This window comes from Podarcis vaucheri (genome assembly GCF_965113315.1).
Source record: "Podarcis vaucheri genome assembly, chromosome: 8".
NCBI classification, from domain to species: domain Eukaryota; kingdom Metazoa; phylum Chordata; class Lepidosauria; order Squamata; family Lacertidae; genus Podarcis; species Podarcis vaucheri.
Window position 1 is genome coordinate 42257012 of NC_138766.1, and position 60948 is coordinate 42317959.

Here is a 60948-nt window from a genome sequence, read left to right on the forward strand (position 1 = left end):
ACAAACAAGCCTAAGAGCTTCTCTGAGAGGTTCAAGTCAACCATTGATTCATCATTCAAAGAAATATTTCTCCATCGAGCTGCACTATTAATAATGAACAGAGTTCAGTAAATTGTCAAGGCTTGAAAAGCACTGCTAGCCTCAGTGCCTTTTAAATATATTGGCTGATCCAGCTTGTACATAAAATGCTGGAGCTTTGAAAAGATGAACTGATTGTATTTGCCATGTTCTGCAGGTCTACTCATTAATTTACAAGGCTAAGAACATTTCCATCAGTTTCACAGTTTTTAAAATATCATTTGAACTTTACCATCAAGAGGGCAACACACACACATACACAACAAACAGATTTGAGGAAGACAAAATTGACAGTGAACACCATCCTGGTTTTCTTTAACAAGCATGCAGGTTATATCAGTTCTTGGGTTCCAGTACTTTTCCAAACCAGCCCCTTTGTCCGGGCAACAGTTGTGACTGACTGTATGCCATAGGGCACATGTGTGGGCCTCCCCATGCAGCTGGTAGGCAGAGCAACAATAGCCAGTGTGATGTGTAAGAGCTGAGCTGGAAAGTTGGAGACACAGAGACATGCTTGGTCTGGGCTGGACCCAAGTATGAGAGTGACGGAGAAGCAATATCTGTCGGGCTGTTATTACTGTGATCCTCTCCAACTCATCCTCAGCTTGTATATATGTGTAAATAAAACCATATATCCTAAAGACACCTCAGTCTCAGATGACCTTCATTCCAAAGAAGGCAACTTGGCATAAGCATCTCAAACCCCTGCAATCTCTCACTGCTTGGAGAATGGGATGATGTGTAACAGTATCATACCAAACAATATGTACCTCTGATTATAACTGATTTTTATTTATTTTTTTCAGAATTCAGTGTTGCTGTATATATCCCAGCAACTTGATTGACTGAAAGTGTTTAGAAAAGTGTATTATCCAAATACTTCTTACAGACCACATACTCTCACCTAACAAGTGCAGGTTTTGAATGAGCCAGAACCCCTAGAAGGGAATGAATACCCACCGGGAAGTAATTCAGAAACACCAGTTAGCAGAAACACCAGCAGGGATGTGAAACTGACTCTAGCCTCTCTGTTTTCTGGCTCTGGTTTCATGCTTCTTTGCAAGAAAAAAAAGAAGAAGATGTCAGTCTGATAGGATTTTGTTTTACCTTTTGGCAGAGATCTATGAAATGTTCCTGGCTTCCATCCATTGCTAGCAGAATCTACACACCTCGGGTGCAGCACTTCCATTCTCCTTGTCCCTCCCCACCTACCATCATTGTTGTAAGCTGCTAACTACAAGCAGCAGTAGACACAATCTGTGTATTTTGCCTCTTTGCTTTGTCATTTTTACTTTATGGACACGATATCCCACAAACCACCAGGAAAATTGGTAATAAATCTAAGGTCCAGTGTGGCTTTTAAAAGTCCTTAAATTCAGAAGTGAAAATTGGCTGTGGGAGTTCCCGCTTTATATTTTATTTTTCTCTCTCTCTCTCTGTGTGTGTGTGTGTGTGTGTGTGTGTGTGTTTCTGGATGGGGTGTGCAGGGAATGAGGTCAAGCACTTTCCTTATGCACTGATTTTCAGTATGTGTTGGTTTTACATGGGCTAATTCATAAGTCCAGTCTCCACGTTAATTTACATTAACATCAAAATCTCTACTTATAACGAAATACACACACACAAATCTAAATGTAATTCATCATAAAGTATGCATTTTTATAAGGAGGGAATTTCACAATTGGAGTGCCATTACTGAGAGGGTACTCTCTTCGTTCCAGTGTTGGGCCACTTGCTGGTGGACCAGTTAGAGAAGCTCTGCTAAAGATTGTTGTTGTTGTTTAGTCGTTTAGTCGTTTCCGACTCTTCGTGACCCCATGGACCAGATCACGCCAGGCACTCCTGTCTTCCACTGCCACTCGCAGTTTGGACAGACTCATGTTTGTAGCTTCGAGAACACTGTCCAACCATCTCGTCCTCTGTCGTCCCCTTCTTCTTGTGCCCTCCATCTTTCCCAACATCAGGGTCTTTTCCAGGGAGTCTCCTCTTCTGGAGACCAAAGTATTGGAGCCTCAGCTTCACGATCTGTCCTTCCAGTGAGCACTCAGGGCTGATTTCCTTAAGAATGGATATGTTTGATCTTCTTGCAGTCCATGGGACTCTCAAGAGTCTCCTCCAGCACCATAATTCAAAAGCATCAATTCTGCGGCGATCAGCCTTCTTTATGGTCCAGCTCTCACTTCCATACATCACTACTGGGAAAACCATGGCTTTAACTATACGGACCTTTCTTGGTAAGGTGATGTCTCTGCTTTTTAAGATGCTGTCTAGGTTTGCCATCGCCTTTCTCCCAAGAAGCAGGTGTCTTTTAATTTCGTGACTGCTGTCACCATCTGCAGTGATCATGGAGCCCAAGAAAGTAAAATCTCTCACTGCCTCCATTTCTTCCCCTTCTATTTGCCAGGAGGTGTTGGGACCAGTGGCCACGATCTTCGTTTTTTTGATGTTGAGCTTCAGACCATATTTTGCGCTCTCCTCTTTCACCCTCATTAAAAGGTTCTTTAGTTCCTCCTCACTTTCTGCCATCAAGGTTGTGTCATCTGCATATCTGAGGTTGTTGATATTTCTTCCAGGAATCTTAATTCCAACTTGGGATTCATCCAGCCCAGCCTTTCGCATGATGAATTCTGCATATAAGTTAAATAAGCAGGGGGACAATATACAGCCTTGCCGTACTCCTTTCCCAATTTGGAACCAATCATTTGTTCCATATCCAGTTCTAACTGTAGCTTCTTGTCTCGCATAGAGATTTCTCAGGAGATAGATGAGGTGATCAGGCACTCTCATTTCTTTAAGAACTTGCCATAGTTTGCTGTGGTTGACACAGTCAAAGGCTTTTGCATAGTCAATGAAGCAGAAGTAGATGTCTTTCTGGAACTCTCTGGCTTTCTCCATAATCCAGCGCATGTTTGCAGTTTGGTCTCTGGTTCCTCTGCCTCTTCTAAATCCAGCTTGCACTTCTGGGAGTTCTCGGTCCACATACTGCTTAAGCCTGCCTTGTAGAATTTTAAGCATAACCTTGCTAGCGTGTGAAATTAGTGCAATTGTGCGTTAGTTGGAGCATTCTTTGGCACTTCCCTTCTTTGGGATTGGGATGTAGACTGATCTTCTCCAATCCTCTGGCCACTGCCGAGTTTTCCAAATTTGCTGGCATATTGAGTGTAGCACCTTAACAGCATCATCTTTTAAAATTTTAAATAGTTCAGCTGGAATATCATCACTTCCACTGGCCTTGTTATTAGCAATACTTTCTAAGGCACATTTGACTACACTGTCCAGGTTGTCTGGCTCAAGGTCAGCAACCACACTACCTGGGGTATACGAGACATCCATTTCTTTCTGGTATAGTTTCTCTGTGTATTCTGCTAAAGACTACTTTGATAAAATGTATTGCTTGGTAACTTCTATACTGATTCATATTTCAAATGACTCTCTGAGTGATTACCATTTCATATATATTACACACACACAAAACTCATAATTTTAAAAATACTATCAAAACATTGAGATAAACTAAAACAACTAGCATATGGGGTCCATAATATCTACTACCAGATTCAAAATACAGAAATACAACATAACCAGCCCTATCCACCAAATATACAATTATGCACATATGAGTTGGATCCTCATTCCTACTTATGCTCTCTTGCCAACCTAAGCACACACTAAAAATTAGGGCAAAAGTCTCACACTCCTTGTCCACTGGTACTCCCTGATCTCTCCAGAGAGCACCCACAATCATTCTTCTACCTCATAAGACCAAGATCAAGAGCAGTGTGGCATCCTTGCCCTTGTTGTAACCCAAAAGGGCACATGGGTATGGCAGCACATGTTCCTTCCTTCGCCTGGGCTATTGTAAGCATTATAGGGCACTAGAACTTTAAATTGTCCTTGGAAATGGACAGGGAAGCCAGTGAGGTTATTTCAATATTACCAATATATGTTCCCACTGACTCATACAAATCCACTTCAAAACAGGGACAGATTCAGCAAATAAAACAAGACACTTGGTAGAACATTATCTTTCCAGTAAAGCAAAGGCCTGTTGAATATATCTTATATCCTAAAACTGTCACCTGAAGTTCTTAGATAGGTACTCACAGGTTTGCCATCAGGGTCCTTCTGCTGAAGTCTAGCTATGCATCCAACTGGCAGCATAAGACTGGGATCATATTAATCAACAGAAGTACAAGGTCCATGGACTTCTAAACCTGATTGGGTGAAGGGACATCCTCTGCATGTGGTCAAGGGTGTCAAAATCATGTGGTGCATGACCACTTCACAAGAACTCCCCATGGGGCTTGAAGCCCATACAGCTTGTACTTCCAGCAGGAATCATATCACCAGTGTCTGAAGCTCTAGCTTCCCTTGGAGCTGTCCAGGGTCCTGTCTGAAACCTGAATTCTGGCTTCGACATGAACACCCATCTGATTGTACCCACCACCCAAAACAGTGTAGAGGAAAATCTCTGAATGTCTAGGAAGATGTGCATTAATCTTTTCCTTCATTTTATGACTTGGAGACCTTGGGGTGTGCTCTTTGAGACTCAAAAAATTGGATTAGAAAGGAGCATGTGGATGTGTTAACTGAGATTCCATAAGTCTCATAAGAAGAAAGGAAATGATTTCCTTCTGTACTTAAGGCATGAGCAGCAACGAAAGTGGTTCTTGTAACAGCCTTTGGACTTATGGAAATATGCATATGGAAGTGTTTGTGTTCCTCAAGAGAAGACAATTGAGTGCTCCCCAGTGGGTAAGAATTCTGGGGGCCAGAGATAGAAGACAGGAGTGTCACAGGAGTGTGACAAGAGTGCCCCTGGGCCTGATGAGCTCCATAAAGAGTTCAAAACTATTTGTCTTGTCACAACAAGTCTCCAGCTCTTTGACTAGCTCCAGCATACAGAGGCATAAGGCAAGAATCTCCTGTGCTTTCTTCACTGCTGCTAGGTGGCAATTACTGCAAAATAGAATTCACAGGAATCTATGATCTCTAATATCACTTTCCTGGAGGCATATTATCACCTATCAGCAGGCCCTCCCTATAGCTGTGTTCTCCATTGTCACCTAGTGTATTGAAATGCAAGTAATTCTCCAAATCCCCTCTGCATTCTGTCTATTTTTACCCTCAGGCTACAAAGTGATTGGCTGAGTGCCTGGACAATGATGCCCAACTAGAAATCTCTCCCAGGACCATTATCAGCAGTGTAAGTGAAATTGTGTTCCCCCTGCTAGAGACCCCTTAACTGCTGCCAAGAGGCAACTTTCCATAAATTTTCAAAGGGGTATTACTAACGTGGCTCTGATTCATAAACAGTGCATCAGAAATTGATGCAAATTATATAGTAGGGTATAATAATAATCTCTTTTGATACATATGTAAAGGTTGGGAGCTGACAGCCTTCCAGCATAAATTAAATACTTATTGGCACATTTAAATACAATTAATTTGGATGGTAAATTTCCAGTGGGCTCTAAAATGCCCTATGCACATAAATATGATTATTAGCATTTATGCCATTATTTTAACATGTTAGAAGAAATAAATTGTTCATATAGTGTCCTTTTTCCACATTCCAGGTGACTTAAACAAAGTCATCAGACATATGTAGAAAGTGTGACACAGAATAGACAAAGGTAATTTTAAAAAATGATGCTCTGGACAAACAATCTTGCAATCAATTGGAACAGCACCATGCTACAGACATCACAAGATAACCCAGTACAAAGAAATGCATGCTTTGCCTTAGAACAAAAACAAATCCCAGAGTTCCAGATCAATTCAAAATGATTAGAGGACTTGGCTGCATTGTACTTAATACATGTCAGATGATATACGTAATAATGAGGCAATCCAGAAAAAGGTAGATGCCACGTCCAAGCATAATTTCTTTGGACCCAGTACAAACTGTTAACATGAATCCCCTTCTCTATCTTCTTTAAACACTGCATGAAAGATTATCCACAAATCTACGTTCATTTGGAGACTTGGTTCTGTCCCAGACATCTAGCTCAGGCCACTATGAATTCTAGAGACCAGAATCCCATTTAATTGGCTGCATATGTCATGAGAACTGTAAATCATATCAGCAGCTCTCAGTGGCACTCTCAGAGCAGGTATTTGGAGCAGACATCCCAGGCACCAGTAAGTCTGCAAAGCCTTCTCTGCTCCCGCAACCACAGGATGACATGCCATACATATTTTAAATTAATACACACTATTATATAAATAAATACACACCCAGGAAAACTATTAAGCCCAAAGTCTAAAAATACCTCTCAACACCATTTGCAGCTGCTGTTCCTAGAATGCTTATGATGATGTTTGTCCCTTCTTGATGCTGCAAGTTGGATGATTTGTCCTACTGGCTCCTTCTCCTATCTGTGCAGAGGAAATGGTTGTAGGAATGGAAGTACTCTGGAATCTGTTCTTCAGAAGCTATGTCATGTACGGTGGCACCCTTCTATCTGCCTTTCAGAGTGTAAGTTGTACTGTTTTGTATACAAGTCTGCTTTCTTTCTCTCTTCAGTCTAGGGAAAGGTCTAACCGTGCAGCTCCCACTTGAGAACATTGCTTGGTTCTGTCCTAACACTGTTTCTGATTGGCTTCAGAAAGTACCACAAGTTCTGAACATCCCATAGGGAAAGGTCTGCATTTGTATCCTCAGACACAAGCTACAATTTAGCCTCAGTCCAGGAAAGAACAACTGGATTTTTTCCATCATCATCCTGGAAAAAAGTGATGAATGGGATGCTGCAGGGTTCTGTCCTGGGCCCATTGTTTTCCACCTCCTTATAAATTATTTGGATGAAGCAATTGAGGGGATTCTCATCAAATTTTCAGATGATACCAAACTGGGACGGGTAGCTAATGCCACAGAAGACAGAATCAGGATTCAATATTACTTTAACAGATTGGAGAACTGCCTGCCCCCCCAACCCTCCCCAACAAATTTCCATAGGGCCAAATGTGGGGTTGTACACTTAGGCAGGAAGAACCAGCTGTACAAAAAGGGACACCTGGCTTGCCAGGAGTATATGTGAAAAGGATCTAGGGGTTTAGCAGGCCACAATTTGCATGTGAGTCAACAGTGTGATGCAGCAGCAAAAAAGAGAGCAAATGCTATTCTAGGCTGCATCAACAGAAGTATAGAGTCCCGATCAAGGGAAGTCATAGTCTGACTCTATTCTGCCTTGGTTGGAGCACACCTGGAGTACTGTGTCCAGTTCTGGGCACCACAATTTAAGAAAGATATTGACAAGCTGGAACGTAGATAAAGGAGGGTGACAAAGACAATCAAGGTTCTGGAAGCCAAGCTTTATAAGGAACGGTTGAGGGAATTGGGTATGTTTAGCTTGATAAGAGGCTGAGAAGAGATATGATAGTCATCTTTAAATATCTAAAGGGTTGTCACTGTTGGTTTCTGCTCTCTTCACTGTGCAGCGAAGTGCTTGTCACAAGACAATGTTTACATTCCACAGTCAGAGTACTGTTGGGTTTTTCCCACGGGAATGGGAAGCTGGATGTGACGTACACTGGTTTCCTGTTTTTCACTGTCCTCTCGGTGTTCTTCATTCCGAGGAGAAGGACGGTTGCTTCTCTGCTCCCGCAGAGGCAAGATGCATGTTTGTAATTTCTCAATACTGAACTGAAAATAAAGCAACTTTAAGCATGTGGCACGTACTGTTCATCATTCCGTTGTGCAAAGGACTCTGCAATAACAATATTTTGGTTCCGGGCCCAGAAAGACGTAAATCAAACTGAAGAATGCCGGCAGAGGTACAGAGAAACCGATCGCGTTATCTGCTCTGCGCGTCAAGTTTGATTGATGAAGGTATGTGCTCATGCTCCGGGCAGCCTGCCAGTTTCTAATTTATGGCTTTATGGCTGGACTTTGAACTTTTAAAGCCGTTTTGTCGCGATACAGGCTATGAGGCACAAGCTAACAGGCTTGGATGGCTGGAAAAGCGAAAGTACTTCTCACAAGTGCTTTTGGAAGCTGTACTGTAACGCAGCTTGATTAAAGCAGCAGAGATGGCTAATGCAAAGCTGGTTGATGCTTTTGGGATTCCTAAGCTCAATAAGAAGAATTACACGGAGTGGGTACTTTATGCAGAGGCTGTTCTGCGGAAAGAAGGTCTGTTTAATGTTATTACAGACAACCCCCCAGCTCCAATTACAGCTCAATGGGCTGCTAAGGATTCCAAAGCGAGGGGAACACTTACGTTGATAGTATCCCCAAAAGAGCTCTGTCTGTTGCATGGAAAGACCACAGCCAGACAAATTTGGGACACTTTAAGAGAGGCTCACTTGAGGACAGAAGCTGGTTCCTCAATGTACTACTATGCCAAGCTGCATGGCATGGCTCTTACTGAAGGTGGAGATGTGCGTAAACATCTGATGGAGATGCAGAATCTGAGACATGAGTTGCAACAGAGAGGACTCAACTTTCCAGAGGCTGTGTATTCCTTTATGATACTACATTCTTTGGGACCAAGTTGGGAGTCCGTTGCCACTTAGATTGCTGTTCAACCGACTGCTCAGCTCACAGTAGCCTATGTTACTGCCGTGATCCAGAATGAAGCAGATCGCCGGGGTGCTAGCTACATGGGTGAGGGGGAGTCTTCACAGACGTCATCCCAGAGTGCAGTGGAACCACCAGAGGGCGCCAAAGCTTTGAAGGCAGTGAAATGCTACTCGTGTGGACGTCTAGGCCATATGAAGAGGGAATGCAGATATCCCAAGGCCAAGACAGAGCAGCGCAGCGGAAGCTCATCGCGTGGAAAAGGCCAAAGCAAAGGCAAAGGTCCAGTGTCCAGGACAACGCAGCACAAGGCAATGGTCTCACGCTTCACTCCAAAGGTTGCAAAGGTCCAGAAGACGTCTAGATCTTTCTTCGTTGTTGATTCAGCAGCTACCCACCACATGTGCAACGACAAGAGACTGTTCGTGTCTTTTACACCGCAGGAAGGTGCGATTCACCAGGCGGATGACCACACGATTCCCAGTCAAGGCTACGGAACTGTTGTTCTTCACAATTTGGACTTAGAGATACAGGATGTACTGTATGTTCCAGATGCCACACACAATCTTCTAAGTGTGATGCAGCTGAATGAACGGAACATTGACGTTTCCTTCAAGAACAAGAAATGCACCATCACAAAGAAAGACGATTATGTATTGCATGCTGAATGTGTTGATCGTTTGTTTGTTTTGTATTATAATGATGTTGTGCAGAATGATACTTGTTGCATTGCAGGTTCTAACATAAGTTTGCATGCAGGATGTATTCATGATTTTCACAGGAAATTTGGTCATTTGCATTTTGAGGCAGTATCTAAAATGCCTACTTTGGTTGAAGGTATGACTATTAAACCCTGCAGGTACCACATGAAGTGCAAGGCATGCGCAGCAAACAAGGTGAAAATGGCTGCGAAAGGTAAGGTGTCTAGTAGGCAAGCTACAGAACCATACCAGGTTGTTCATGCTGATTTAGTTGGTCCACTATCGCCCTCTTTGGGTGGAAACAGGTTCTTCATGGTTCTCATTGATGCATTTTCCAGGTATATTTATGTGTATAATCTCAAGCAGAAATCAGAGGCTTTTCCAAGGTTCAAGGAATTCTGTGCTTGGTTGGAAAATGTGCATGGTAAGAAGATAAAAATTCTTTTCACAGATCGCGGGGGAGAATTCACTTCTCAGCAGTTTGAAGCTTTTCTGACTGAGAAAGGAATTCAACACGATTTGTCCAGTCCTCGCTCGCCATGGCAGAATGGACTTTGCGAAAGGGCAAATCAGACATTGCTTCAAGGGTTAAAAACCTTGCTGCATGATGCCAATCTTCCAGAGAGTTATTGGGCCGAATCTCTCTCATGTTTTATTTACAGTTACAATCACAGGTTATCTTCAGCGATTGGTTGTACCCCCTATGAGAAGATGTTTGGCAAGAAACCATACATCAAACACATGAAAATTTTTGGTTCTGACATGTGGATTCACTCGCCACAAAGCTCCAAGTTAGGCAAACGTGGATTGCATGGTATCTTTCTAGGTTATCAGAAAGGTTCTTACAGAATAATGATGACTGACTCTAAAACAATTAAGCTCACAAGAAGTGTTGAGTACAATGCCAAGTGGGGGGAGAATGTGGGAATTTTCCAATGTTATCCTGATGACAGTGATGAGACTGAGGATAAGCAACAGCAACCCACACCCACTGATGAAGGTTCTGATTCTGAGTCTGAAAATGAATCGGATAATTCAGAGGATTTCAAGAGTGCGAAAGCCTCTATGCGACCCTCTGAAAGCTCTGATCAGGAATTGGAAGAACCATTGTTCACAATAGGTCACTTTTCTCCTAAGAAGGAAGAGGAGAGTGTTGAAGACCAAAGGCTAATTCGCAGGTCACAAAGAGCCACAAAAGGCAGACCTCCAAAGAGATTTGCTGATGAATTTGCCAAGACAGCAGTAGCAGCTGTTAAAAGCTCCAAGAAGGTATTTGAACCTTCAAGTTTCCAAGAAATCCAGGATTTGGATTCTAAGGAAGCTGAGCCATGGTTAAATGCCATGAAGGCTGAGCTTGATTCCTTAGAAAGGAACAAAACTTGGGAGCTAGTTCCAGTAGTTCCAGGAATGAAACTGCTTGGAAGCAAATGGGTCTTCAAAGCGAAGACTGATCAAAATGGCAAGATAGTCAGACACAAAGCCAGATTGGTAGCCAGAGGTTTTGCACAGGTACCAGGTGAAGACTATCACGAGACCTACTCACCCACTGTGAGATATGAGAGCATTAGGCTTATGCTCAAGCTAGCTGCAGAGGAGAATCTTCACATTAGTCACCACGATGTGAATACAGCATTTTTGTACGGATCTCTAGGTGAATCACTTTATATAGAATCATAGAATCATAGAATCATAGAATCATAGAGTTGGAAGAGACCACAAGGGCCATCGAGTCCAACCCCCTGCCAAGCAGGAAACACCATCAGAGGACTCCTGACATATGGTTGTCAAGCCTCTGCTTAAAGACCTCCAAAGTAGGAGACTCCACCACACTCCTTGGCAGCAAATTCCACTGTTGAACAGCTCTTACTGTCAGGAAGTTCTTCCTAATGTTTAGGTGGAATCTTCTTTCTTGTAGTTTGGATCCATTGCTCCGTGTCCGCTTCTCCGGAGCAGCAGAAAACAACCTTTCTCCCTCCTCTATGTGACATCCTTTTATATATTTGAACATGGCTATCATATCACCCCTTAACCTCCTCTTCTCCAGGCTAAACATGCCCAGCTCCCTTAGCCGTTCCTCATAAGGCATCGTTTCCAGGCCTTTGACCATTTTGGTTGCCCTCCTCTGGACACGTTCCAGTTTGTCAGTGTCCTTCTTGAATTGTGGTGCCCAGAACTGGACACAGTACTCCAGGTGTGGTCTGACCAGAGCAGAATACAGTGGCACTATTACTTCCCTTGATCTAGATGCTATACTCCTATTGATGCAGCCCAGAATTGCATTGGCTTTTTTAGCTGCCGCGTCACACTGTTGGCTCATGTCAAGTTTGTGGTCAACCAAGACTCCTAGATCATTTTCACATGTACTGCTCTCAAGCCAGGTGTCACCCATCTTGTATTTGTGCCTCTCATTTTTTTTGCCCAAGTGCAATACTTTACATTTCTCCCTGTTAAAATTCATCTTGTTTATTTTTGCCCAGTTCTCTAATCTGTCAAGGTCGTTTTGAAGTGTGATCCTGTCCTCTGGGGTGTTAGCCACCCCTCCCAGTTTGGTGTCATCTGCAAATTTGATCAGGATGCCCTTGAGTCCATCATCCAAGTCGTTGATAAAGATGTTGAATAAGACCGGGCCCAAGACAGAACCCTGTGGCACCCCACTAGTCACTCTTCTCCAGGATGAAGAGGAACCATTGATGAGCACCCTTTGGGTTCGGTCAGTCAGCCAGTTACAAATCCACTGAGTGGTAGCATAGTCAAGACCGCATTTTACCAGCTTCTTTACAAGAATATCATGGGGCACCTTGTCAAATGCCTTGCTGAAATCAAGGTAGGCTACATCCACTGCGTTCCCTTCATCTACCAGGCTTGTAATTCTGTCAAAAAATGAGATCAGGTTAGTCTGACATGACTTATTTTTCAGAAATCCATGCTGACTATTGGTGATCACAGCATTCCTTTCTAGGTGCTCACAGACTGTTTGCTTAATGATCTGCTCCAGAATCTTCCCTGCTATTGATGTCAGACTGACTGGGCGGTAATTATTTGGGTCCTCTCTTTTCCCCTTTTTGAAAATAGGGACAACATTTGCCCTCCTCCAGTCTGCCGGGACTTCGCCTGTTCTCCAGGAATTCTCAAAGATGACTGCCAGTGGTTCTGAGATCACATCTGCCAGTTCTTTTAATACTCTTGGATGCAGTTCATCTGGCCCTGGAGACTTGAATACATCTAAACTAGCCAAATATTCTTGTACTATCTCCTTAGTTATTCTGGGCTGTGTTTCCTTTGCTGAATCATTTGCTCCAAATTCTTCAGGTCGGGCATTGTTTTCTTTATCGGAGAAGACTGAGGCAAAGAAGGCATTGAGTAGTTCAGCCCTTTCTGTGTCCCCTGTTTGCATTTCACCATCTTCTCCTCTGAGTGACCCCATTGTTTCTTTGTTCTTCCTTTTGCTACGAACATACCCATAAAAGCCTTTTTTGTTGCTTTTAACCTCTCTAGCAAGCCTGAGTTCATTCTGTGCTTTAGCTTTTCTGACTTTGTGTCTACACGTGCTGGCTATTTGTTTGAATTCCTCTTTGGTGGTTTCCCCCCTTTTCCATTTTTTGTACACATCCTTTTTTAATCTTAATTCAGTTAAAAGTTCTTTAGATAGCCACCCTGGCTTCTTTAGGCACCTTCCATGTTTCCGTCTCATTGGTATTGCCTGACGTTGTGCTTGTAGTATCTCCCTCTTAACAAACTCCCAGCCATCATGAACTCCCTTTCCTTTTAGTATTGTTGTCCATGGGATCTCACCCAGCACTTCCCTAAGTTTTATGAAGTCGGCTTTCTTAAAGTCAAGAAATTGAGTCCTAGTATGCTTGGCTGCTCCTTTCCGCTGTATAGTAAACTTCAGAAGAGCATGATCACTCGCGCCTAATGATCCTTCCACTTCTACCCCACTAACCAGGTCATCAACATTGGTTAGGACCAGATCTAAAATGGCTGTTCCTCTTGTTGCTTCTCCCACTTTCTGGACAATGAAGTTGTCTGCAAGGCCAGTGAGGAATCTGTTTGACCTTATGCTCTTGGCTGAGTTCGACTTCCAACAAATATCCGGGTAATTGAAGTCCCCCATTACTACTATCTCCCTTCCTTTTGCATGCTTGGCCATCTGTTCCAGGAAGGCATCATCTATGTCCTCCGTTTGGCTTGGGGATCTATAGTAAACTCCCACAATGAGGTCTCTGTTATTCTTCTCTCCCTTAATTTTGACCCAAATGCTCTCACTTTGGCTTTGAGGATCTAAATCTTGGATCTCTTCACAGGTATACACATCCCTGACATATAACGCCACTCCTCCTCCTTTCTTGTCTGGTCTGTTTCTCTGAAATATATTGTATCCCCCCATTATTACATTCCAATCGTGGGACTTATCCCACCAGGTTTCAGTGATGCCTATTATGTCATATTTAGTTTGCTGTACCAAGAGCTCAAGCTCATCTTGTTTATTTCCCATGCTTTGCGCATTAGTGTACAGACATTGAAGACCATTAATCATTCCCCCGTGTCTCTTATTTAAGGATTTTTTCCTCCCACCACTAGGTCCGCGTGCTGTTTGCTCCATTTGGTCTATGACATTTGGATGATCATCTTCATTAATTGATAGACTCCTACCTTTAGGAGCACTGTCTCCCTCCCCCACATTAGTCAGTTTAAAGCCCTCCTGATGAGGTTTCTGAGATTTTTGGCAAAAACATTTCTCCCAACCGTTGTGAGGTGCAGCCCATCACTAGCCAGAAGTCCATCTTCAAGAAACTGCAGTCCGTGATCTAAGAATCCAAAACGTTCCTGTTTACACCATTTGCGAAGCCAGCTGTTCACTTCCACTATTTTCCCCTCTCTCCCTGGGCCACGTCGTTCAACTGGGAGGACAGATGAGATGACAATTTGTGCATTTAGTTGCTTCAATTTCCTGCCGAGAGCCTCGTAGTCTCTTTTGATCTTCTGGAGGCTATTGCTTGCAGTGTCATTGGTTCCCACATGAACCAAGAGGAAGGGGTATTTGTCAGTGGGTTTTATGATTCCTTGCAGTCGTTCAGTTACATCTTGGATCTTAGCCCCGGGGAGACAGCACACTTCCCGAGACATCTTGTCAGGCCCACAGATCACTGCTTCTGTTCCCCTCAGTAGGGAATCCCCTATCACCACTACACGCCTCCTCTTGGGTTTGGTCGGGGTTCTTCCGTGAGCTGTCCGTTCCAAGGTCGCCTGCACATTCCCTGAGGACTGACTTTGCTGCTCGTCTTCATATACCTGATCGACTGTAATGAGGGAGAGATCCTCAAATGGAGTCTGCTCTTCGTCTTCCATGCTAGGGGAGAGGACCTCAAAGCGATTGTGTATTTCTAAGCAATCAGAGTGAACCCTGGGCCTCCTACTTCTTTGAGTCACGTTTTTCCATATATCTGGCTCCTGTGTTGGTGAACTAGACTCCTTCTCAGGGGAGTCCCCTGTCTCCTCCTTGGTGGAGACGGTGTGCTCTGTTGCTTCTAAGAAGAGCTCCAGCTCTCTAATTCTTTGGAGCGTAGCTACACGTTCCTCCAGTTGCTGGACTTTGTCTTTTAAGAGGGCAATCAACATGCAATTGCTGCAGGTAAAGCTGCCTGCAACCTTTGGCAAGATGGCAAACATTGCGCAGGAATCGCAGGCGACTGCAGCTGTTCCCTCCCTTCCACCTGATGGCGTACAGGTAAAACAGGGATTTGTTTGTGCTCTGAAAAAGTCCCTTTATGGTCTCAAACAAAGTGCACGGTGTTGGCACACAAAACTCACTGAAGCATTGTTTTCTCTAGGTTTTCAACAAGGGAAAGCTGATCCATGTGTGTTTGTCAAAGAGGAGGGGCAAAAGAAGCTGTATTGTTTGTTTTATGTTGATGATATTTTATTCTTTTGGAAAGATGTCACAATGTACAATAATGCCCTAGCTCAACTGAAAGAGCACTTTGACATGAAAGATCTTGGTGAGGTAAACAACTACCTATCTCTGGAAATAGAGAAAGATCAAAGTGGTAACATTCTATTACACCAGTCACGGAAAATTGCTGATGTGTTAAGCAAACTGAACCTGATGGATGCTAACCCTGTAGACACACCGATGACAACAGGTTATCAGGTAGAAGACACTGAAGAAACATTTTCTGACACTACACTGTACAGAAGTGTGCTAGGTAAGCTAAACTTCATTGCCAGATGTTCAAGACCTGACATTGCTGTTAGCTGTAATTTGCTAAGCAGACAAGTTAACAATCCTACTGTTAAGGATTGGAAAGCTCTGAAACGCATAGCACGCTATTTGAAAGGCACTATGCATTACAGACTGAGATTTAACAATCAGAAGTCTGGTGGTCTTGAGATTTTTGCAGATGCAAGTTTTGGAAGTGACACTGCAGACAGGAAAAGTACGTCTGGAGTTTGCTACATGTACAATCAGGGTCTTTTTGATTGGTCATGCAAGAAGCAAACAACAATTAGCTTAAGTACTTGTGAAGCTGAACTGAATGCACTGTCTTATTCACTTAAGGATTGTGAATGGTTGTTACAATTGTGCAAAGACATGAAAATTCCTGTCAAATGTCCAATCCAGGTTTACCAGGACAACAAAGCATGTTTGGCTTTGCTGAATTCGGAAGGTTGTAAGCAAAGCACGAAGCACTTGCAATTGAAGGTGCAACATGCTAGGGAACATATTCAGAAGGGACTCGTAACGGTGTCCTATATGCCAGGTAATGAAATTCCTGCTGATGTATTGTCCAAGATTGTATCAAGGGATCAACACTGTACCTATGTACAGAAGTTGGGTTTGTACTGATATTGTACGAACACGCTGCCCAGTGATGTTCACAGAAAGGGGGAGGATGTTGGTTTCTGCTCTCTTCACTGTGCAGCGAAGTGCTTGTCACAAGACAATGTTTACATTCCACAGTCAGAGTACTGTTGGGTTTTTCCCACGGGAATGGGAAGCTGGATGCGACGTACACTGGTTTCCTGTTTTTCACTGTCCTCTCGGTGTTCTTCATTCCGAGGAGAAGGACGGTTGCTTCTCTGCTCCCGCAGAGGCAAGATGCATGTTTGTAATTTCTCAATACTGAACTGAAAATAAAGCAACTTTAAGCATGTGGCACGTACTGTTCATCATTCCCTTGTGCAAAGGACTCTGCAATAACAACAGTCACATGCTTTGGAATGTAGGATCTGAATTAATGGATTCAAGCTACAAGAAAGAAGAACCTGATGAGACATCAGGAAGTACTTTCTGATGGTAAGAGCTGTTTGACATTGGGACAGACTCCCTCCGAAGGTGGTGGACTCTCCTTCCTTGGAGTTTTGGATGCAATGGATGCTTTAGTTGAGATACCTGCATTGCAGGGGGTTGAACTAGATGACCCTCAGGGTACCTTCCAACTCTACAATTCTATGATTCGCTGATTCTAAGAAAAATGTCACATCTTCCCCATCCTTGGGATGTGCTTAGATGTGCTTGAGTTCCTTAGAAATCAAATACTTCTTTAAAACTCAAAACTGGCATAGGGTGACATCTGACTAAGCCATTCCAAGCATAGACCCATTTAAATGAATGGATTTTAGTAATTCAGTGGATCGACTCTGAGTATGACTTACATTGGGTATCACCTATATTTTTTAAGATAGATAGCTGTCAATTTCAGGGCTGATTCTTAACTTATGCTTTTTTTAACCCCCCGAGTAAAGGCAAAACAAACAGCAACCCTGAAGACACATAAAACTCAGTTGAAACTCTCTGAAATATTCAGAAGTAATTGGTAAAGGTTGTCAAATTGCCTCCATAATACAGGACTTTAAATTAAATAATATAATCCACTGAATATTGGAAAGGATAACAAGGTGGGTGAACAATTAAGTGAAGGAATAGCAAACACCTCCTATAATGCCTAAAACATTTCTGTGCATTCTTGTGCTTTGAAACAATTCATTCAGCCACGAATTAGTTGTTAATCCAATCATTCAAAGAATGAAAATCCAATAAATTCAAAATCTGTTCGAGATATTTGTTTCAGTGCTAAACATTCCTAAGCTTCAATGTGTAAGAGTATACCACATGGCAAGGAGAGAAAGGAGTAATTTGGCAGCAACTGCTGGTTTTTATTTCTGAATTGTTAGCTAATTTCCGAGGCCCCAGAAGTATTGTGACACATGCCAGAGGTAATGATCTAGGAAAACTGAAAAGTGTGATACTGATTAGGCAAATAAAGAAAGATATCTCTGCTATGCATGAGTCATTACCAAAATGTTTGATAATGTACTTAGGCATCATCCAGTGACAGACTTTTAGCAATGGACAATTAGAGGAATACAAATAGTGGAACAAACAGACCTCATAATTGGGTAAAAACAGGGAGAGGTTCATTCTTGAGGAGAAAGAATTAGAGTAATTCTGGCACTTCGTAATTTCAGCGGCATGGATCAGAGCTTCATTTGGAAGGATGATGTGCATGGGAACTTAAATCGATACTGAAGTTCTGCTCAGAATTTCAAACAATAAAATGAGAGAGGCTCATCCTGCTTTCTAGGCCATTTATTCTTTCCTTTTGCCCTTCATGGTTCCCACCCAATCTCCTCTTAAGAACTGTTACTAGAAGCAATTTCTGTGATCACACGTATGCACCACTCCTCCTCTTGCGATGCCAGGCTGGTGTGCATCAAATCATCCCATTTTATCTTTACACAAAAACCCAGTGGGGGAAAATTCAGGCCAGCCACTGAGCTGCTTAATTTGAACCCAGGTTTCTCCAGTCTGACTCCAAGCTAGGAAATATGTACACTAAATATATCCACCACCCATTGTCTTCATCGGGCATTTGGCTTGGAAATACAAGAACAAAAGGATGCAGAGATTTGCTCCCACAAGAGGTGTTTGCTCCCATTGGAGGTACAGATGGCCACCAACCTGAATGATGAGGCAAACTGAAGGAGGAGATGGCTACTAGCTGCAATGGTTATGGTGTATGTACCCTGTCAGTATGTATTTGCATATCTGTTGCTGGGGATTGCAATTGGATAGAGTGCTGTTGCACTCAAGTCTTGCTTGTAGGCTTGTAGGTTGGCCACTGTGAGAACAGGAAGATGGACTAGATGGGCCTTGGCCTGGTCCAGCAAGACTATTACATTTTTAGAGCAGGAATGAGCACCCTGTGGCCTTCTTGATGCTGTTGAATGCTGTGCATTCACCTAAATGGTACTTACAAGCTTCCTCATGATTGGTGATCCTGATAAAGCAGGAGCCCCAATCTCAAGAATGCTTGTAAAGCAAAGACATATACAAGCTCCCTTCACACCTTCATGCTACACCCATGAACATCAGGCATGGTGAGGGTGCACCTGGGAATGTTGGAGGAAAGGGTCTAACACACTTTCCCCCACTATAAACCTTTGCATTGATGCGTCCAGGCTGAAGAGGGCTTCAGTCAAAATTCAAAGACCTCTGCAGCTGCTTGTAACTGAAAATAAATATGTCAGATACAGGTTTGACCTTGCCACGCAGTAAGGCTGATGCCAGGAGAAAACCTACTGGAGTGAAAGAGAAGGTAGGCAAAGTCTCCCTCAAATAATAAGATTCCTGTTTTATTAACAGTCGTTTCATTAAGGAGTGCATGACTGCATACATGAGACTGCATAGGCTGAGAGACAGTGATAGACCAAGAGCACTTCATGGCTGATCCAGGAATTCATGCCAGGTCTCCCTAATCCAACACTGCTGCTCCACAACAGGGTTTTCTGTTGCTCAGAGTATAATCCACACACAATGAGGGCTGGAATTTCATCTCTCCTACTTTAATAAACCAGTTCATTTTTAATTAAGCCATAAGACATGGAGGGACATAAACCGCAGGGCCTTAATTCATTGCCTACTATACTGCTGCTAGTTGTGAGACTGAGGATAAGTCACTGCCTGTGTAACTATGCATGAATTAGTGGCACCAGGGAGCTCATGTGGCAGAACCTTATTGCCACTGTAAACTACATACATACAGAGATTCTAAATGAAAGGTGTGCAGAAATGCAGCTTCATCTTAAGTGCACTTCAGCTCATATGCAAAACCTTGGCATATACCTACACATATCTTCCGTTAGAGTGGAATTGCACTCATCGCTGAGAACATTCTTCATGAGAGCACCATAAATTAAATAAATTGTAAGTACAAAGAATAGGTCAATGTAAGTTTTCTAACTGCCACCCAGACTGATAGAGATGTTGTCTCAGAATCGTAAGAATGGTAGAGCTGGAAGGGACCCAAAGGCTCACCTGGCCCAATCCCCTGGAAAATAAATAATAATAATAATAATAATAATAATAATAATAATAATAATAATAACAACAACAACAACAACAACAACAACAACAACAACAACAACAACAATAATAATTTATTTATACCTCGCCCATCTGACAGGGATTCCCCTGTCACTCTGGGCGGCCTCCAACAAAAGATTAAAAATACATTAAAACTCAGTCATTAAAAACTTCCCTAAACAGGGCTGCCTTCAGATGTATTCTAAACATCAGATAATTGTTTATTTCTTTGACATCTGATGGGAGGGTGTTTCACCGGGTGGGTGCCACTACTGAGAAGGCCCTCACACGAATCCCAGATAATACCAAAGAATCCATTAAGAAGGTTGGAAGGATAGTTTCAGTGTGGATATTAATTAGTATGGTTTTATTTAATTAGATGCAAAGAAGATAACAATTTGAAGTTAGTCAACGCAAGAAAGTTTGAACAGTATGTATAATTTTATCATGAGCTTTACGATGCACTGCATACTATTCAAAGATGGGACACTGTATACTATTTATAATATTAATCGTGAGTGAGAGGAAATGTAATGATTTCTGTGTAAATACCGAAAGTCCTTTATATTATATTGTAGTAATACATTGCCTTGAGCATAGTACATATATCTAACAGAGCAAATTCAAATTATCAAAATATTTACAGCTCTTTATGTAATAACTGAAAGTACTTCTTAATCCAGTCTTTTGTTATATTATTGTTAGGTGGGGGGAAGCAGTGAGAGAGAGGGTATATTCTGTGTGAGAATGCATGTTTAGAGGTGTCATGTACAGATGCTTGCATATGAATGGGTGGATGGGTGTGTATGAAAGATAGAGTGAGTAGCGTCACTTCTTTTCCCATTGGCTCTTCCCTTTAGCCCAAATCATATTGCTCCTAGAAGGTCATTCATGGGGAAATATAGCCCCAAAGCTGAGAAACGGCCTCAGCCAACATTTTTGGTCCTCTTTAGACTATCTACTTTTCTTTCTTTCTCTGATGTTGCCCTTTTTTACTCTATGGCCACATTTTTTTTAAAAAAAAGGTGTGGCTAAAATGTATATATTGCACAACTCAGATATGATGTGTGGCCCAACTATCTTATATTGGTTTTTCCATACCTGAAAGTGCCTTCTGTGACTTATTATACTGCCTCCACATCCTCCTACCCTGTGCACCGAGGTCATCATACAAGCCTTCTTCTGCATATCTCCAGTGTCAGATACGAAATGAAAGGTAACTGTTTATGGAATTATCCACTTTTTCCTATCTTTGAAGTGCCAGATCAGCCTCCTTACTGGTTCAGATGTGATACTTTTACCACAGCCAGCCTTTGTTTGTTTTTCTATGACTTACAGTGTTGTTATTAACTCATTGTGATTTTTTTTTCTTTTTTACTGGATCACCCTGAGAAAACTATATTGAAGGGCAGAATATATATGGTTAATAACAATAGTGAAAAATCTCTTTGTAAGCAGCCCTAAATTATCTTTCCCCTTCTACCACCAGATGTTGCCAGCTGTAGTTTCTTTCTAACCTATTTTTGAAAACAGATTTACTTACATTTCCTTTACATTGAAGTATCCAGGAATTGAGCTGAAGTCTGTGCTGAGCTTCAACACACTACAGCATCGTGTTTAGTGATCTCACTTTTATCAGCCTGTGCCAAGTTAAATGACCACAGGAAGGACAGTAGCAATCCACAGGGAGTTGAGGAAGCATCCCCCAAAACAAGCTCTACTGCAATTTATGCTGCTGTTATAATTCAGTCAGAGCTAGTGTTAAGAACTGCAGTGCTCTTTAACGGCTCAGAACCCCAGTCTTTGCCTGATGCTGCTTAGTTCCTATCCTAGAACCTGTAGACCCTAAAGGCTCCTAGCCAGTGATTCACCTTGTAGATCCCCTCAAGCCCAGCCACGAATCTTGATATGTCCTAATTCCACACTGGACAGTTCTTTCTTCATTCCCTTCTATGTACATCTAAGCATTGTAAGTAAATCAATAGATGGTCTTAATAAGAAATGTGTAGCATTTTACGAATGTAGTGGATTGTGCCAGTGGCCATCTAGTCCAGCACCTTCTTCTCACAGTAGTCAACCAGATGCCTGTGGGAAGTGTGCAAGAAAGACCTGAGTGCAACAGCACTCTCCCCTCCTGCTGTTTCCAGCAACTGATACAGCGGGACCTCGGTTTTCGAATGCCTCCGTAGTCAAATGTTTCGGAACTCGAATGCTGAAAACCCGGCAGTAAACACCTTGGTTTTTGAATGTGCCTCGGAAGTTGAACAAGAAACACAGCTTCCGTTTTGAGTGTTCCATGTCGAGGCTTCCATTTTGAGGCTTCCACTTTCAGTTTTTGGTTTTCAAACGTTTCGGATCTTGAACGGACTTCCGGAATGGATTATGTTCGAAAACTGAGGTTACCACTGTATTCACAAGCATACTGCCCCCAGCAGTTGACAGAGAACATAGACATTTGGGCTAGAAACCAAGTTGAAAGTACAAGGACATCCACTCTTAACTACAGAGCAACTAGTGGGACCTCTAAGGAAATGCTACTATGTATCTTGACCCTACTAACAGAAATGCTCCTGTTCAGGATTCCAGTCAGCCTGTCATGCCCCTTCCAGGATATTCCATTCCATCTACCTGTGCCCATTTTCTGTTTTTGCTTTCCTGCTATCAGTGCTTTTTTTCTGGGTGGACACATACCCCTAAACATTTTGTGAATCTAAATTTGGTCTCATTGAGGGGCAGTATTTCAATATGAGTAGGAAAATGAGAGTACCCCTAAACATTATGTTTTTAAGAAAAAACAGCTTCCTGCTGTCATTCAGCATTCTGTAACCACAAAGTATAGCAGATTCTTCTTGGGCTTTGGATCTAGAAGTTTGCCCCATAGGATATATATTTTTAAAGGTTTCCTTTGTCCTTCTGCAAACTTCTCTGGAGGATGCTGATATCTTTCCCTTCTTTTTTAGTGGCTCTTTTTTTCTGTTGGCACTTACACCTGAGTTTTCTATTAAGGGGAATGATATAAATTTGTTCTGTGCATTTGTGTGTGGTTTGTTGTTTTTTTTTAACTTACTAAAATAAAAAATGAAGATCCTGTGTGCTACACACAATGTATAGAAATATGGTGCCTAAACCAGAACACGCTGTATACATTTGGTTCCCGAATCTAATTAGCTACCCGCTGGGATATAAAACATGCCATCCTTCCTCACTCTGTATCAAAGAAATTATACTACCACTTCTGAACATTATTTCAAGGTGGTTTCCCCTCCATGCAGTACATGAAAGAGTGTTTTTGGCCAGGATTCATCACAAAGTCTGCCAAAAGTACTCTTTGGTAAGCAGTAATTCAAGAAGCAGTAAGTTTTTATGGATAATTAGCTGATTGAATGTCCACGTGAAGTAGGTACCTTTTAATATTCATTGCTAATTCACATCTATGAATATCTTATTAGCTTTCATTTTTCTGACAGTGATATTTTCCCTGTTAATTTAAAGCAGACTTATCCTTTACCTCAACACTGTCAAGAAACACAGATCAATATACAAACAGTAATGAATGAAACAACAGAATATTACTGTGAGGCCAAATAAACTGAAAGACACTACACAGGACTACCATGGGGTTAAATGATCAATTAGTTCTACAGGAAATTAAATGATAGAAGTAGGAACTTCATAAGTATGATAGTGCTTACCCTCTCTTTCATGATGAAATGGGACTGCAAGAGTGTCATTATCTCCTACAAGGCTTCATCTGTACAGCAGGTTTGATCTGTTGACCCAGATTTAAACTGACACTGAGTCTTGAGCTAGACTACATGTACACTAGACTTCTAAATGATTTAATCTCTTTGCAGGAACCCATAGAGTGGAGCCTTTGAAGATTCTGTCTTGTAAGAAAACTTTAAAAAAAATCAATGACAATGCCTGCATAGTTCAAAGGTATTTCAAATCGAATCCAGGTATGTGTCCGTAAAGTATATTTCCTTCTGTACTGTTTCAAAAATCTTAATTTCTAAACAAAGGCTCATGATTTATTAAAAATAGGCAATTGGAAGTGAAAATATGTAAGGCAATTTAGGATTTCTGTCTCTTGGCCTTAACGAATTGCTGGTTTCAGAGCTGTGCTTGTGGTCCATGGACCAACTTAATTATCTCATTTTTATTTATTTTTATTTATTTGTCTCTGAATACATTTCAGCTGCCTTCTGCCATCCTGGTTAAAATCCTGGTTCTGATTCTGCACAACGCTGGAATGTGTGCAGAAGAGGATGACCAAGATCATCAAGGGTCTGGAAAGCAAGCCTTCTGAGGAACAGTTGATGGAACTGGGAAAAGAGGAGACTGAGAGGTGATATGATAGCCATCTTCAAATATCTAAAGGGCTGTCACAAGGAAAATGAAACATGCTTGTTTTTTCCTGCTCTGGAAGGTAGGACACAAACCAATGGATTACAAGAAAGGAAATCCAACTAAATATCAGAAGTGCTTTCTGACAGTAAGAGCTGTTCAACAGTGGAACAGATTCCCACAAGAGGTGGGAGGGTCTTTCCTTTTAAACATTTCATTAATGAATCACTGTACATAAAAATCTCAAATTTAATCTAACAATAAATGAATACACACACACACACACACACACACACACACCAGTGTCTTTTTCCTTTCTTTTCTTTGCCCTTCCATTTACAGTTTGTTTGTTTTTATGCAACTGTATTGCTGCCAGCTCTGGTGGTGTGGGGCAATAGCAATGGAGCTTTGACCACCATTACTTTTCTTTCCTGGAAGCCTCCCTGCTATTAGCATTCTACCCAGAGGCATTCTGGTAAGGATGACTGGAGACAGTACCCAGAGCTCTGCTGCTGCCGCACCAGAACACCCAGCAATGCCAACAGCTTAAAAAAAACAACAAAAAACTTTCCCACTTTTGTATTTGTTTATCCTAATTTATGGAATTTTTTTTTAATGGTGGAGAGAAGTCATATGAAATGTGAAGAAATGTTAGCTATTTTCTTATGTAATTAATAATAATTACAGGGAGAAAAGGGGGGAAAGGAAAGAAATGCGATGAACACTTTTTTAAAAAAGGAAATAGAAAACCATACTCAACACCTTTCCACGGCTGATCAAGTATTTCATCAATCAAAAAACAATTGCCTTCAAAGAACAACAAAATAAAATAAAAAAATCCCCGTTTACAACTAATTTACTCTGGGAGTTGTTTGGAGGTGGTTTTGCACTTCAAGTATACACTAGTGGATTCTTTTCTTTTGGTTCATAATGCTGTTGAAATAAAAAGTACAGATGATCACTAACCTTTTGATACTAATGACCAAATGGCCCCAAATGCCATCTGGAGTCTTTATTGCCTTATATTCTGTTCACATTCATTGCTATTCAGTAAAGATGTGTATAAAAGACAATTGGATTAATAATAACTCCTAAATAACAAGAATGGGAGAGGAGATAGAAAGTGAAGGAAAAATGAGCCCTGCAAAATTCAGAAGCAACCACCTGAATTTCAATCAAGGTGGGAAGGAACTAATGTGGTGAGGAATCTTCACAGACCTTTTAGCTTTCAAATTAGGGGGGTGCATCCAGCATTGTGCCCTTTTACAAGGCCTCAGAATAGACACATTAATGGCCCCACATCTTCCAAAATTCAAAAGTCTGCAAAATTCTTCGCATGCCATGCATATTGAATATTAATGGCATCTAATACTGTAGTTTATTAACCTTTTCCGTTAGTGGTCAGGAATGAAGCATGCTAGGAACAAATGCATGACAGAAGGGGAAAATGTTTCTGACGGCAATTGGGCTTCATTTGACAGTTAATAAAAACCATCAAGTTCGTATTATGTTAGATTAGCCAAGATCTGGATTCCATATGACAAGTCATTATTATTAAAGGCAAGTGGAGGGTATTTTCAAATACACCCTGGAGTGACGCATGCTGAAATATGTATAGCAAAGTCTTGAATGTCAAGGACATTTCTGTGCAGTATGTAATGGAAAGTTGCATGTAATGTGCAGTTTGGGATCTATTTTATGTGCCATTGAAGGCCTCATAGCATCATAATGAATGTTTTATTGAAAGCCGTTATGCTCTGTTGTAGGTTCAATTGAATGGCAAATATTTGTAGATAATCATCAGTTTGATCATTCACAGAAAGCATCAATTTGTTCTCCTGAACAACAGGCTGAATTTGTATCTAACTAGAGACACAAGGGGACTAGGGGTATGCACTGACCTCAAGATTTGTTTTTTATCTTTATCTGTGGGTGTTATTTTTTTAACGAAAAAAATAATCTGATCCATTTCTAATTCGCTCTGTGCTCACTCTCTTTGGCTGTTTTATATTCTAGAATCAATGAAGACTGAGTACTTATGTTTTTCAACCTAGTACACACACATTCTAGATCTACTGCTTTTTCTTTTTTCTTTTTGCCCCTGAAAAGCTCTTCTTCAGAAACTGGTTTCATCCAGATAATAAAAAACTAATTAGAGAATTTTGGATTGAATCTGCATTACCTCACGGTGTGTTCATTCGAAAACAGATGTAGGCAGTCCTGGCAATGGGCTGTGTGTATCAATATCTGCCCAATGATGTTATGGGTCAGTGAATGCCAAGATCACAATCAGTACTTCCTTCTTCATTCCCCTGGGGCATGTGCAGGGAAGAAAAAACACAGGTAACCTAATCAAGGGGAAGGTTTTCAAATTGTATCAAAAAAGCACACCCTCCCTTGTGGACAGCAGGATCTATAATCAATCTAGATTGAAAGTTGAGGAAAAACATGGACAATTTCAGTTTGTGGTGGGGGGAACTACATTTTCTGCTGTCAACAGTTTTGTGTGTAGGCATCCTCTGCTTTTTCCTGTAATATGCGCTCCAAGCCATTTTTTATACAAAAGAAGCTCTGTATGGGAAATATAAACCAGTTACAACTTTGCCCCCCTTTTGACCAAAGTAGATAACATTTACATGCACAGAAGCACCCCCAGAGTGCATTAAGCCCTCAAAGTGACATACACATAGGTCCCAGGGGCTTTTGTGGAGGAAGTAAAAGGGATTAACTTTCTTCCTGAACATGTGGGTGAGGGCCTTTAAATATTACAGCACTGCAGCAGAGTAATCCAATGAAAAACAATTTCTCAATGTGATATCACATTTAATGGGACCTAAGTGTGCCTCAACATGGCAGTTCATTTTGAAATGAACAATGGGTTATAAGCATGCTTCCTGTTCTATCTATCTGAGTGGCTGGGGAAGCCCAGCCAGATGGGCGGGGTATAAATAATAAATTATTATTATTATATCTATCTATCATCTATCTATCTCTATATATGGGAGAGCAACACAACCTGTCAATGTGAACGGGTTGTAATCAATTAATTTTAATCAGGGTAGACCCACTGAAATTAATGACCACACTAAGGACACCATCCTAATCTGAGATCCACTGGGATGAGTGAGTTGGGATGATTTTTGGGGGGCAAACACAGTCCTAGGTATAAATGGTACTTGGATCAGCAAGCAATAGAACAAACTTGCTCATTTAGATACCTGGGTATACTCTTTAGTGAAGCTTTTCCCTCCAGAATTCAATTCTTGCACCTCTCAGGTAAGCACCATTGCCATTATAAGAAAACAAGGGAAGCATGCAGTATATAAACACACACCAATTAACAACATGATAAAAAGTGAGATGTTCCCAAATCCAGGAGGGGGGGGAGAAACTGTACCATGTCAGGCTTCCACTTTTCTGAATAATATCCCCATCTGTTGGGGTTGCAGAGGGCAGATGGTTTCAACAGTGTTTTCATCTGCATTTCCCGTTTGTTCTACTAAAGGTTGTCACCTGGCCAGAACTTTGTAGGTCTGAGCAAAGGCTCTCTTGCCCTTTGAGTTCTTTCTTTAGCCGCCAAAAATTCCATCAGCTTTCCCTTTCAACTAAAGAAGCAGGAAATAGCAAGGGAATAAGCAGATAAGAAGAGCACAGAAAGTGCTTTTTCTTGTAAGTCTGCTAAAAACACATTGTTTGGTTGATTATAGGAGGCCTTTTTTCCTGCTTATCCTCCCCTAACTGTCAGACAGAAATGGAAGCATTCATAATCCACCTCCCTGATGTAAAAGATCTTTCATATCAACGACAGCCTGGGCTTCTGTTAAACATTAATCCATTTATCTACCAATCTCTTGTTCTCACCAGATAGTTGTGTCTACCTTTTCTTTGAGATATAGTAGCCTTTAAATTTCTACTTTAAGGCAGTAAAGCTACCACCAGTGAGTCTCTGAAGTTCGATAACAAGGGAAAATATCAAGCAAACAGCTACTACAAGGAATGTTACATTAAAACAGCAACTTGTATGTCTGTCCTTCAAATGATCCTAGCTGCCTCTTTTGGTCTTCGGTTTTAGAGAGCTGTTGCAGTTCTGTGCACTTCTATTAAATATCTTATTTCCACATGTTATTCATTCAGCAGTGACCTTTGTAATAAACCTCTTAAAATGAGAAATGTATCTCATATTGAAATTACAGAGCTGTTATTTGTAACACTTCATTTCTTGTGCTGAGGGACTTTTAAAGGGGCAAAGCACTGTTCAGATAGTCAGATAAGGCAGGGAGGACAAGGCTTTGAGGGGGGGGGGATAGTAATTCAGGGACAGACTTTCCCTGAGGGTAGAAAAATGACTGTTTATCTTTATGCCACAATTTGGGTATTTGATGTTTTGATTTCATGGATAAAACCCCCCCACATTAATCCAAAGAAAGAGAGGTTTGTTATAAGGTGATGTGTCATTTTATTCCAAATGGCAGTTAATTTTTTAAGTGATGCCTCTGTGCAATAAATTAATATGACTGATTTAACAGATTTGCCTTGTCGCTTCAAAATCTATGTTGACATATCTATCTATTACCTTGATATCCCCCTTTTTGAAAAGGGGTACAAGATAGGGTACCCACTCCTATTTTATTCTTGCAACAACCCTTTGAGGTCATTTAGGGTGACAGTTGGTAACTTAACTAAGGCCAGCCAGTGAGTTCCATGATTGTATGTGTGACTTTGAAAGCTTAGTCGGACATGATAACTAAGCACTACACCACACTGACTCTAAACTTCTTTCATGGTTGAACAGCATGTTTTTGAAGATATCAAAGGCATATTCTGACTTGTCTAAAAGAAAATGGCACATTCCAAGCCTTGGTGGGACTTTTTGATAAGGACAGGATCACTTGAGAAAGGAACAGACTACAATTCCCCTTTTCCTGATTGTCCTAAAGCTCATATGCTGCAATGTTCCAAAGCAGCTTCTCAGTCCTCAGACAGATTTTGAAGCAGGCTCCTCATTGGCCCGTTCAATTTTGATGTTTTGGTGACAATTCCACCCTGTAGTGCAGCTGGCCAGAATCTCATTGGCTGGCCAAGCTTGTGATTAATGGCTGCCAGGGATGGAGTCGGACTGCCCACCCAGAAAGGCGCAAGGGGCCATTGCATCATCAACAATCCTGGAGTTGCATCCAATGTTCATCATACTAATGAACCTAAGCTAATGCTGTCCATTAAACTCTCACTTTGGGTGAATTCTATTTACATAAGGGTCACAAACTGAGGCTGTCATGAAGCCACATTTGATTTCCTAAGGTATCTGGCTTGATTAATGCCACAGCTCATATCCCTAGCTCAACCAGTTGTAGAAGGGAAATACAGTGGTACCTCAGGTTACATCCGCTTCAGGTTACAGACTCTGCTAACCCAGAAATATTACCTCGGGTTAAGAACTTTGCTTCAGGATGAGAACAGAAATCATGCTCTGGTGGCGCAGCAGCAGCAGGAGGCCCCATTAGCTAAAGTGGTGCTTCAGGTTAAGAACAGTTTCAGGTTAAGAACGGACCTCCGGAACAAATTAAGTACTTAACCCAAGGTACCACTGTATAGGAAATATGAGTATATTTAAGGTAGGAGAGGCTGAGCCAGTTCATACAGGAACTGAGCAGAAAGAGCAAACAGTCTCTCTGTGGATTTTTGAGGGGATATTACTGTGACCTTTCATGGACACTACTTAGCACCATATGAGTGACTCCTGTGTTATATTATTCACCAGAATCTTCTACCTAGCAAATATGCATAGAATCCATGTAATAGCTTTCCATGTTTATCAGACACAGAAGCTATTCACAACGGATATCAAGTCCTCTTCCCTGATCAACTTTCTTGGCTTTTTCCTATATTTGTAGAAAGGGTTGGCATAAGAATGGTATGGCATGAGTGAAAAACATTATTCTAAAAATGTTTCTAAAGGTCCCTTCATATGAACCTGCATCTAGCCTCATCTGTTAGATGACATTTCGGGGGAAATGTATTTTTCTCTCCAAGGCTTTCCTGTGTGAAACAATGAGAGCATCTTCTCTACTGGGAGCCTCACATTTACATGTTACTGCATTCTCCATTGCAAGGGGCTTTGGAGAATCATTATATTGATATTTCTCCTTCACAGTCATAGTGTGCAAAGCACTCTTCACCAGTTGATCAAACGCTAAACCATTGTCCAGAAACTGCTAGAAGTAAAAAATTGGGAATAAAATTACAGCTTCAATTTCTTGGCCATATTTTCATTTATTATGAAGGGCAAATGACCTGACCTCTTGAGATTGCATTTTTTTATGATAAAATTGGGACAGTTCTTTTCTCACATAACGATCTGGTGAGTGCCTAATACAATGAATATCTTCAAGCACATTTATCATCTATCTGAGATTTGAACCTCTTTCCAGTTGCACTCTTAGCAAACTGTAGATTATCTGGCAGTTAAAATCCTCAACAAGTTACGGGTACTTTTATTCTCACGAACACCTGACTCCATATTCTCCTGCTTACAAAAGGTGAATATGCTGTTAGCAAGCTGGGTGAGAAAATGTCAGTTTTATCATTTTTATTCAGAACACCTCTCCTTTTATTTATGAACACTTTCTTCTGAAGTCATTTGTGGACTTTACTGCCTGTACAAGATGTTGGGTTGTTTTAAGATGACTCTGTAAAAACAGCATAATTGGGTTCCTTGTTTATCACCATGCAAACGCTTTAGCACAAAATATGCTCTGTTTTCAGGGGGGGGGGAGAGAGAAAGAATAAGCCCTTGTGTAGAATTTAGAGGATTTCAACTAGCTCACAAGGCCCAGCTGAATGTCTTTGTCTTGCATGTTGTGTGGCAAGGCCCATAGCTCATTAATACATGCTTCGCAAACATATGGTCCTAAGCTGTATCGCTAGTTCAAAGCATCTTAGCTAGTCAGGCTGGTAAAAAATCTCCTCCTTGAATCTTGAGCAACTGCTGCCACTAATGGTACATGGTAAATTGGCTAATGGCTGGTTATTTACCTATATCTATAGATATGAACTTGCATGGCATAAACTTCAAGATCCTTTTCAAGCTCTCCTAACTGTAAATCCACTTCTTTTTGGAACAGTGAGCACACCAAACAGTGTGTGTACTGGTTCAATTAATTTACAATGGAAATAATAGGTAAGGGGTAAAAGTAAAGAACCCCTGGATGGTTAGGTACAGTCAAATTCGACTATGGGGTGCAGTGCTCATCTCAGGCCAAGGGAACCGGCGTTTGTCCACAGACAGTTTTTCTGGGTCATGTGGCCAGCAAGACTAAACTGCTTCTGGTGCACGGAACACCATGATGAGTGCCAGGTTGGCATGAGCTGGGACAAAACAACAGGATCTCACCTTGTCACAAGGATTTGAACTGCCAACCTTACAATCAGCAAGCCCAAGAGGCTTGGTGGTTTAGACCACGGAGCCACCTGTGTCCTAATGTGGAAATAATAGTGACAACAGTACCACTTCCTTACCCTATTTTGTTTTTGGGAAGATAAAACACATTCCACCAACCAAGCCCAAACATTTTTCCATAATCTCCTGCAACATTCAGTTGCATGAAATTTATATCCATATTAAATGCTTGAGGTGCATCTAATCTCTGTGCGCAGCCAAAATTGCAATAGGGATGATTCAGGTGAGATTTTCACATGCCTGAGTCAGACCTCAGGGGTTCTCTAAAGTCCTGAGGAACTCTTTGGACTTGGGTGTCATTTAAAATGAAGGGATTGCTGCATTTTTCTTTTTTAAAAAAGCAAAGCCAAGTTGACTCAGAAAACGTTCTGATCTGAGCATCATGGACATGGAGGTGTAGGGGCAGTTTTCATTTTGATGGACAGGTCTAGGTTTTAATCAAACTGAATTATTTTCCCAGAACACTTCAATGGCTGTGAATTGGGGGAGGGATTTTGCAGTAACCTTGTTTAGCATACGTCCATTCTTCCTTTTTGAGTTCTGTCTGGGAAAGAATGGTGTTTAGAAGACCAGTGGGCTATTGTCTTGTTTCCAAACAATTGAAACCAGTACTTTAGTCTACTTGTCTCAGTTCAGCTGTTTTTGTCACCTCCCTAACCCTATTTGGATGTCATTGTTATTAGTGTGAATCAGCTTTCCTATACTTTCCTCTTCCCCTCGCTGAGTGGTAGGGCATTTTATCCAATTTAGTTGTTTCTTAGAAAACAGAAAGATATTTGAATAAAAATAATCTGAGATAAGAATAAACATTAAAGATTCATTATTCAATTTGTTTGTCTTCTCTTATTTTTCCCCTTAGGTTTGTGTAGCCTTTTAAGAGTCCTAACTACTGTGTGTTTATTAAAATGAATGGAAAGAGTTCTACAGCATTGTGGTAAGTGGGGTTTTTTTTTGGGGGGGTGAGTATTTTTTAAAAGTGGGGAGAGGGCTTACAACATTTTCTAGAAGTATTTTAAATCAAATTGCAGAAATCCAGTATAATTAAGCTGTTAGACTAACTAGGGCTAAATTTGAACCATGTCTGAATGCCCTTCAACAACTCATTGTTTATTTTACATTTTTACCTGAAAATAATATAATTTGTAGTTAGGAGAGGCAAGAATTATACAACTCTTTTGCTTAGTGGATCTGTTAATGTTCTCCACTGTGTGCAGCATTTTGCCTCCAACCCTTAAAGGGGCTGGAGACATGGGACACACTGGACTGGTGATGCTGCCACATTGCAGCCTGGCCAAAGAAGGTTAGACATGTCCACCCTAATTTAAGGCAATGAGGCCTCATCAAATTTCCTGTAGCAGCAGCCTGACCACTTAACTGAAAGACTCTTTTTTTGCCTATTCTGCTTTTCTGGGTATTAAGGACTCATTGATTGCTACATTTGCATCAAACCATGTACAGATCTCAACTGGCAGGTGCAGTGGAGTTGGGAGTAAATAAAAGCAGATGGGACTTTACTAAAAATGAATAATTATAATAATAAAAACCTATGAACTGGTGCTGTAGGAAAGCTTATCCTAAGCAACCTTGTCACCCTATAGAATCTTGGAGTCCTGAAATAGCATCAAACAGGCTTAAAGCTAATGACACTCCCTCTTCTTTTACAATTAACCTTGACTAGGTCCCATCACCTTCTGGCAAATAGCAGGGGAAGAAATGGAGGCAGTGAGACATTTTACTTTCTTGGGCTCCATGATCACCGCAGATGGTGACAGCAGCCACAAAATTAAAAGACGCCTGCTTCTTGGGAGAAAAGCAATGACAAACCTAGACAGCATCTTAAAAAGCAGAGACATCACCTTGCCAACAAAGGTCCGTATAGTAAAAGCTATGGTTTTCCCAGTAGTGATGTATGGAAGTGAGAGCTGGACCATAAAGAAGGCTGATCACCAAAGAATTGATGCTTTTGAATTATGGTGCTGGAGGAGACTCTTGAGAGTTCCATGGACTGCAAGAAAATCAAACCTATCCATTCTGAAGGAAATCAGCCCTGAGTGCTCATTGGAAGGACAGATCCTGAAGCTGAGACTCCAATACTTTGGCCACCTCATGAGAAGAGAAGACTCCCTGGAAAAGACCCTGATGTTGGGAAAGATGGAGGGCACAATGAGAAGGAGACAACAGAGGACAAGATGGTTGGACAGTGTTCTCGAAGCTACCAGCATGAGTTTGACTAAACTGCGGGAGGCAGTGGAAGACAGGAGTGCCTGGCGTGCTCTGGTCCATGGGGTCACGAAGAGTCAGACACGACAACAACATAATATCAGTCTTTTTTTGCCCTAGTCATTCCTAGAGGAGTTCTCATCAGCCTCAGCTAATTTCATATAGTAGGTACCATCCCTTTCAGCATCTCTCACCCCAAGGAGAGTTGCTGAAAATGAGGGTTTGTAACTCTAATCTTGGGAGCAAGTAGGATAATTATTTAGCCTTAACTAGTTTAGTTGCAGATATGTAAGGATATAAAGATAAGATGGTTAAACCCACCAAGTTATTTCTGTCTTCATTCATGCGGTGTAGGGTCAATGAGAATTTATCATCTTTAACTAGTGGTTTTATTCTCACTTGTTTGAAATAATCTCACTGCTTGTTTTATTGCCTGAAAGCTATCTTTTTGAAACATTGACCTATTTATAAATCAAATAATGCTACAAGCACTGAGATTATCCAATACACGTTCCTGCAGAAACCACTTATTTCACTGCAGCTAGGAGCATCTTATTATAGAGTTGGAAAAAAGAATACTCAGCATTTAACAAGCCTTATAAAATTAAATAAGTCCTTATGGGCATGTAATAATTGCACCATATATATTATTTGCTCATATTCTTACAGTATTTTTGCATATAAAAGTTTAATCAACGAATGTGCTTAATATTATTTTATTACTAGCAATTAACCAAAACAATCAATTTTAGAGAAGTGTCTACAATACTTTATGCTGAATTCTAATTAAACAGTTACAGTTCCATTGCATAACTTTATGAGGCTATAATTTTGTTCCTAAGAAGATAAACTATGAATATAGAGGACAAACAGACCATCCTCATGAGTGTTTTTAAAAGCTGACATCCTATAAAACAGTGAAGATAAACCTCCATCTATTCTCTTTCTTTCTTTCTTTCTTTCTTTCTTTCTTTCTTTCTTTCTTTCTTTCTTTCTTTCTTCTCTCTCTCTCTCTCTCTCTCTCTCTCACACACACACACACACACACACACACACTCCATCCATTTTATGTTGTTGCACACTGAAAGTATTGAGTTGTCTATTGTTTTCTCACTTGTCAACTGGCCAATGCAATCTTGCAGAACAGCAAAGTGTGACACAGCCCTTGCCATTTGCGCAGTAGAATTACCATGGAACCAAATTTATTTGAAAATCCAAAACCAGCAGCAGATCATTTTAATAATCAGCCTTTTGCATAAGAGGCAGTGCAAGTCACTTCATTTGAGGATGATGTTTGCTTAAACACAGAGAGAAAATAAATGCAGATTATAATAAATGTCAAGGCCAATTCTTGGAATCAAACTGAGGATGAGGCCTGAATGGATCTGTGAAGAGTTCAGCATGTGGTAAAGTGGTGATGAAATAGATTTACCACTGCTGAAATGCCCTCCTCTGCATTACTGCTAAAGGTACATAAGGCAACTTTAAGTGTCACAAGGCTTCGCCAACATCTCATGAAATGCCACCGCAGGCTTGGTGACATCACATGAGAATTTGGCTTTTCTGCCCATGACATTTTCCTACCTGAAGCTGATCTCAAATGGCACTACATATACAGGAGAACACTTTACAAGCCTTCCTGCGCCACACAGATATCAATTTCTGCCTTAGGGAGCAATCATATGCTGAAGAAGCTGGCATAAAGCACAAAGGTGTTCAGTTAATGTTACACCAGATCCAAATGCCATCCAGCAGCAGGGCAGCTGCTGTTACTCTGTCTAAGCCTAACAGAGGGCAAACAAGCCTTTAAAATAGTGTGCTAAGTTTCCAGTACACATAACTGAACTTAGGATCCAGCCTAAGTCTTCTTTTGTTTCACCCCCATCACGTCCACTTTGGGTTGTTTTTTTGCACCAACCTGAAGTCAGCCTGTCTCAGCTCAACTGGTTAAGCCCTGACTCAGTAAGTTACATAAGTGTATCTTCAGCTGTACCACGGTTTGGAGTTTAATGAGCTGGGAATCAGCAAGCTGAACTGGAGATCCAATGTATCCTAAGCTGCCCAGATCTCACCCACTAAATTGACCACCACCATTCCATAGGGCTGCCTAAAGTTGCTTCATCCCCCTGGGTGACAATGCTGACTCCAGTCTCACAAAGTACATTTAGTGGACTTTATTCATAATCAAATGTGCACAGGTATGCTTCTAATTTGAGCAATGAAGGTTGCCCAGTAAAAGGTTGTAACCTCACATACTTTGCCTCATTTCTAAACCCATTTAACTGAATTCAGTGGAATAGACTTCCATGAGAGTATTCTTAATAACTCAGCTTTCATCAGAAAGTGTCACTTTAATCTGAGCTGTGAAGAAAACTGGAATCTATGAAAGGTGACAATGACAGAATTCTTCTGGGCTTTAGACTGAGTGCTTTTAACTAGATATATAATAATATTCTAAATTTTGTACCATGTGCATTTCCCCCTAGAATATGACTGGTGATAGCATTATTACTTTTCTCCAGTGGGCACTTTGGAAAGCAGAGCATGTTAGTCAGTACATGTTTACATCAAAAATAGGGTGACAAATATTTATATGATACAACATCAGTGCAATCATAGTTCAACAATCATAACCAATGAGGTTTGGATCTGGACTTCAAAATGATAGTGATATGAATCCTGCTGGGGAACCTTCTTAAATTCACCAGATTATAAAGCCATTTGATTCCACAGTCTATTGATATCTTCTATGGTATACTATTTGGTGTAAATGGATTGCACCACACTGAAGTGGGGAAAATGAGACATTTATAAGAGAAGGAAGGCTCAATCTTCTTAGAGCTTGATTTATTCAGGTTGGCCACCTGTATAATCTTATACATATACATATGCGCATATATATATATATATATATATATATATATATATATATATATATATATGCTTTCGTAGATTTTCACGGGTACAGGAATGCAGGTTTTGGTGTCTTCGGGTGTCTTCCCGTGTAAGAGTCGGGGTGTCTGTGCGACGTTTCGACGAGGTCTCACACGTCCCGCCTGCCAGACATCTGGAAATTAGCCCTCCCCACAAAAACCGACACCAGAACCAGAGGCACACAGAACGCCGTCACCAATCAACCACACCAGACCCAAACCCAGACCCTCTCCACAGACATATTACAGACTCCATCCAGTAGCCAAACTATAGTGGCACCTCCGGATGCTGCACCCCCCTGCAATCCCTACACAGATCTGGCTGGCACAAGGCACAAAACCACAGCTCGCCCCTATACACGAAGCCAAGCCAGAGCACAACTAAATGCAGCACAGCCATCTTCTCAGAAAAACTCTTCACAAGCTCAAGAGGTCAAGACACAAAAGCTTTAGCAACTAATCTACACTTAATGACCCACCCAGTGGTATTCAGAATATCACTCATGAAATCACTCAAGATATCCCTCAAGTAATTAAGGAACAAAAGAAGAAGAGGCACACTAATCTAGGAACTTCCTCTCTGCCCAGAACGTTGGAGGCCATACACCACACCCCTCAACAGTATTTATAGGAACTCAAACACCAGATTCTGCTCTGTTCCAGTAACAAGAAGCCGAAAGCACCAGCCTGAAGATGACGAGTGAGACCTCGTCGAAACGTCGCACAGACACCCCGACTCTTACACGGGAAGACACCCGAAGACACCAAAACCTGCATATATATATATATATATATATATATATATGAAAAGATCAATTTCTGCTTGCAGCTTTAAATTTTCAGTTGGTTCTCTTTTCCATTATGCTTTTGAATTCAGCAATGAGAAATTCTAAAATTAAGAATTAATTCCCCCGATGGAAAAAGCACACATGCTTTTCGGTCATGCCTATGGCTTGCATGCTTCTTTTGGAGAGATTGGATAGTGATGATGAAAATTGTATAGGATGAAGCATAAGTCCATTCCTTCCCTATGCTGCCCACATTTCCACCCCATTTCAGCCGGTCCTCTGTACATCCTTGCTGCGTAATAGCTCCACTGGCAGAATCTCCACTGGTGTATTTGTCATGCTAGTGTGTCAGGGGCAGGCAGCAGTGGGAAGGGGCCAGTGATTTATGGGGTTCTGAGGTGGGAAAAGAGAAAGAGGCTGGGCAGTCAGAGACAGGAGAAGACAACTAGGTGCAGAAGAGCTGCAGGAAGGTACAGAGGTGGAAGAGACAGTCCCTCACAGTTTCCAGTGATTAGAAGGGGCTTAAAGCAGCAGGAGTAGCTGGAGCTGACACACAGAGGAAGTTGCTGGTGGCCTGAACACACTGCGTCAGAAGAGGGGGTTTAATTGTGCTGATGGAGGCATGGTCATGCTGTTGCTCCAACTGTTGAGTCAGAAAATACTGCAGAAGGAGATGCCTAGCTATTTTGCAGGAGCAGTGCATGTGATTCTTGCACCTTAGGAGCTGATGTCATTGCCAATAAAGAACTAAGATTTTAATTGCATGTCCTCCTTGGGGGGCTGGGTATCTTTGGGGTATAGGGATCTATATTGCACTATAGTTTGTTTTTTTCTTAAACTGATTGAATAAAGTCGATATTGTGGAAAAACCTGAAGTTTCTTGCCACTAATTTCCAAAGGAGGAAGAGTTAACCACTGCTTCATGTCTTTGCTGTATAATTCTCTTTGATGTATTACATAAAGAAAAATCATATTACTTTACTTTTATGACTTTGAATATATGGAAGATAATTGGCACCCCTAATTGTCTGTGTACTCCAATCCTATCTTCAGATTTGACATGTTAAATGGTACAAAGCTCAATTCAGAAGCTTATCTTGATATTTATGACTAATGGCATTTTCAGTGAACAAAAAAAGAGAAAGAGAGACTCCTGCTTCTATCCTTTGCTGAAACATACAAATAGCATAATGCAGAAACAGAAGAATCTGAAGTGTTCTGTAGATGAAGTGAAATTTAACTTGTTTTTAAAACACTCAAAAATGCCTGACTTCTTCCTGATCCTCTCTCTCTCTCTCTTTTCAGACTGTATATAAACATGGAAAGAGCAGTTTTAAATAGAAGCAACATATGTCCAAATGACAGTTTTATTCATAAACACTTTGGTTTGAGCTAGATTTTCTTCCTCCATATGCTAGCTAGCAGTAGCAGAATTCTAAATGTCAGTCAATCAGTCCTCTTGTGGTTTTGATCACTAATATTTGGCACTGTTATTATGAACGGTTATTTTTCAAATGTTTGTCAAAATCAGGCAATTTGTTTTAAGGTGAGTCAGATACAAAAACTGACACTGTGCTAGCAAACTTGGAATGCATCAAAATCAGCACCCTTTAATAGGCCTCTGACTGTATTACAAATGATTTAAATTAGCACCTACACACAGGCAATCAATCAGAGCCTCACAGGCAACTCCAGGCCAGGGGTGTAGGAAAGGGGGGGAGGGGGCAGGTCACCCCAGGTGCCATCATGGAGGGAGGTGACAAATTATCAAGGAACAATTACTGCCCTACTAGGGCGGTTCATAAAATCTCTTTTTAAAAAAATGCTTGCTCCAAAGGCACTAGGGATTATATGGCTATATATGAAATTTCATGCATATCAGTTAATAATTTGACCCTCCTCCATGAAAATAGCTATGTACTTGACCATTTTCCTATGTCGTAAAGGCTGAAAGTTCAATTCAGTGTGGAACAGGGTCAAGATATTAAGTGATATGCATGCAGTGATCAGTCACTGGCTGAAAAACTCAGGAAAATGCATTGGGGGAGAAGTCTCCCTGAATTCCATGGCAGTGGTTTACAGAGTCAGTCCATGTTGCTACTCTACCTTCTTTCTGTCCAGACTGTGAAGAGAAATCTGTGGCCAACTGAAAATAAACCTCTGATCACTAGCGAGCAAACAAATATTAAATATGGCTGAGGGCAAAAATCAACCCTTTGCTTACGTTCTTCTTTCAGGATGCTTTTATCTTCTTTTTTCTCCAACTGGAGGAAACGTGATTAAAAGACGAGATACTGAAAAAGAATGCATAACACAATGAGGGAACGGATAAACCATGGAAAGCTGAACACTGAGATGAACTTTAAAGATTCTTACATCCTTCCCCTCCCCAATTATAGTCATCTTAAGTGTTCTTGGCAATCTCTAAAGATAAGAAACATGACCTACTCAGTGTAATGCTGGTTTTTGAGGTGAAAATTGTTGCTTTTATGTGCTGATCTATTTAATTAACGTTCCTGGATTATACAATGACAAGCAGGCTGCTGATCCTTTAGAAATTCAAATGAGTAATATGAGCAAAAATAGCATACCTGACTCAGAAAAAGCACGCACCCAAACTGTTTTACATACCATCCAAGCCCAAACAGTCCTTGAAAAGCTGGCAGTTTCAGATATCAGATATTTTGGTAGACTATTAGGCAGGATAAAGAATGGAATAATAATGCTAAGAACATGAATCATGGACACAGCTCCAGTGCTCCCTTCAACAAGGATCTTTCAAAATCTAGAATTAAGTAATTTAGTTCAGTGAAAAAATCAGCAGTTTTAGGCAATAATGCCATTTCTTAAATTAAGGGGATAGTTTTCTTACAGAAAGATCACAACCAAGAATGGTGCACTCCTGCATATTTTTACAAGGGGTGTGTGTGTGTGTGTGTGTGTGTGTGTGTGTGTTTCTAAACCAGATTCTAGTTATACTAAGGTCTCAGTGAACTCAATTAGACTTAAGTTAGTGATGCAATTACTATGCTATTGAATGAACATTTTAGGTATTTTATACTACAGTCATACCCCGTGTTGCGTTAGTTTCATGTTGTGTCTTTTTGGCTTGCAAACACGTGTATACTTCCAGGTTTCGCCACGTGTGTGTGCGCAGAAGCGTTCTGTGCACTTCGCACATGCACAGAAGCGCCGCTCTAGTTGCGGACTTTTCGGGATGCAAACGGCACCCCGGAATGGATCGTGTCCACAACTAGAGGTACCACTGTATACAGATTTTACCCTTTCTTTTTCTTTTTTTGTTCCAGCCAATGTTGACATATAAAGTGAGATAAAATGCCACCGGATATTGTTTTTATTCCTTCTTCCTCATAACAAAAGTGACCCAGGGAAGCAGATATCTTCTGATATTATACTCTTGGTTTGGTATTGAGACATTTTACTATCATGAGATACACTGGAGTTTAGCTTGAGGGATAAAAATGCCCCCCTCATCCTCTTATTTTTAATGCACCCCCTCATCATCTTATTTTTAATGGGCCTGAATTACTGATAAACATTGGTAGTAAGTTCAGTTTCATCATTTATCTCCTGCTCTTTGCCATAAAAGATGGAACCAAAACAACTTTAAACAATCAAATCACAAGGTGAAATGCAAATAGAAAATGCAAAAGCACAATTACAAAATGTAAAGGCAGCCTTGTACCTCAGGAACACTGTGTTGAAATTAGCACAACTCTCTGGGAAAGGTATTCAGCAAAGCTGCTGGCACTACTCAGAACAAACCAAACCAAACCAAACTAAACAAAAGCTCTTAAAAAGTTCAACTGTAAAAGTTCTTTTCAACACTGAATATATCCTCTAATGGGAAAGCTGGTTATGCAAATTAACTCTTAAGGAGATCAGAATCTTATTCTTATTTAAAAAAGAGAGAGTTAAAAATGCTATAGATTTATTATCCTATATACCACAACCAGACTCATTATCTGAATGAAGATACTTATATAGCCAAAATGTCACCACACACACATGGAAAGGAATCAGCAGGCTTTTGTGAACCTTGAAGTTAGCAGAACAAAATAAAAATAAAGAGGAAACATCCAAACTGCACAATGATGCCTGAACATGCTCAGTGCTCATGGAATGTTGACTGTTTTTTGAGGAGTGGTGGTGGAATGGAGAATTCTTGAAAAGGGTATGGCTGAGTGGCTGGCACAACTAGCTTTCAACACTCCATTCAGTAACATTTTGTTATAGGTCCCACTTGTAGCTGGGAAACATGCATCCATGCTGAACTTTTTCAAAATCAATATATCATTATATATGGCTCTGCTATTTTCTGTGAACTTTCACATTCTTATCTGCACACCACTTAAACCCACAGGAAACTATCCTGGAAAGTTTAGATTATGCTATGGTACCTTGATTTCTCCCACACTACCATTTAGAAGAATCACATTTGCAAGAGTCCTGTGTATTTTAATGTACATTTAAAAGGAGAAAGCAGGAGAGAGAGAGAGAACGCGCACAAACACAGAAGGAACATTCTTCCTAAAGCAGTACATTTCTTTACAAGCACAAACAGAAATCTTGGCCAAAGTTGTCATCATTGCTTAGTGTGTCTGTTTAAAGTTTGCGAGGAGTTAGACAGATTCTGTATAATAAGTAAGTTTCCCACTTTGCTAACTCCTTAACCTAGAAAACAATAAGGAAGAAAGCTTTGACAGTTTTTTGGGGGCAAGGCAACTTGCTTTATTGGGGTCATTGCATTCCTTCTGTCTACAACTGTGATGCCCAATTCAAGGAAACAGTAAATTGTTCTCTTGGGAAAACGACTTTTAAGTATATATAGATATGGGAGAAGATGGGGAGAGGTGAGGAAGAATTTTTATTATTTGTTTCAAGGACTGGTAGGTGCGAGACCTGTCAGAATGATATGGAGCCAACCTACATGTACTGAATTAATTTCCAGTGCTCTGTTGTTCTTAGCTGTTTTTGCTTGATAAGTCAACTTGCCCTGCAGTATTTCTTTTTCATTTAATTTTATTATTTCCCAGTTTAAAATATTACCTATAATTTGTGCTTTTTTCTCATTAGGTCAGAACCAAGTTACTGAACAATGTTCTTAGTCAATGAGCATGTGCAAACCTGGGGAATTGCCCTTTAGTTCCAGAGGGGAGTGACACGTGCTCAGTGTGGTGTTTCTGTTGCCATTGTTTACAGGGCAACAGAAACCAAGAGGTGAGGGCAGGGCTGGCCCAAGACCTTTTGGCACCCGAGGTAAACCACAAAATGCGTCCACCAGGGAAGGAGGAATGAATGAAGATCTATACAGTGGTACCTCTGGATGCAAACGGGATCCGGAGCATCCTGAGCAGAACGCAACCCACACGTGTGCGGGTTGTGATTAGCCGCTTCTGCGCATGCGCGTGATGTCATTTGAGCATCTGCGCATGCGCGAGCGGTGAAACCCGGAAGTAACCCATTCCGTTACTTCCGGGTCGCCGCAGAATGCAACCTGAAAACGCTCAACCTGAAGCTACTTTAACTGTACAGTCATACCTTGGATCTCAAATGCCTTGACTCCTGAACAAATCTGCTCCTGAAAGATCGAAACCTGGAAGTGAATGTTCTGGTTTTCGAACATCCTTTTGGAAGCCGAACGTCCAATGGGGCTTCTAGAGGCTTCCGATTCAGAAGCCACACTTTGGTTTCCGAAAGTTTTGCAAGTCAAACAGACTTCTGGAACAGATTCCATTTGACTTCCAGTGTACGACTGTTTAGGGAACAGGGGGTGGGTGTCAAATCAACCTTACCCGACAACTGAAGTGGGAATTAAAATATTGTTGCTTTTAATTTTAACACAGGGGAGGTCACACTCTGAATCATGCTGGGCAGGCGCAGGACCCAGGAGAAGGCAACTTCTGCCATTTCCTCCCTAGGGGTAGGATGTTGTAGAGGAGGCAAGGGGAGACAGCCAAGGAGATGGCAGATCCGACTTCCAAGGAGCGCACCACAGCCACTGCTTTCACCATAGCAGCAGCAGCAGTGGGTGATGTATTTGTTGGAGGCAGAATCTGCTGTCCCCAAGGTGGTCACCTCACCTTGACACATGGATGGATCAGCCCTGGTTGAGACTCATAGGGTGGTGGCATGGGGGCAGAGCCTCTGTTTATGGAACTCCTCCATCGCTGAGATAGGATTGCCCTCTCTACTGCTGAAATTTTGATGTTGCTTAAAAACACATTCATCTTGCCAGCACTTGGTGATGCTGGTCAAGATCAACAGGATGAATTCATTGTTTTTGCTACTGTATCTTTAAAAGTGGTTATAAATTTGTTGTCATTTAAATGTATTTTTATGATATTTGTATGTTGTTATGACATTTGTATAATTTTTTTAATTACTGTTAGGCATCCTGGGTCCTTTAAAGTGTTGGAAGTTAATTTAGGAATCTTATTTCTTGTTTTATCATTGTATTCTTGCTATGGCTATTGATTTTACACTTCTTGAAATCCAGAAAGAACAAAGCTGGGTACAAAAATGTTTGATATAAAATAAATCTGAAGGAAAAAAGAGAAACATAAAAGCATAAAGGTTTACTGTACCAAAAGCACTGCAGTAAAACTAGCCCTGAATATTAAACATTGCATCATATTAAGCATAGCACCATTAGTCATTGCAGTGAGAAAAGGGGCTGTTTTTTATTTGTTTAAAAAAATGCCATTTTAAAATCAAGAAATGAGGAAGATAGATTATAAACAGGTCACCAGATGATGGACTGCCCCAGACTTGTCATTTACCATTAAGGCATAGGTAGCTGAAGAAAAGTATCAAAATGCAAAAGTTAACAGGAAAAAACACACAAAAAAATGGATAATATAAATAAAAATGACTGTGAATGGAAATAAGCTGAAAGTAAAACCCAAGAGTCATAAAAAGATCTCAGAATAAGTCTTAAATTTCTTGAATAAAAACCATCTGAATTTCAAAATTAGAATTTATATTTGATTAAGTTTGCATATCTATGCAAATTGGGGGAAAGTTTCCTTTAAAGTTTAAGACTTCTGAATAAACATTCATAGGATTAGTCTACTTGGCTGCAATCTGTGGCTGAACTGTAAAGAGCTGTGTTTTACTAAAAAACTTTGCAACATCTTCTATCTACAGAATGACAATTATGCATGGTGGTGTGACCCTCCCAGTTTTTTCTTGCATCCTGTACCAGCTATATTTTGGCTTTGTCTGTTGCTGTAATGAACTGAAGATATTTTGGTTTGTACATGCCTATTGGTGGTTAGTGCCCATTGGCACTGGCGGGGCAGAAATCAGGGAGTAGGTGAAACCAGACCCAATAAGAAGCAGAGCGAACTAAGTCTAGTTTGGTGCTCCTCATCCTCTCTACAACATTATTCAAGAACAGCACTGTTTCTAAGCAGGGAAAGGAGTTTATGGGTAGCTCCATCTCATGGACTGGAGATAAGTAAGAAGGTAAGCAGGTGGGAGTTGGCATTTTGATGCTGGTGGCAATCCCCCTAATGAACATACGAATAACCTATGGAATCAGGCCAGAGATCTGTCTAGTTCAGCATCCTTTTCTTACAGTGGCCAACCAGATGCCCGCAAACATGGCATGAGTGCAACACCATCCTACGAACCTCTGATTCACAGCAGCGTGTATTCAGAGTCATGCTGCATAATGGACCACCCTCCTCTGTGAACTTGTGGGAACAAACAGTATTTATATCCAAAGGAAAAGAACACAAACAATATGTATCCAACAGGGAACAGACCCACTGAAATCAACAGGCTTATGTCTGGTACTGCTCTGTGCATGACTTAGTTGGGTATGTCCCAATTATCACAAAATTAATCCAGTGGTACCTTGGGTTACAGACGCTTCAGGTTACAGACACTTCAGGTTACAGACTCCGCTAACCCAGAAATAGTACCTTGGGTTAAGAACTTTGCTTCAGGATAAGAACAGAAATTGCGTGGCAGCAGTGGGAGGCCCCATTAGCTAAAGTGGTACCTCAGGTTAGGAACAGTTTCGGGTTAAGAACGGACCTCCAGAATGAATTAAGTTCTGAACCTGAGGCACCACTGTAACCACTTTTAGCTAATAAATCTTTCCCCAACTATGCTAAATCAGTAAGGTGTCTCAGAAGGTTTCAAACCAATTCACTTCATTACAATGAGGCAGTTGAAAAGTGCAGTATTAACAATCAATAATGAAAAGTAGCAGAAAACATGTCGACAGCATGCCAAACAATGGCTGAGCAGTTTGTCTCATGTCACTCTTTAGATCTAAGCTCTAAGGCATCACCCACCATCAATTCCTCTGTCTCCTGCAAGGGGCCAGAAAATACCATACATGACCATGATTCTTCCCATAACATATGGGATCTCTAGTCACCCTTAGTAAATGGAGCAGCCTTGCTAAATGGAGTCAGACAGGTGGAAATGGGCCAGGCAGAATAGCAAGAGGGAGGTTTTGCCATAATATGTGATTAGGTTTCTGCCACAACTGCAGTCTGAGGCGATCCATAAGATTTGGGTGTCAATTTCATAGCTTAATGCCACTTTTTGTTTTCCTTATCTTGTTCTTCTCTTTTATCCTCTCTAATGGTCAGGAAGAAATAACACAATTAAATGCATAGATTTAAGTTGTTTGGTCCCTTCTCCTTCTGGAATCAATAGAGCTAAATCAGCATAACTAGTTACAGATGGGGCTGCCAGTCACATTTTTTCCCCAAAGAAAGTAATCCAATTTCATGTTGCTGGGGCTTTCCCCCCCTATTTCTTTCTGAGGACATACTAACTTTTTAAATTGAACTCCCAGAGTGAATGGATCTGAATCAAAAGAGATTAGCTCCTTCATCTGGTAACATAAATTTTAAAAGCAACCAGGAGCCAAAATGAACAGTGAACTTTGAAAATCCTAAAGCAATTGGAAAGCGACAAACTATTCCTGAAAATGTAAGCTCCGCAAAGATTTTCACTTCAGCGGTCAAAACTACGTAGTGTAGTTCTCTGGAAAATCTCTTTGGTGAGCTGTGGGTGACACAAACAATTCGTGATAGAGGGTTTTTGTTTGTCGGCTTGCTTGCTTGCTTTTTGCCCCCAAAATTTAACAAGCTCTACTTTTTTATTTTACTTTATCTCTCTCCCTCTCTTTCTCTCTCTGTTGGATACAGTTCAGGAAGATGCTGAATCCATCAGAAAAAAACTGAGTCAGATGGCGGGTATGAAGCAAAAAAGGTGATCTTTTAATCATATGGTACATGGCGGAAAACACCGCCTGTGCATTTTGCTCTGCTCGTTTCATCTTCCAATTAGCAGCTCTGCAAAATAAAATAAAATCAGATACAACCTTGGCTATTACATAATGCACTCTGCTTTACACTTTACTGAAGTGCTGATGTTATGCAGACTCCCCCCCCCCGCCCCACACCCTGGTCTCTCTGAAAAATAATAACAGGCATTTAAAATCACATTCTCAGGCTAGTCCCTGTCAGTATTTCAGTTGATGAAGGCCCTTGTCCCATTTTGCTCAATGAATAAAAGCACTTGAAAGTGACTAGGTTGTACATCAAGATTTCTCAAAGGACATCTAAAGGATAAAATGCACCAGAAAGTTACTGTGACATGGTCTAATTTTTTATATTTAGCAAGCAATGGAAACTCTATGAACATTTGAATAAAAAACCTTTATTAAAGATAAGAAGACAGCTGCTCCAATCCAGGGACTGACCTAGTTCAGCATTCTGTTTTCAACAGTGGTCAGTTAGATGCTTCCAGGAACAGCAGCATTCCTTAGAGCAGGTATGAGAAATATTTAGCCCTCATGATGTTGCCACACCATCAGCTCCAGCAACCTTAACCAATGGGCCAGGGATCATGGGAGCTGTAATTTGACAACTTATGCATATATATATATATATATATATATATATATATATATATATATACCGGTATATATATATATACCGGTAATTAAATGTTGCCCCAAATACGAAATATTAAACAAACAACATAACAGTTTATATTTTAGTAGTTCTACAAGGAAATAACTAAACAATTACAAAAAAGTTAAGCAATTAAATAAACCATTTTGAACCTGTAACACTTTCTGCTGAAACCTGCTACCTTTCAAGTAACAAATGCCTGGGTGAAAAAATATCCCAATGCTGTCCAAATGATGCAACAGGAGGAAAATATCTGCTTGGGTCTGATGAACAAAGGGACATTCACAAGATACTTCTTCTCTGCAGCCTTGTTGTTCCCTGAACTGTTCTAGAAGGTTGGTGAACCCTCCAGAGCATCATGAGAAGCAGTGCAGGGGCCTATAGTGGGGCAGATCAGAGGAAATGTCACTTCAACTCATGTGGGAACATCTGCTGGATCAAGAGCCCTTCCACAGAGAGCTAGTTATGGTCAAAGCCATTTTATGCCCCTTGAGGCATGAAGGGTTTCCCCACATCCAGCCTCTTGAGGGTCAGATATCAGTGATACCTGCCTCACCTAGGCCATCTGTTCTTTTTTAAGTAGTTGTTGAGATCACCTGTTGCTCTGAACCATTTGCTCTGAGCTTCCAGAGCTGGGTAGGATATATGCTGAAAAATGCATACAACCTCATCCCTGAATGTGCAAGACAATATGCAGAAACAGTATAAAACAGACTGCAGAACCCTTCTGTTTCTCACATGCTCTCTGTTGGGCTGGCAGCAAGACCACTGGATAACGATGTTTAACGGCAAGCTTCATTATTCCAAACTGGAAGTTTTCAGACCTTTTGCAGCTGATATTAAAGAGCTCTGTTTAGCAAGCAGGTCACTTCTGTAAAATCAGCTTCATTTTCTTCTAATCACCATCATGATAAAATGGAAGCTGAGATGTATTTCCATGTTTTGGTCATTGTTTGGATCCTTTGTCGATAGTCCTAAATCATTAAGATAAGCCAATTAGGTTAATTAGCCATCTTAGAGCTGTTAGCCAGCTGATGTGAAAGTGCTTAACTAGAAGCTCAGCTAGAGAAGAATAGAAACTCAAGGACTCCACAAGCTGAGCACCTGGGATTAGAATGAGAAATTAATGTGAGATGCAGGTTCATTCCAGTTAGGGTCGAGAAAGTCCCAAGTCTGAAACTCTGGAGAGCCACTGCCAGTCAGTGCAGGCAATACAAAGGTAGATGGGTGAGTTGTCTGACTCTTTGTGGTGATAACCTGGTTCTACCAATGGGTAGTAATCTGAGTAAATAGATCTGGTGCAACATGGGATTCAATGAGAACAGAGGCTGAAAATTTACCAAGTGTTTTCTGCTGTGCAATTTAAAGGGATGGGGGAAGAATGCTTACTTGCCCTTCCCTCAATTGATAAACAGCTGCAATAAAATTTGCAGCCGTCTAAGTTCTTATGCATGCAAGCAGCTGACGTTACCACACTATAAGTTAACACAGAGGTGTCCTAGGGCATTAAAGGAAGAGCGCAAATGGTTGGAATAGCCTGAGTGTGGAGGATTGATTGTCAATATAGTTTTATGTGCGTGAAATGGAGTGGTCTTTATTAGAACAGCACAAGAAACATCAAGCTGCAGTAAAAATTATCTTGACAACATGGTTTGCCTCGTGCAGACTGTTATCCAATTCCCAAGGTTGTTGCAATAGGCTCTAGGGAGTCTAAAATTAATTACTTCCATTTCATATTTAACAGAGAGAAAAGAAAAGGAAGACTGGAAACAACAGAATCATGTCCAAGGAATATGAATGCAGAAAGCGATAATTAAACAGTTCGGCTTTCATTTGGCTCTGTACAGTATAATGCACTCACATTCAAAATGCTACAAGAGTTTCACAGTCATCCTGGTGCTACTTATAAATGCTATTTATAGTGACAGTTATATATATATATAGCTTGTGAATTAAAAAAAAAGCATGTTTGGGATAGTAGTGATTACTGGTGCACACACAGCATGGATTTGGGTGATGTTATATATGGTTCATAATTTCTAAAGCACCCATTCCTCCTTCTTCAAGGAAGATGGATTGCAGAGGTTATGTGTACTTGGGCAGATATATGAATCACATTATAATTGATATGTAATAGGCAGCAGACATGTAGCCTGTGCTCCACTGCATATACAGGAATGCCAGTTTCAATGATGCTTGAACTGCCCCTAAGTTGCAAATCAAATTGCTTGTTGCTTCCATACTTTTAGCTAACTTAAAAAGGTTAGGGGGAGCGAAAGTGAGTTTGGTTTGACATTTGAATAGAGACATTTGAATTCCATGGCAGAGAACTAACCCATTAGGTCATTTTCTTTATTCAAAGGGATCTCTGACTAACACAGTTTGGGCTGATAATTGAGAACAGAAATGTGATTGTGTCCCATCAAACCAGGCTTTATAATCAAGTAAATAATACTCAGAAGTCAGCAGCAGGGAATGATACGAAATGTCTAATCCAGTGATATGATGAGTTCAGATATAAATTTGGCAGCAGTCATTTTGAAAAGGCATAAATATAATTAAGTTTGCCTTAAAAGAAAATTGCATCTACTTCCCAGTGTTATGATTACAGAGTCTGGATGATACATGGGAATGGTTGAAGTTTAGAGGTGTTCAAACTGAAGTGAAGCTTAGAGTCATTTTCAGTAAATCTAAAAGTTGTTCTCCAGGATACGAGAGATGCCAAACAGGAAAGAACAAATCACCATTTGTCATAATTACTGCATATTATTATTATTATTATTATTATTATTATTATTATTATTATTCCTTTTATTTTTTCAAAAGTGCATAAAGTGCCTTAGTGTCATCTAAGCATCCAAATTTTTAGAATCCTTCAAGCAGCAGCAAAATCTTTATCTAGTGTAGAATCAAAAGCAAATTTTAAGGTTCTTAAACAGTTAAAACATTTGAGAACCTCCAAAGGAAATTAAAATCATTTTGAAAAGAGTGGCAATTTTTCCCAAGGTAGGATCATACCTTCCTAGGTTGTGCAACACCCATTGCACACCAGCATGGTACTATCCATGACTCCAGATTCAATGTTCTCTGACCGCCAGTGCAAGGGCTGTTGTGCTAGCATAAGAGCAAGAATAATGGCTGTGCCATATGAAATCCAACAGCTGCACTAGTGGAAGTTTATCATGCAACAGGTTTCACAACAGGAAGTATTGGCGCTTACAACAATCTGTTGTACAACCAGTAATGAGACCCATGCTGACTTCTTGTGCCTTATCTTGCACAAGCCATTCTTCTAGCCCAACTATGAAACCACTAAAGGATTTTTGTTTAGTACTGCTTTGACTTACTTCCAGGATATTTGATTATGGCTGTTTTGGTGATCATTTATAGCTGTAAAGGTAAAGGGACCCCTGACCATTAGGTCCAGTCATGACCGACTCTGGGGTTGCAGCGCTCATCTCACTTTATTGGCCAAGGGAGCCGGCGTTCGGCTTCCGGGTCATGTGGCCAGCATGAGTAAACCACTTCTGGCGAACCAGAGCAGCACACAGAAATGCCATTTACCCTCCCACCGGAGCGGTACCTATTTATCTACTTGCACTTTGACGTGCTTTCAAACTGCTAGGTTGGCAGGAGCAGGGACTGAGCAATGGGAGCTCACCCCGTCGCAGGGATTTGAACTAGTGACCTTCTGATCGGCAAGTCCTAGGCTCTGTGGTTTAACCCACAGTGCCACCCGCATCCCTATTTATAGCTGTGCATCCCCATAAATTCCATTTAAAATTATAGATGCTCGTTAAGGTTCTGGTGTGTGATCAAAACAAGAATCCCTGTGAGATTGTACAATTACTATCATACCCAGTTTAGACATGGAAAAGTGTTAATTCACAGAGAAACTAATTCAAGGTTATTCTATTAATTTACAAGGGCCTTAACAAATTGGGTCCAGGATACCTTAAGGACCATCTGGAGGAGTCACGCCTAGTGGTGGCTTGGATGCACAGCTCACCTCTATCAGGAGCAGTGTGCTCAATTCTGGGCCCAATTTTGTCAAACTTCCAGCTGAGACCAGACATGCCCCCTCCCCCAATTCCTGTTGAACTTCTGGTGCTGAGCAAAGACTTCTTTTATTTATGGCTTTAACCGATTTTATCATTATTGTGCTTGCTTAAATCTTACTTTACACCTCTTTGAGACTACTGTGTTAAGCAGTATATAAAATGTTTAAATAAAATAAAACGGAAGCTGAGATAGATAGAACCTCCCCAAGGCTGCCTGTTCCATTCACTGGATGAGCTCATATACTTGTGCACACACTAGGGGGAATTAAGCCAAGCAGCTTTTAGTATTACTGTAGGAGGCATACCTTTTATGCCTGCCATGTGCTATAACATACTGAAAAATGTAGCTGTGGTGTGTCTTCTAAATACAGGCGTTAGCATAAGCTGTAAAACTATAAAAAAATAAGAAGAAACATGTTTTTCCCCAATTAATTTTTTTAAGTGTTTGAAATTGCTATGTGCAGCCATGCAGATGGAAGGGGAGAGAAGATAAATATTGCACTACAGATAGTTAATCTCTAGCAGAAGCATTTTAATAAATTGGTCTTACGAAAAAATCAGTGCACATCAATTGGTTCCAACCAACTCTTGTTTATCTTCCACCTCTGTCTGTGTTTGATGGATGTTGTTCATGCTCTTTGGTTTACAGTAACAAACAGGTTTTTAATTTTTCTAAACTCCATCTCTCCAGTGCCATTCTGTGATGGATGATGTGACAAAAGGTTCTTCAGTGAAGTCTGAATACTAAATAAATTAGCAGTATTAGAAGTAGCGCATCATTCACCCCTGACTGCATCCAGTCATTGCTGCTTTTCTCCTCCTTTACTTGCTTAATCTCTGGAGGTACAACTATCTGCTCAGCACATGACAACGGCCCAATCCATATGCCCTAACAACAGATGGTGTGTATGGCAAATAGGGCACAGAGTGTGCTTGCAATGAGCAAGGAAAGCACTGACTGCTCTTCCATATGTTCAGATCCCAAAGAAAACTGTGTACAAGCTACATGCAAAATATCATGAAGTTAAACCATGTCTATCTCAATCAGATCTCACTGTGGTGTGCTTCATCTGCTGATGAGAAAGAAAGAAATTGGGCTGAATCCAGTTTAATCCAGTCAGAACTTTCTAAACAATTGGTTAGTTGTTTGTCCTGTTCCTGGTTGCTGTTGATATTTTGAGACCATGTAAAATCTTACCATTAAGTACTGGTTCATATAAGTATGTCATAGTTTTATATTATTTATCTCTACATCAATGACGTAGGATTTATTATGAAATGTGTTGGGCCTAATAAACCTTTTCCTGAGCTCTTTAAGGTCATCTTGCTTTTTCTTACTGTGATTGGTATTGTAATATATGGAATCTGTGTCTTACCATTTGTTTCTCCTGCCCACTGAAATCAATGGGACATGCTAGTAATGATTTAAGTCCCGTTGATTTCAACTGGAAGTAAGCACAACTAAGTTTGCCTGGATACACTTCTTCACTTTTAACCCTGGGCCTTAAATTCCTCTCCACAGAGATTTGCAAATATCTACCAGACCCAGGAGCAAGAAACAATATAACTTGTTCAATGCTTTTTGCTGAATAAGGGCTATGGAAGAAAGAGAGCTACAAAGAGGATTACCAACAAACAAACCCTTACCCTGGAAAATGAGGCAGAAAACATGAGTGCACAACGGCTAATCCAACATATCAGTCAGGCTTGTTGAGAGCAAGGAAGAACTACCACTAATACAAAATAAATCATCTGTGGCTCACTACAGGTCAAGGTCTATAACAAACATCTGAGGAATAAAAGTTGCTTGTCTGTATAACTAAAGTGTTGGTAACTCTGGAAGTTAGCCTGTGTGCTTTTTTTGCTCACTTACTCCTCCTCACCTGCCCTGAGATTTTTCATCAGCTTCGGAGTACACCATTTACCATATTTTTCTGTGTTTAAGACTAGGTTTTCCCCCTTAAAAATTATGTCTAAAATTAGGGGGCATCTTATACACGGGGCCATCTGCCTCCATTTTCTTAAATCAGAGTCCCCCAAAATAGGGGGCATCTTATAGACTGAAAAATATGGTCTTTTCATGTTATAGTGTTCACATTTGTAGCATTCACTCAGGATTCAAAGGGATTTCTCACACAACCTTACAAACCTCTCCCATAACCCATATTCAAGAATGAAGAGGCTATCCATAACACAGGAGCTAGTGCCCACACAAGAAGCTGCCCACTTTTAAATAGGAAGATGGGGAGAATTGGAATTGGAAGAACTGAGGATGGTGAGGAAGTACCCCATTTGCCTTGATAGAGTAACCTCCACTGTCTGCATCCTGCTGGCTGATGTGACACCAACAAAGCCGGTGTTCATACTTGTGTATCCCTGCACATAGTCCTCCTTCAGACTGATGTTGGTCACAAGTAGGCTGGGGGACATGGCTGGCATATGCATTAGTATCTGGATGATGAAGCTAGCCCATGCATTTTGAGTAACCCCTCTGGATAAAATTCTGGATAGCTTTCATATGGCTTATAGTGGCAATGCAATTTTCCTAGAGTCACATCAGCAATAATGGTTTCATATAGCAGAATCATTTATATGGTCTGTTGTTGTTGTTACCACCACATTTTATTTTACTGAAATAGACAAAGGCAGTATACAAAACCAGCAGTACAATACAACAACAAAAAAGTTGCCATAAATGAGTGGGATGTGTAAGTCGGCTTCATACATGTCACTATGAAGATAATACCATGCAATTAACACTTCTATTAATACATGGATATATCTTGCCCGCATGATACATCCCATTTGCCTGCAGTGTGAATAGGCCTTGGGATGGTGACTTCATCACACAGAGCTCTATTGGGAGAGATGAACATTTGTATGAGTGTTCTATATTCCTTTTCCCCAGTTGTGCCTCTTGGATGATGTTATGTTGTGATGTAGCCTGCTTTTGGAGAGGCTTTGTGAGTGGTACAGCACTGCTCTATGGTAGAGACAGCCCTGGTGTGAATATACCCTTTGTGAGGTAAGAAGGAACAATTGACTGACCCAATCAGTCCATTTCTTTCCCAAGGGTTCTATTGTTACTGATCAGTCTAATAATGAATCAGTGTATATAAAGATTTCTTATACCCATTTGCTTAAAGCTAAGCTATGTAGTGAACAGTTCACTCAACTCTAATGATGAACACATGCATACAATTCTTGTTCTCCCCTTCCCTTGTGGCCTAAACTTCTCATTTGTGAAATAGAGCCTGCTATAGCCCTTAAATTGAGTTGAGTCTCCTAGTGCTGCTTTGTAGACTAAAAAGCCAGCAATCACAGCTGGAGCCTTCCTGTATACGATTCACTGCTATTCTTACATTATTATTTTTCTGTATTAAGTCAGGGACTAGGGACATAGTCTCTCAGAACAGTTTAAAGTGCCCCAGTTCAATGGAAAATAATAATACTACACAGGCACACATACCCAACACTTCTCCTCACTGTAATTCCAGAGGGAGAAAATGGTCTGTGTCTCATACTGCAAATACATCACTGTACTGGCAGAAATCATGGCAGGTAGCATCCCTCTGCTCTTTGAGTACTAAAGTCTTTTGCAGAAAATGGAAGAACAGATAAGGATACAAAATATGAAGGCATAAAAATCTAAAGCACAGGGTAGACTGCAGGCAGTAAAACAAGTTTTTATCATCAGCATGGAAAAAGAACTTTATATTAAAAAAAAAACTGCTGAAAGATAGTGATTAACAACAGCCAGATTTTTATAGTATTTGTATGTTAATGCTGTATAGGAAAAATGGGATTCCTTTCTTAAACTGGCAGTTGGTTCAAAAAAATGGGGCAATGCCATCAATGGTTGTAATGACTTTCAGGGCCAAATGCCACACTAAGAAAGTCGCTCCAAATATCTGACAGCTCAATGGTTCCCATCAGACTCAACATCACCACCTAACATTCCTGGACATCTGTCAGGACCCACAACCAATGATGATGCCTGCTTATGAGGCTCTGGGCAGCCACCATCTTAATTTTCCCCACATGCAGTGGCCCCAAACATCCTATAATTCTGTGCTATCTGGTGGTCCCCACTTTCTGGTGGAGACCTCCCCACCTTCACAAGGTTGTGGGGTTACAGAACTGCTAGGACAACAGATCCTGGAGCATCTAAGGTAGCAGCTGCAGCCAGAGTCCATCAAATTATACCTTGCTGAATGTCCATTTCTTAGTTCCTAAAGTGGACCCTGGGGGACATACTATTGACATGCAGGTGATTTGGTCATAGTTAATCATTCTGAAGAAATCGACAGCTCAACATGTTGAGTGGAATTCAAAATTGCATTGTTACAAATGTTCCAGCTTTGCAAGCATAGCAGCCTCCCAGATGGAAGCTCCTCCCTGCTGCATGCTGTTCTAGGGCTCCCCTGAAACCCTCCAAGCCAATTGTAGGGGGTGCAGGGAGAAAAAGGAAGAAAGCTCCATTTCATAAATGGAATCCCTTGCATAAGGCTTCTACTCACAGGTTTATTAGATGAATTCAATCTGTTGATTTGAAACCATTAGTTTTTAACATGCCACAGCACATGAGACTTTGTAGTCTTCTCTAAAAGTTACATGGTTGGTCATTGGTGGTCATAAAGGAGTATATGCACAACCTTGCACTGGGTGAACTTTCAGTGGATATGGCTGGAAGTCGTCATGGAATGAATAAAAATTATATCTGTCAATAGACTCTAGACCAAAAGTAGGGGGGAAGGATACGCAAAGGAAATGATAGATGTTACATGCACACACAGTAACAAATCCTATCCTTCCCACCACATTCTAGTATTTCCTATTGTTCTAAATAAACAGAATGTCACTCCACCTGTAGCTTGTTTCAGACTTAATAAGAATTGGCTGCCACCAACATTTACACCCACACTGGGCTCCACTTCTGACCTTCAGGTGTTTAGCACAAAGGTAAGGAAAGGTCTTCTAAACATGCTCAGCTGGACATACAATAGTTGGAAGTGTTTGTAACGAGAGTTCCTGATCACAGGGAGACATTTGACCACCTGTAGCTCAACATAAATAAAAGGCCCCTTAAGACCTCCCAACTGAAGGCATAAAGGTCAGAGATGTAGCTGGGAGGCATGTTGTTGGAAAGCAGGACTAGTCCATAAGCCTTACATGAATTACTGAACTCCAGTTCTGACAGTATCAGAATGCGGCTTCATTTTCATTGTAATGTGGAGACCCTGCCTTCAGGTAACAAATCTTTCCTCGCCCTTCTTAAAGCCATTGTCTGTAATTTCACCAAGGTTGAACACAAGAGGAGATGTTAATTTTTCCATTGAAACCTCCTCTTAACTGATAGCCAAGATATCCAGTCCCCAAATCAAATATAAGGTGAGAAAACAATGGAGGACTTCAAATTAAGATGATATGAGGACATCAAAAAAGAGAACCTCTCACAATAGCTGGTTATCACAAATCAGCCCTGCTGATAAATGTTTGCTGGCTGGCAGGTAGAATAAAATATCCCTTAACTGGCAGCTGTGTAAGTGACAGTAGGTGTTTCAACACTTAAAAGTGAGACCATTATACAGAGATGAACAACTATTTGCAATGGCTCTGGAAACTAGATTTCACCATGCTACACCTACAGTCTACCAAGGTGCTCATGTAAAAAGACTCTAAAATGTATTTACTTTTAAAGATGAAATTCTAATCTTCTAATAACATAGTAGAACTACATATCTGATCATGATGTTACCCATTTTAATCTTCACTTTTTTAAAAAAGCAAGCAAAGGAGATACAGGTGACACAGTGAAAAACAATATTTTTTTCCAGATAATCTCTTTAAATAAAAAAACCCAGATGCTGTCAAAGAAAATAAAATTGAGAAACCTGGAAAATATTTTATGATGTCCTTATCTGTTGAAAGAGTTTCTCTAGGAGGTTGAAAGCTATGGGAGGGGGAAAAATGATCCCTTAAAGGGACAATGTCATCCCACTTAGATCTGAAACAACCTTGCTCAGCTCAGAGATGGCAGATTGCTGGCACCAGAATCAGCAGGAATGCTACTGCATTTTAAGTTGCAGGGAAGTGTTACACTTCAAATGAAGTCAGTTTTATTTGAGCAAGTAGAATGGAGAAAGATAGAAAAAGCTCAGAGGAAAGGATTTGTTAGATGCCTTTTAGATGTGAGCATTGACAGGCTAGCTTGAAAGGGACTTTGCTTCCTGTAGTTCTCTTTGGCAGGTGCATGAATCGTTCCCCCACATACTTGATGGTGGCAACATGTATTCTTTACTGACCTGGCAAATATCCACAATTTTGACATGTACACAGCACACAGGGAAATGTCTTTCCAGGTGGACTTTCAGTAAAAATAGATTTCTGAAGATTGTACAGTTCCAGAAACCATGCTAGGACAGGAAAAAAGGCCAGAAGTGTAACCTATGTAGGACTTCCTCTGAAGCAGGATCCTAATTATGCCCTGAGTAATTGTCAGTTGTCATGATGCTCTATAGAAAAGTGTCTGTCTGAAATCGAGAGGGAGGGAGGCAGAGAGACTTTGAGCATATGCAGAATGCTTTTCTGTCACTTTTCTCTCACTACCAAAATGGATTTGAAGGTTGGCTCTCACCAGCTGGCTCTCACTGTGAAAAAAATGAGGCATATTGCATGTTGTAATATGTGCTAGCTTCTTAAGGGACTGTGTAAAAGACAGAGGTACAGTCTTATGTTTTACCAGTTATCGACTTGTGTTACTCTCACTACTACTGAGCTCCTTCCTCCACGTTTCCAACTATGTTTTGTTCGGTTTTGTAGCCATTTCTGACATTTCCAGGGTATGCTTCTATAAGAACACAAGAAGAAGAGTTCCTTCTGGATCAGTCCAACATCTTTTCTTCACAATGGCCAGCCAGTTTCCTGTAGGAAACCACAAGCAGGACCTGAGTGCAACCAAACTCTCCCCACTTGTACACCCCATAACTAGTAGTCTGAGGCATACTGCCTCCAGCGGTGGAAGCAGAATAAGCCATCATGGCTAATAGCCATTGATAGCCTTATTTTCCATGAATTTGTCTAAGTCATATTTAAAGTCATCCAAAGATAAGCACAACCCTCTATGCCTGGTCTACACAGACTCTAATACTCACTGGTCTCTTAGCAAAATTCCTACTTGGTCCCTTGAAGCCTTCTCAGACTTCAAAACTTCTATTTTCATGCTGAGATCCCTTGATCTACTTTCTTCCTTTGTTTGCCTTTCTTCAAGTTAACTCTATGCTCCTCAAAAATATCCATGCTTTTGCCAGGCGCAGCAATGCATACAAGATATACATTTCCCCAATATGTATACACAGAAACCTATGCACTCCTATGGCCTATACAGGCTGTTCAGGACAGTAAGGCCCCATTCCATCACTCCAGCATCCATAGGGTGAAATCAGCAATGACATTAATTCCATTACATAGCACTAAGCTTTTGTAGAACCGTGTGCGATATGCCTAAAGCAACATGTTACTATGTGGGTTTTAATTTGCATTGGAATGGCCCAAAAGCTGGAAACACTGAACAGCTATTGAAACATCCAGTGTTTCAGCAGTCCCATTTCATTTTGTAGTTAATGTCACAAAAAATGGAATATTACAATTTATAGGCAGATTTTAGTTTTGACATATTTTGACAAATCATTGTCATCATCGGATTTAATAACTGCTATTCTGTTTCCTAGACGAAACATTTCATCCATAGTTCCTTCCTGATGTTTTACTGCAACTTCTTTCTTGGCAGAATTAATATCAAATCAAACACGTTTCGTTTCTTAGTTGATTTAGATAAAACACCAAACCATGGTTTGACACTAAAATCGAGTCTCATGTCAACATGCTCTGTTGTCTTTCGCTCTTGCTGAAATGCAGATGCAATTGCTCCAGGAGAGCTGTGGCTTGATGACATGCCATCACTCTAAGGATAGGAGGGAGAAATTCAATTTGCATTTAAAGGCAAAGTTACCAGTCATTTCCCAAAACAATATATGTACTGAGACAGCTGTATCTTGAAATTTGCACTTCTCTGAATTCTGCATTATTTACAGGATTCTGAATTCTGTAAAATAATAATAAAAGCAACAATAAGCATATTCTACACTAAAAGTTAGAGGGACGTGGGTGGTGCTGTGGGTTAAACCACAGAGCCTAGGACTTGCCAATCAGAAGGTTGGTGTTTTGAATCCCCACGACGGGGTGAGCTCCCGCTGCTCGGTCCCTGCTCCTGCCAACCTAGCAGTTCAAAAGCATGTCAAAGTGCACGTAGATAAATAGGTACTGCTCCAGCAGGAAGGTAAATGGCATTTCCGTGCACTGCTCTGGTTCACCAGAAGTGGCTTAGTCATGCTGGCCACATGACCCGGAAGCTGTACGCCAGCTCCCTTGGCCAGTAAAGCGAGATGAGCGCCGCAATCCCAGAGTCGGCCATGACTGGACCTAACGGTCAGGGGTCCCTTTACCTTTACCTTACACTAAATGTTAAAAACATGTAATTAGATATTTGGGTGCCCTTGCACAACAAATTCACTTTAAGGAAGGATCTGACTTTTTCCTGTTAAGAAAGTGATAGGGAAATGAACTGAAAAATGTGTGAGGAACAATTGATTAATGGGAAGCAGTGTAAACACCATATAAGCAAATCAGTATGAGTGTTGATTGCCATATAACCTCAACCTCACCATAAGCAAATCAGAACAAATGCTCAATAGAGACCGAGCATAGTTCATCCTCCATGCAAGCTTTGTTCAATCAAATCAGGAGTTTGACATTGCCACAAGGGGATAGGCTGTTCTCTGGATTTGGAGGAATAAATTGAAATCTTGGAATTCAGGGTGCATAGATGCTTAAATGCTGGATCAGGGCATTTTCCTATCCCCCATCTCTGCTAACAGGCAAATCTCTTATCACTCAGCTTCACTGTTTTGCATTCTGTGTAGCAGCAAATTTGGGATGAAAGACGTGATTCAGCTTAGACCCTACCCCTGCCTTGAAATCAGTTTGTGTTTTTTTGGGGGAAATCACTTGTCTTTGTTTAGCCCACTGCTTTCAACAGTGGCAACACAAAAAACTTCTGGGAAGCTGACAAGCAGTGAAGAATGAACAAATGTGTCCCTTTGTTGCTTGTCTCCAAGATCTTCTCTTCAGACGGGTACTGCCTCTGAACATAGTTGTTACATTTTGCTATTGTTGCTGATAGAAATGGTTACTGTAATGGGAGAAAGTATGTTTGGTTGGGTGAAGACTAATCTAGGGATGGTAGGTTTCTGCAGTCATTAGATATCTGTGTCCTAAGAAGCAGCTGGGGGTGGGGATAGGGGGGTCCTGGAGAGTTAATGAAGTCTGGTATTTGGCACTTGAGATGTTGTTCAGGAAAAAAAAAATGCTTGGGAATACATTATGTGGAAGACTCTGATTGGTTTGGACAAAAATAGAATTCAGCAAAGCAAGGCAATGTTGTGATC

The 60948-nt window shown here is 40.8% G+C and overlaps 1 long non-coding RNA gene across 1 annotated transcript; it reads left to right on the forward strand.

Moving 5' to 3' along the window:
- Positions 1-28744: 28744 nt before the first annotated feature.
- LOC309539300 lies at positions 28745-53284 on the forward strand. The gene is made up of 3 exons (XR_014222811.1): positions 28745-28876; positions 32332-32406; positions 52965-53284. It is a non-coding gene; the product is annotated as an uncharacterized lncRNA (long non-coding RNA).
- Positions 53285-60948: the final 7664 nt, after the last annotated feature.